Source organism: Coregonus lavaretus, assembly GCF_964263955.1.
Source record: "Coregonus lavaretus genome assembly, chromosome: 10".
NCBI classification, from domain to species: Eukaryota; Metazoa; Chordata; class Actinopteri; order Salmoniformes; family Salmonidae; genus Coregonus; species Coregonus lavaretus.
Window position 1 is genome coordinate 23,007,148 of NC_139997.1, and position 72,089 is coordinate 23,079,236.

At 43.5% G+C, this 72,089-nt stretch overlaps 1 protein-coding gene across 2 annotated transcripts; it reads left to right on the forward strand.

The window, feature by feature from the left end:
- The first annotated feature begins 16,579 nt into the window (after positions 1-16,579).
- LOC311136458 (lathosterol oxidase-like) lies at positions 16,580-40,081 on the forward strand. Of its 2 annotated transcripts, none has more exons than XM_084170592.1 (5): positions 16,580-16,664; positions 26,446-26,662; positions 38,573-38,723; positions 38,844-38,944; positions 39,449-40,081. In XM_084170592.1, the coding sequence occupies exons 2-5, from the start codon at positions 26,453-26,455 to the stop codon at positions 39,920-39,922; spliced, it is 936 nt and encodes a 311-aa protein (XP_084026718.1). In that variant the 5' UTR covers positions 16,580-16,664; positions 26,446-26,452; the 3' UTR covers positions 39,923-40,081. The 2 variants fall into 2 exon arrangements, with proteins under 2 accessions (XP_084026718.1, XP_084026719.1); XM_084170593.1 differs by having other exon boundaries at positions 38,591-38,723.
- Positions 40,082-72,089: the final 32,008 nt, after the last annotated feature.

The window sequence follows — 72,089 nt, forward strand, 5'->3', positions numbered from 1 at the left end:
CTTCCACACAGGAAGTTCCAGAAAGCTTTTCTGGTGGCTTGTGGTATCCCGGCGCCCTATTAAGACGTTTTATGTTGGTGTTTCCTTTATTTTGGCAGTTACTCTGTAGCAGCAGGCTACATGTAGAATGGAACAGCTGGATAGGGATAACATTGCAGATAAAGTTCGCCATGACAACATTTAATGTGTACAACATCTAAAGACCTGCATCACTATACTGAGAGCTTTGCCATTTCTAAAAGGATATATTTGTGTGTTTTTGGAGCCTTTGTTCATGTTTTTTATGGGCCCCCCATTACGAAAAAAGATTCCAGTCCGAGTGCAGTATAACTGCAGTATGGTGCAATTACTGCATCCAAAATACCACAGTCGACTGCAGTTACTGCACTTTTACTGCAGTTTCAAAACTGCAATCCTTTTTTGTAAGGGCCTATACTACACAATGATGATGAGGATGTGATTTGCTGTTTGGGGTAAGTTTCTCAAAAACATGTGAAATCACTAAAAAAGGTGTATGGACCCATCTATAACATGCCATTTACTGTATCAGCTAAAAGTTTGGACACCTACTCATTCAACGGTTTCTTTATTTGTACTATTTTCTACATTGTAGAATAATAGTGAAGACATCAAAACTATGAAATAACACATGCATTGCAAAAGTATTCATCTCCCTTGGTGTTTTTCCTATTTTTTTGCATTACAACCTGTAATTTAAATTGATTTTTATTTGGATTTCATGTAATGGACATACACAAAATAGTCCAAATTGGTGAAGTGGAATGAAAAAAATTCAAATAAATAAATAACTGAAAAGTGGTGCGTGCATATGTATTCACCCCCTTTGCTATGAAGCCCCTAAATAAGATCTAGTGCAACCAATTACCTTCAGAAGTCACATAATTAGTTAAATAATGTCCACCTGTGTGCAATCTAAGTGTCACATGATCTGTCACATGATCTCAGTATATATACACCTGTTCTGAAAGGCCCCAGAGTATGCAACACCACTAAGCAAGGGGCACCACCAAGCAAGCGGCACCATGAAGACCAAGGAGCTCTCCAAACAGGTCAGGGACAAAGTTGTGGAGAAGTACAGATCAAGGTTGGGTTATAAAAAAATATCCAAAACTTTGAACATCCCACGGAGCACCATTAAATCCATTATTCAAAAATTGAAAGAATATGGCACCACAACAAACCTGCCCAAGAGAGGGCCGCCCACCAAAACTCACGGACCAGGCAAGGAGGGCATTAGTCAGAGAGACAAAAATAAACCAAAGATAACCCTGAAGGAGCTGCAAAGCTCCACAGCGGAGATTGGAGTATCTGTCCATAGGACCACCTTAAGCCGTACACTCCACAGAGCTGGGCTTTACAGAAGAGTGGCCAGAAAAAAGACATTGCTTATTTTTTTCTTTAAGCAAACACGTTTGGTGTTCACCAAAAGGCATGTGGGAGACTCCCCAAACATATGGAAGAAGGTACTCTGGTCAGATGAGACTAAAATTGAGCTTTTTGGCCATCAAGGAAAACGCTATGTCTGGCGCAAACCCAACACCTCTAATCACCCCGACAACACCATCCATCATGCTGTGGGGATGTTTTTCACCAGCAGGGACTGGGAAACTGGTCAGAATTGATGGAATAATGGATGGCACTAAATACAGGGAAATTCTTGAGGGAAACCTGTTTCAGTCTTCCAGAGATTTGAGACTGGGACGGAGGTTCACCTTCCAGCAGGACAATGACCCTAAGCATACTGCTAAAGCAACACTTGAGTGGTTTAAGGGGAAACATTTAAATGTCTTGGAATGGCATAGTCAAAGCCCAGACCTCAATCCAATTGAGAATCTGTGGTATGACTTAAAGATTGCTGTACACTAGCGGAATCCATCCAACTTGAAGAGCTGGAGCAATTTTGCCTTGAAGAATGGGCAAAAATCCCAGTGGCTAGATGTGCCAAGCTTATAGAGACATACCCCAAGAGACTTGCAGCTGTAATTGCTGCAAAAGGTGGCTCTACAAAGTATTGACTTTGGGGGGTTGAATAGTTCTGCACGCTCAAGTTCTTTTTTTTGGTCTTATTTCTTGTTTGTTTCACAAAAAATATTTTGCATCTTCAAAGTGGTAGGCATGTTGTGTAAATCAAATGATACAAACCCCCCCAAAATCAATTTTAATTCCAGGTTGTAAGGCAACAAAAAAGGAAAAATGCCAAGGGGGGTGAATATCTTCGCAAGCCACTGTATGGAATCATGTAGTAACCAAAAAAGTGTTAAACAAATCAAAATACATTTTATATTCTTCAAAGTAGCCATCCTTTGCCTTGATGACAGCTTTGCACACTCTTGGCATTCTCCTAACCAGCTTCATGAGGAATGCTTTTCCAACAGTCTTGAAGGAGTTCCCACATATGCTGACTACTTGTTGGCTGCTTTTCTTTCACTCTGCGGTCCAACTTATCCCAAAATATCTCAGTTGGGTTGAGGTCGGGTGATTGTGGAGGCCAGGTCATCTGATGCAGCACTCCATCACTCTCCTTCTTGGTCAAGTAGCCCTTACATAGCCTGGAGGTGTGTTTTGGGTCATTGTCCTGTTGAAAAACAAATGATAGTCCCACTAAGCGCAAACCAGATGGGATGGTATCGCTGCAGAATGATGTGGTAGCCATGCTGGTTAAGTGTGCCTTGAATTCTAAATAAATCACAGACAGTGTCACCAGCAAAGCACCATCACACCTCCTCCTCCATGCTTCACGGTCGGAACCACACATGCGGAGATCATCCATTCACCTACTCTGCGTCTCACAAAGACACAGCGGTTGGAACCAAAAATCTCAAATTTGGACTCATCAGAACAAAGGACAGATTTCCACCGGTCTAATGTCCATTGCTTGTGTTTCTTGGCCCAAGCAAGTCTCTTCTTATTATTGGTGTCCTTTAGTAGTGGTTTCTTTGTAGCAATTCGATCATGAAGGCCTGATTCACGCAGTCTCCTCTGAAAAGTTGATGTTGAGCTATGTCTGTTACTTGAACTCTGAAGCATTTATTTGGGCTGCAATTTCTGAGGCTGGTAACTCTAATGAACGTATCCTCTGCAGCAGAGGTAACTCTGGGTCTTCCATTCCTGTGGCAGTCCTCATGAGAGCCAGTTTCATCATAGCGCTTGATGGTTTTTGCTACTGCACTTGAAGAAACTTTCAAAGTTCTTGACATTTTACGGATTGACTGACCTTCATGTCTTAAAGTAATGATGGACTGTCATCTTTCTTTGCTTATTTGAGCTGTTCTTGCCATAATATGGACTTGGTCTTTTACCAAATATGGCTATCTTCTGCATACCACCCCTACCTTGTCACAACACAACTGATTGGCTCAAATGCATTAAGATGGAAAGAAATTCCACAAATTAACTTCTAAGAAGGCACACCTGTTAATTGAAATGCATTCAAGGTGACTACCTCATGAAGCTGGTTGAGAGAATGCCCGTGTAGCTCAGTTGGTAGAGCATGGCGTTTGCAACGGCAGGGTTGTAGGTTTGATTCCCACGGGGGGCCAGTATGAAAAAGAAAATGTATGCACTCACTAACTGTAAGTCGCTCTGGATAAGAGCGTCTGCTAAAATGACTAAAATGTAAATGCCAAGTGTGTGCAAAGCTGTCACCAAGGCAAAGGGTGGCTACTTTTTAAAGAATCTCAAATATAAAATATATTTTGATTTGTTTAACACTTTTTTGGTTACTACATGATTCCATATGTGTTATTCCATAGTGTTGATGTCTTCGCTATTATTCTACAATGTAGAAAATAGTACAAATAAAGAAAAACCCTGGAATGAGTAGGTGTGTCCGAACTTTTTACTGGTACTGTACATCAAGAAAAAAAGATTTGGTTGTAAAAAAACAAAAACGTATCCTTTAACAATTGAAAATAAATTAAACATGTAAAGCAATGAAAATATATTGATGAATAAAAAAGCAATACAAAATAAAGTGGATAAACAATATAGCTGCCAGATTTCAATATTTTTCAGACTCCAGAAATAAACATGTCTAATTCTTTCACTCATTAAATCCATAATTCACCCCTCTGTTACTTGGTACTTGTCCATGGGACTGGCTGACATTCAATCACTCACCCATTCTCACTCTTTCCCTAACTCATTCCCTCCCTCACTCACAAACTCCCTCTCTCACTCACTCACCAGGGGTGGAAAGAATACTTAAATATCTTACTTAAGTAGTACTGTTACTTTAATGAATTTTTACTGAAGTACTGTTTAAGTAAAATTACTAACTTTAAAAAATACTCAAAGTAACGAGTAGTTGTGGCTCGTGCTAACTCGTATTAGCTGTGAAGTCATCAGTCACTCTTAAAGGGAAAGGCTTTCTTACAGGTGAATAAAACAGAAATGTGTATATATACTGAAAAATATATAAATGCCACATGCAACATTTTCAAAGATTTTACTGAGTTACAGTTCATATAAGGAAATCAGTCAATTGAAATAAATTCATTAGGCCCTAATCTATGGATTTCACATGACTGGGCAGGGGCGCAGCCATGGGTATAGGCCCACCCACTTGGGAGCGGGCCACCCAATCAGAATGGCTTTTTACCCACAAAAGGGCTTTATTACAGACAGAAATACTCCTCAATGTCATCAGCTGTCCGGGTGGCTGGTCTCAGACGATGTGATGTGGTCTGCGATTGTGAGGCCGGTTGGACGTCCTGACAAATTCTCTAAAACAACGTTATGGTAGAGAAATTAATATTCAATTCTCTGGCCACAGCTCTGGTGGACATTCCTGCAGTCAGCATGCCAATTTCATGCTCCCTCAAAACTTGAGACATCTGTGGCATTGTGTAGTGTGACAAAACTGCATATTTTAGAGTGGCCTTTTATTGTCCCCAGCACAATGCTCATGCTGGAAAGGTTAATCAGCTTCTTGATATACCACACCTGTCAGGTGGATGGATTATCTTGGCAAAGGAGAAATGCTCACTAACAGGGATGTAAACAAATGTGTGCACACAATTTGAAATAAATACTTTGTTTCTGTACAGTCTTGGTAAAATGTTTTGAGAATGACACAAATACTAATTTTCACAAAGTCTGCTGCCTCAGTTTTGATGTTAGCAATTTGTATATACTCCAGAATGTCATGAAGAGTGATCAGATGAATTGCAATTAATTGCAAAGTCCCTCTTTGCCATGAAAATGAACTTAATCCCCCAAAAACATTTCCACTGCATTTCAGCTCTGCCACAAAAGGACCAGCTGCCATCATGTCAGTGATTCTCTTGTTAACACAGGTGAGAGTGTTGACGAAGACAAGGCTGGAGATCACTCTGTTATGCTGATTGAGTTAGAATAACAGACTGGAAGCTTTAAAATGAGGGTGGGTGCTTGAAATCATTGTTCTTCCTCTGTTAACCATGGTTACCTGCAAGGAAACATGTGCCGTTGTCATTGCTTTGCACAAAAAGGGCTTCACAGGCAAAGATATTGCTGCTAGTAAGATTGCATCTAAATCAACCATTTATCAGATCATCAAGAACTTCAAGGAGAGAGGTTCAGTTGTTGTGAAGAAGGCGTCAGGGCGCCCAAGAAAGTCCAGCAAGTGCCAGGACCGTCTCCTAAAGTTGATTCAGCTGCAGGATCGGGGCACCACCAGTGCAGAGCTTGCTCAGGAATGGCAGCAGGCAGGTGTGAGTGCATCTGCACGCACAGTGAGGCGAAGACTTTTGGAGGATGGCCTGGTGTCAAGAAGGGCAGCAAAGAAGCCACTTCTCTCCAGGAAAAACATCAGGGACAGACTGATATTCTGCAAAAGGTACAGGGATTGGACTGCTGAGGACTGGGGTAAAGTCATTTTCTCTGATGAATCTCCTTCCCGATTGTTTGGGGCATCCGGAAAACACCTTGTCCGGAGAAGACAAGGTGAGTGCTACCATCAGTCCTGTGTCATGCCAACAGTAAAGCATCCTGAGACCATTCATGTGTGGGGTTGCTTCTCAGCCAAGGGAGTGGGCGCACTCACAATTTTGCCTAAGAACACAGCCATGAATAAAGAATGGTACCAACACATCCTCCAAGAGCAACTTCTCCCAACCATCCAAGAACAGTTTGGTGACGACCAATGCCTTTTCCAGCATGATGGAGCACCTTGCCATAAGGCAAAAGTGATAACTAAGTGGCTCTGGGAACAAAACATCGAAATTGTGGGTCCATCGCCAGGAAACTCCCCAGACATTAATCCCATTGAGAACTTGTGGTCGATCCTCAAGAGGCGGGTGGACAAACAAAACCCACAAATTCTGACAAACTCCAAGCATTGATTATGCAAGAATAGCTGCCATTAATCAGTATGTGGCCCAGAAGTTAATTGACAGCATGCCAGTGCGGATTGCAGAGGTCTGGAAAAAGAAGGGTCCACCCTGCAAATATTGACTCTTTGCATAAACTTAATGTAATTGTCAATAAAAGCCTTTGACACTTATGGAATGCTTGTAATTATACTTCAGTATACCATAGTAACATCTGACAAAAATATCTCATAACACTGAAGCAGCGAACTTTGTGAAGACCAATACTTGTGTCATTCTCAAAACTTTTGACCACGACTGTACATATGGAACATTTCCGGGATCTTTTATTTCAGCTCATGAAACATGGGACCAACACTTTACATGTTGCGTTTTATATTTTTGTTCAGTATGGTTACTTTACACCTCTGCCATCATCACATTTTTAGGTCTGCGAACTGAGTGAGGCGTTTGGTTTATATATTATAGCATCCAGAGGGACAGGGCCACGAACTCGGGTCGCTTGCGTGAAAGGCAACCATGCGTCGCATCGCGGCAATAGGGTTAAGTGCAAAGTGGCTCATTAGCAAGGATCGCTACAATATAATTATGCTGCATTGAAGGTTTGATGAAATATTAGCAGGGTTCATAGACATGATTACAGTTAATAACTTGTAAGTACAGTTATTTTAAAGTAACATTCCGTCTCAAGTTATAATAGATCATTTCAATATAAGTAACGCAGAAATTACTACTTCTTTAGTGACACTTTCACACTCACTTTGGAAGGTATATCTGAAATCGGTAGACAGTCCCTAAAAAATACATTTACATTACAGAGCAGCACACAAGTATTAAATCCAGATTTTCGATGCTACTCCACCTCCCCAAATCAAAATCAAGCATGGATGCCAATGTGTTCCTCCAGGCAGTGTTAGGTTTCCTTCATCTTGGAAGTGCCTTTGGCTATAGGATTGTTAGGTGCTGTTCATTGATTTTCTGCCACTCCTTGATGCGTGGCTGTTTGGTTTGTCACTGTGGTTTTTGCTCTACTTCTATATACACTTGCCTGTTGGGCTCCTGCTTGTCTGTCTGTGGCGTTTGTGCTGATTTGAATGATTGTCTGCAGCAAACCTGTCTGCTGCAACTTTGCATGGTTTCTTGGAATGGCTATGATCATAATGCTTAACACTTAACCCATATTGTCTACCCTAAGTAGGGGCTAGTCGTTTCTGGAAAGGGCCGGCCCTTTAATATGGCAGTTGTCTGCTCTTATCTCTCTGAAGAGATTTAGTGTGTTTTGCTATTACTTGGAATTGCCTTTGGCGTATCTGCCTGTGTGCTGCCTTGAAGCTCTGGAATGTTGTACGCTAAGATGATGTGAATGTCAGCTGCAAGAAATTAAAAACATACCTACCATTGCAATGAGTTGTCATAAATATGTTCTATGCCCATCCCCAAGATCAGCTGTACGTAGTACTTCCTGAAGCAAGGCCACCGGAGTGAAGTAAAAGTAGTCAGAAATATAAAATATTAAAGTAAAGTACAGATACCCCAAAAAACTACTTAAGCAGTACTTTAAAGTATTTTTACTGAAGTACTTTACACCACTGGAAAGCATAATAAAATCTTGTATGTAGCCTATTCCAGTTTTCCTGCACTCTTAAATCTGGTTGTCACTAGTAACAGCCACAAAAGTCAAAACTGTCTATATCTTAAAAATGTATGAAAACAAACATTAGCATATGGAATTGTTTTAAGGTCATACCAAGGATCAAGGAAGTTTGTTTTGAAGTGTCTGTCCTATATCTGAGAGACACCATATAAGAAAGATCAGGAAACTTAAGCAAAAAATGTTTTACCCCTTTTTTGTGGCACTAAACTACTTCCATATATACAGTGCCTTCTGAAAGTATTCAGATATTTCCATTTACATCATTTAGCAGACGCTCTTCTCCAGAGCGACCCCTTGACTTTTTCCACATTTTGTTAAGTTACAGCCTTATTCTAAAATGGATTAAATAAAAAAAATCCTCAGCAATCTACACACAATACCCCATAATGACAAAACATTTCTGCAGCATTGAAGGTCCCCAAGAACACATTGGCCTCCATCACTCTTAAATGGAAGAAGTTTGGAACCACCAAGACTCTTCCTAGAGCTGGCCACCCGGCCAAACTGAGCAATTGGGGGAGAAGGGCCTTGGTCAGGGAGGTGGCCAAGAACCCGATGGTCACTCTGACAGAGCTCTAGAGTTCCTCTGTGGAGATGGGAGAACCTAATAATGGGAGTCGTTGTCCACAAAGCAGCACCGCAGGCTGTCAAGCGCCCGCCTATCCTTGCTTTGGATTGGTGGATACATCTAATTATTTTAATACTTTTTTGAATATTCAATGAGGGTTGTTGACTTCAACGGCCTGTACTAGCCTCATACCATGAATATGCATAGCCATCTCGAGACAACTCCGATATAAAGTGTTTTTTCTCAAAGTTGCCGGGATATCACGTGTCCTACTTATATCAGTACACTCGTAGCAACCTAAGCATTACGAAACTTCTATTCAATCAAATAAACCTCACATAGAAAATAAGCCATTCACTGTTTTGTTGAACAAATTCGACACTCTCCTTGCTTGGTGGGCAGAAAAACAAAACAAAAATGCCACCTGCTGGAGGGAGACAGATTTTCCACCGAGTTGGGCCTCTCTTTACCTCTTCATCTCTGGTTAGGCTAATAAACACTGCTAGCTCCTGCTAGCTGTGAAGTCATCAGTCACTCTTAAAGGGAAAGGCTTTCTTACAGGTGAATAAAACAGAAATGTACACTACCGTTCAAAGTTTTGGGGTCACTTAGAAATGTCCTTGTTTTCCATGAAAACATACATGAAATGAGTTTCAATAGGAAATATAGCAAAATGCATAGGAAATGTAGTCATTGACAAGGTTAGAAATAATGATTTTTAATTGAAATAATAATTGTGTCCTTCAAACTTTGCTTTCGTCATGAAAAAAAAAGTAGGAAAATGTATGCACTCACTAACTGTAAGTCGCTCTGGATAAGAGCGTCTGCTAAATGACTAAAATGTAAAATGTAAAATGTCAAATAATCCTATTTTTGCAGCAATTACAGCCTTGCAGACCTTTGGCATTCTAGTTGTCAATTTGTTGAGGTAATCTGAAGAGATATCACCCCATGCTTCCTGAAGCACCTCCCACAAGTTGGATTGGCTTGATGGGCACTTCTTACGTACCATACGGTCAAGCAGCTCCCACAACAGCTCAATAGGGTTGAGATCCGGTGACTGTGCTGGCCACTCCATTATAGACAGAATACCAGCTGACTGCTTCTTCCTTAAATAGTTCTTACATAGTTTGGAGCTATGCATTGGGTCATTGTCCTGTTGTAGGAGGAAATTGGCTCCAATCAAGCGCCGTCCACAGGGTATGGCATGGCGTTGCAAAATGGAGTGATAGCCATCCTTCTTGAAGATCCCTTTTACCCTGTACAAATCTCCCACTTTACCACCACCAAAGCAACCCCAGACCATCACATTGCCTCCACCATGCTTGACAGAGCTCTATCATACTATCCAGGTCTGTGCCCAAACAGTTTGAGCTTCTACTTCTAAAAATGCACCTTTCCAGAAATGTCTCTCACTGTTGCCGCTTGCTACAGACCCCCCTCAGCCCCGAGCTGTGCCCTGGACACCATATGTGAACTGATTGCCCCCCATCTATCCCCAGAGTTCGTACTGCTTGGTGACCTAAACTGGGATATGCTTAACACCCCGGCCAACCTACAATCTAAACTAGATGCCCTCAATCTCACACAAATTATCAACGAACCTACCAGGTACAACCCTAAATCTGTAAACATGGGCACCCTCATAGATATCATCCTGACAAATGTACCCTCTAAATACACCTCCGCTGTCTTCAAACAGGATCTCAGCGATCACTGCCTTATTGCCTGCGTCCGTAATGGGTCCGCCGTCAAACGACCACCCCTCTCACTGTCAAACGCTCCCTAAAACACTTTAGCGAGCAGGCCTTTCTAATTGACCTGGCCCGGGTATCCTGGATGGATATTGACCTCATTATGTCAGTAGAGGATGCCTGGTTGTTCTTTAAAAGTAATTTCCTCTCAATCTTAAATAAGCATGCCCCATTCAAAAAATGCAGAACTAAGAACAGATATAGCCCCTGGTTCTCCTCAGACTTGACTGCCCTTGACCAGCACAAAAACATCCTGTGGCGTACTGCATTAGCATCGAACAGCCCCCGCGATATGCAACTTTTCAGGGAAGTCAGGAACCAATATACACAATCAGTTAGGAAAGCAAAGGCTAGCTTTTTCAAACAGAAATGTGCATCCTGTAGCACTAACTCCAAAAAGTTTTGGGACACTGTAAAGTCCATGGAGAATAAGAGCACCTCCTCCCAACTGCCCACTGCACCGAGGCTAGGAAACACTGTCACCACCGATAAATCTACAATAATCGAGAATTTCAACAAGCATTTTGCTACGGCTGGCCATGCTTTCCACCTGGCTACCACTACCCCGGCCTTCAGCTCTGCACCCTCCGCTGCAACTTGCCCATGCCCCCCTATTACTAGCCTGTTCAACCTCTCTTTCGTAACGTCTGAGATCCCCAGAGATTGGAAAGCTACCGTGGTTATCCCCCTCTTCAAAGGGGGTGACACTCTAGATCCAAACTGTTACAGACCTATATCCATCCTGCCCTGCCTTTCGAAAATATTTGAAAGCCAAGTTAACAAATAGATCACCGACCATTTCGAATCCCACCGTACCTTCTCCGCAATGCAATCCGGTTTCCGAGCTGGTCATGGGTGCACCTCAGCCACGCTCAAGGTCCTAAACTATATTATAACCGCGATCGATAAAAGACAGTACTGCGCAGCGGTCTTCATCGACCTGGCCAAGGCTTTCGACTCTGTCAACCACCGCATTCTTATTGGCAGACTAAATAGCCTTGGTTTCTCAAATGACTGCCTCGCCTGGTTCACCAACTACTTCTCAGATAGAGTTCAATGTGTCAAATCGGAGGGCCTGTTATCTGGACCTCTGGCAGCCTCTATGGGGGTGCCACAGGGTTCAATTCTCGGGCCGACTATTCTCTGTGTATATCAATGATGTCGCTCTTGCAGCTGGTGATGCTCGGATTGGACACTGTGTTAACAAACCTCCAAACGAGCTTCAACGCCATACAACACTCCTTCTGTAGCCTCCAACTGCTCTTAAACACTAGTAAAACTAAATGCATACTCTTCAACCGAACGCTGCTTGTACCCGCCCACCCGACTAGAATCACTACTCTCGGCGGGTCTGACCTAGAGTATGTGGACAACTACAAATACCTAGGTGTCTGCTTAGACTGTAAACTCTCCTTCCAGATTCACATTAAGCATCTCCAATCAAAAGTTAGATCTAGAATCCTTCACTCATGCTGCCAAACATGCCCTCGTAAAACTGACTATTCTACCGATCCTTGACTTTGGCGATGTCATTTACAAAATAGCCTCCAACACTCTACTCAGAAAATTGGATGTAGTCTATCACAGTGCCATCGGTTTTGTCACCAAAGCCCCATATACTACTCACCATTGTGACCTGTACGCTCTTGTTGGCTGGCCCTCACTACATATTCGTCGCCAAACCCACTGGCTCCAGGTCATCTATAAATCACTGCTACGCAAATCCCCGCCTTATCTTAGCTCACTGGTCACTATAGCAACACCCACCCGTAGTCTGCGCTCCAGCAGGTATATCTCACTGGTCATCCCCAAAGCCAACACCGCCTTTGGCCACCATTCCTTCCAGTTCTCTGCTGCCAATGACTGGAACAAACTGCAAAAATCTCCCTCACTAACTTTAAGCATCAGTTGTCAGAGCAGCTTAACAATCACTGCACCTGTACACAGCCATTCTGAAATTAGCCCACCCAACTACCTCATCCCCATATTGTTATTTATTTTGCTAATTTGCACCCCAGTATCTCTATTTGCACATCATCTTTTGCACATCTATCATTCCAGTGTTAATACGAAATTGTAACTATTTTGCACTATGTCCTATTTATTGCCTTACCTCCATAATTTACTACATTCGCACACACTGTATATATATTTTCTGTTGTATTTTTTACTTTATGTTTTGTTTACCCCATACAGTGAGGGAAAAAAGTATTTGATCCCCTGCTGATGTTGTACGTTTGCCCACTGACAAAGAAATGATCAGTCTATAATTTTAATGGTAGGTTTATTTGAACAGTGAGAGACAGAATAACAACAGAAAAATCCAGAAAAACGCATGTCAAAAATGTTATAAATTGATTTGCATTTTAATGAGGGAAATAAGTATTTGACCCCTCTGCAAAACATGACTTAGTACTTGGTGGCAAAACCCTTGTTGGCAATCACAGAGGTCAGACGTTTCTTGTAGTTGGCCACCAGGTTTGCACACATCTCAGGAGGGATTTTGTCCCACTCCTCTTTGCAGATCTTCTCCAAGTCATTAAGGTTTCGAGCCTGACGTTTGGCAACTCGAACCTTCAGCTCCCTCCACAGATTTTCTTTGGGATTAAGGTCTGGAGACTGGCTAGGCCACTCCAGGACCTTAATGTGCTTCTTCATGAGCCACTCCTTTGTTGCCTTGGTCGTGTGTTTTGGGTCATTGTCATGCTGGAATACCCATCCGTGTTCTTGGGGTCATAGGCAGCATTCCTCCTCCTCCAAACACGGCGAGTTGAGTTGATGCCAAAGAGTTCAATTTTGGTCTCATCTGACCACAACACTTTCACCCAGTTCTCATCTGAATCATTCAGATGTTCATTGGCAAACTTCAGACAGGTATGTATATGTGCTTTCTTGAGCAGGGGGACCTTGCGGGCGCTGCAGGATTTCAGTCCTTCACGGCGTAGTGTGTTACCTGTTTTCTTGGTGACTATGGTCCCAGCTGCCTTGAGATCATTGACAAGATCCTCCCGTGTAGTTCTGGGCTGATTCCTCACTGTTCTCATGATCATTGCAACTCCACGAGGTGAGATCTTGCATGGAGCCCCAGGCCGAGGGAGATTGACAGTTATTTTGTGTTTCTTCCATTTGTGAATAATCGCACCAAGCTGCTTGGCGATGGTCTTGTAGCCCATTCCAGCCTTGTGTAGGTCTACAATCTTGTCCCTGACATCCTTGGAGAGCTCTTTGGTCTTGGCCATGGTGGAGAGTTTGGAATCTGATTGATTGATTGCTTCTGTGGACAGGTGTCTTTTATAAAGGTAACAAACTGAGATTAGGAGCACTCTCTTTAAGAGTGTGCTCATAATCTCAGCTCGTTACCTGTATAAAAGACACCTTGGAGCCAGAAATCTTTCTGATTGAGAGGGGGTCAAATACTTATTTCCCTCATTAAAATGCAAATCCATTCATAAATATTTTGACATGCGTCTTTCTTGATTTTTTTGTTGTTATTCTGTCTCTCACTGTTCAAATAAACCTACCATTAAAATTATAGACTGATAATTTCTTTGTCAGTGGGCAAACGTACAAAATCAGCAGGGGATCAAATACTTTTTTTCCCTCACTGTATGTAACTCTGTGTTGTTGTTGTTTTTATCGCACTGCTTTGCTTTATCTTGGCCAGGTCGCAGTTGTAAATGAGAACTTTTTCTCAACTGGCTTACCTGTTTAAATAAATAAAATAAGATGGCATCAAGCACTCCTCCAGCATCTTTTCATTTGGTCTGCGTCTCACAAATGTTATTCTTTGTGATCCGAACACCTCAAACTTCGATTCGTCTGACCATAACACTTTTTTACAATCTTCCTCTATCCAGTGTCTGTGTTCCTTTGCCATCTTAATCTTTTTTTTTCATTTGCCAGTCTGAGATATGGCTTTTTCTTTGCAACTCTGCCTAGAAGGTCAGCATCCCGGAGTCGCCTCTTCACTGTTGACGTTGAGACTGGTGTTTTGCGGGTACTATTTAATGAAGCTGCCAGTTGAGGACCTGTGAGGCGTCTGGTTCTCAAACTAGACACTCTAATGTATTTGTCCTCTTGCTCAGTTGTGCACCGGGGCCTCCCACTCCTCTTTCTATTCTGGTTAGAGACAGTTTGCACTGTTCTGTGAAGGGAGTAGTACACAGCGTTGTACGAGATCTTCAGTTTCTTGGCAATTTCTCACATGGAATAGCCTTCATTTCTCAGAACAAGAATAGACTGATGAGTTTCAGAAGAAAGTTATGTGTTTCTGGCCATTTTGAGCCTGTAATCGAATCCACAATTGCTGATGCTCCAGATACTCAACTAGTCTCAGGAAGGCCAGTTGTATTGCTTCTTTAATCAGCACAACAGTTTTCAGCTGTGCTAACATAATTGGAAAGGGTTTTCAAATGATCAATTAGCCTTTCAAAATGATAAACTTGGATAGGCAAACACAACGTGCCATTGGAACACAGGACTGATGGTTGCTGATAATGGGCCTCTGTACGCCTATGTAGATATTCCATTAAAAATCAGCCGTTTCCAGCTACAATAGCCATTTACAACATTAACAATGTCTACACTGTATTTCTGATCAATTTGATGTTATTTTAATGGACAAAAAAAATGGTTTTCTATCGAAAACAAGGACATTTCTAAGTGACCCAAAACTTTTTAACAGTAGTGTAGATGTACTGAACAAAAATAAAAACACAACATGCAACAATTTCAACGATTTTACTGAGTTACGGTTCATAAAGGAAATCCGTCAATTGAAATAAATAAATTAGGTTCTAATCAATGGATTTCACATGACTGGGCAGAGGCGCAGCCATGGGTGAGCCTGTGTGAGCATAGGCCCACCCACTTGGGAGCCAGACCCACCCACTGGGGAGCCAGGCCCAGCCAATCAGAATGAGTTTTTCCTCACAAAAGGGCTTTATTACAGACATAAATACTCCTCAGTTTCATCAGCTGCCTGGGTGGCTGGTCTCAGATGATCCCGCAGGTGAAGAAGCCGGATGTGGAGGTCCAGAACTGACATGGTTACACGTGGTCTGCGGTTGTGAGGCCGGTTGGACGTACTGCCAAATTCTCTAAAAGGACATTGGAGGCGGCTTATGGAAGAGAAATTAACATTAAATTATCTGGCAACAGCTCTGGTGGACATTCCTGCAGTCAGCAAGCCAATTGCACGCTTCCTCAAAACTTGAGATATCTGTGGAATTATGACAAAACTGCACATTTTAGAGTGGCCTTTTATTGTCCCCAGCACAAGGTGCACCTGTGTAATGATCATGCTGTTTAATCAGGTGGAGGGATCATCTTGGCAAAGGAGAAATGCTCATTAACAGGGATGTAAACAAATTTGTGCACAAAATTGGAGAGAAATAAGCTTTTTGTGCGTATGAAACATTTCTGGGATCTTTTATTTCAGCTCATGAAACATGGGACAAACACGTTTCATGTTGCGTTTATCGTTTTGTTCAGTATAGAACTGTTATTGAAAATGTTGTTGTATTGTGCTTGAACTAATGACAACAAACTATAATTTAATGGGTTAAATTAAGAAAAAAGGTTTCTGATTGGGGTGACAAAATCCTACAATACTTATCAAAAACCTATAGGATCCAATCGGATTACTTTTGATTTCCAATAGGGAAAAAAGTAGTCCAATAGGATTCTGATAGAGGTGATACAAAATCCTATTGGATTGCGAGAATCATATAGGGTCCAATAGGATTACTTTTGATTCCCAATAGGAAAAAAGTAGTCCAATAGAATTCCAATAGGATTCTGATTCAGGTTACACAAAATCCTATAGGACTGCGAGAATCCTATAGGATCCAATATAAAAACGTTTTATTTCCAATTGGAAAAAGTAATCCAATAGGATTCTATTGGAAAAATCACTAATAATCATATAGGATTTTTGTACTAGGGAATGCACCCAAATGTTATATATTGTGTATTTCTTAGCTTGTGATGTCAGAGGGTGAGAGTAATAAGTGGACTATAACTTTATGCATGTGACACGCTATATGAAACAGCTGTTTTGATAGTTTGGCGCCGACGTTAATTTAGTAAATGTCGATGTTTCATAACTGTGTATATAGTCATGTCTCTTTAAATTCACCTCTAGAAATTCGTAGCGCCATGATCACATCAGGCAGTTGTCCAATCAAACGAAAGATACAGCCCTTTCGTGACAAGGAAGTATATTTCCATTGGATATGTGTGCCATTACGTAGTTTCTTAAACGGGGAGTTGCAGATTGATTACCCGAGTACCTATAGTTTTGATGACATTTTACGCCTTATCAAGTGGCTTGGTATAGTGGACAACTGCATCAGGTATGTAACTATACAGTATGAATACAATACATATTTGTAATGTATGTAGCTAACGTTTACAAATGAGCGATAAAGCTGTGCTTTTAGATGCTTTGGATGTAGATTGGGGATTGATTGCAGTCTCTTCATTATGATTTTTTAGGTAGATATATAGCTAGCAACGATGTATGAGCGCATATAACAGGAATGTCACTTATCTGAAACATGTTCATATATTATGAGGTGATATGTTTAGAATTTACTCGTTTAATTTGGGAAAGCCTACATTGCCCATCTGTCTATCTATAAAGTAATGAACACAATGCAATTATTTTTCTTTTTCTTTGAGGCCAAATATGGTAGTGTGGTAAATGGGTACATGGGGCCTTTATTGTTACACTTGTAAAAGTATGTAGACTAATTAATTAACATGGGGCGGCAGGTAGCTTAGTGGTTAAGAGCGTTGTGCCAGTAACCGAAAGGTCGCTGGTTCTAATCCCCGAGCCAACTAGGTGAAAAATCTGTCGATGTGCCCTTGAGCAAGGCACTTAACCCTAATTGCTCCTGTAAGTCGCTCTGGATAAGAGCGTCTGCTAAATGATTAAAATGTAAAATGTAAAATGTTTTCAGAGGTAGACTGGCTCTGGCAGCCGAAACAGCCAAATATTCCATCTAAACGTGAGTCGATTCTCAATTGCAATACCTTTCTAGAAACATAAATCCCTCTACTTTCATACCCCATCAAAATAATTTCACAAATGCAAAATATACACTTACTTACTGTTTTAGCCAGCTTTATCACAGTTGCAGCTGAAAGTAATTTTCAGTGACAACCAACTCCCCCGGGACTGCCGCAGAAGAAATATCAGCCCATGAAGAGAAGCATGAGATTGAACTTTACTCAATTTACTAAAGTTTTCCCTCTTAGTTAACACTATCAACGTTTCCCTTTACTGTGGTAATTGTGATCGAATCAACGCCATATTAGCCACTTTCAATGCAACATACCGAAACAAAGCGAACTATGCAAGAGATTCTGTTGTAGCATTGGAGTAGGATTCTATTGCATTGACACGCACAACTCAGCCCATACTCTACACAGACCGGTGCGGCATAACCAATCAGAGCTGCAGTAGGCCTATATGCAAATAGACCATTGCGATATATGGATATGTGCCATTCACTTTGAACTGGACTGTGTTTACAGCATGAGTGGTCTTGAGTAGGGCTGTGGCGGTCATGAAATTTTGTCAGCCGGTGATTGTCAAGCAAATAACTGCCGGTCTCACGGTAATTGACCGTTAATTAACATAAACACATTTAGCATCTCCTGGCTTCCACGCATAGCCTACAAGCAACTGATGCAGACCTTTGGAACATCTAAATTGGAAAAAGTCTAATAAATCCATGTAATATAGCCTACACCATCACAATAAATCAATAATTTATTTTAGATGGGTCTAAAGAAACATGATATGAAGAAAATGTAGTCTATTTCAGAAGAACAGAATAACATACTCTGAGTTGTCCTTATGTTAGGACCTGATTTGTTTATGCCATATAGCTGTGGGCTACACTAGTTCATTTAGCAGACAAGATTTGCTTAGAATTCTGTGGCATTATTTTATAGTATGAAGAATACAATTGAATATAGCTGAATAAAATAGAAAGGATATTTTCTCCAAACGATTTGAGGGAGTGCGCACATTTAGCTATTCTGTGTTGAGCGGTTAACAAAGAAACAGGTACTCCTATATGCTTAATTTATAGGTATTTATGTAACTTTAGTTGTGATACAAATGTTGGGCTATATGTTTTGATTTTTAATACATTCTAAGGTTGCATGATGCGACTCTAATGATGATTTGGCAAGTTTGGTAGGCTACTAATGACCATCAGCAGCATTAGAGCTTGCAGAAGCCTAATTACCGTGACTAAACGGTCACGTGGAATTTGACTGCCGTCATGACTTGTAACCGCCGGTGTGGCGGTAATACGGTCAACGTAACAGCCCTAGTCTTGAGTAGATGCACTTTTTTTGAGATCAAAGCGAGAGCTGCATGTAGCCACGTGTGCACATTTGTTAATATCCTTTGCTAGTTAGTGAGTTACTAGCCCAGTTATAGATCATTTGTAGTCAGCAATGGGGGAGTGATTGCAAGAGCACAAAACGTGCACAGTTCTAGACATCTTTGAAAAGCGAGTCGGGTAAAGAGCTTAAAGGGGCAGTGTTGTATTTTGAGATGGTCTTGAATAAGCTAAGTAGCCAATAGGCAGAGGGTAGCATAATTTGTCTGATTCTCTGTAATAATGGTATGGGAATAATAATGTATTTTATTTTGTAACAACACAACATTTTCAGTCACCTCCTTGTCTGAAGGACAAGTGGATAAACAGATTAATGTCAAGCCCTGCATGTTTTTTTCAAAATGCTCATGGAATGTAGGCCAACATTGAACACCTCACATTGGCTGCTACTGTAGGCTGAATGATAGAACAGCTATTTCCATTTTAAAATGTTATGGGATGCATTTTCTCCATTGTTTTTGATGGTAGGCCACTCTGGTAGGCCTACATTATGATCAAATAGCCACAGGATCCTACTAGACCACTGTCTGAAACTGTAAATTAAAGCGGGTACAGCCTCAGTGTTCACAGTAAACATGCGCTGGAATTTGCACAGAAGTTTCACAACGTTCAAGTTTGCGCTCAGCAGACCTGAAATTTGCTCAGTGCTGAAAGATATTAGAGGGAACATTGGTGACAACATGTTTCTGACGGCCTTCTTAGTTACACACAGTTGTTCGGAGCATGCTATTTAGCACAGGCGGTCCTTCTGTCTTCCGTCTGTCTTCCGTAAACACACGCTGTAACATGGAGATATGGCCATGTGGGAACACTAACCCTATAAAGGTGTGTGTATGTTTTTTGACAATTATTTTTATCTGATATGAAGGATAAGGTCCTAATGCTTCCGCAAGCGATGCGTGTACCGCAAGCGATGCGTGTAAATGTTCAGACCGAGCATCGGGGCTCTTAACATAACTCCCCTGTACAGAAGACGCCTTTGTCCAATGACTTTTATGTGAAATGTAATGGAACTGAGAGTCATGATCAAGGGCTAGATCCTGCACTTCTCTAAATGTTGTACTGTTTCTCCAACCTTGTAGAAATGTCTGGAAGAGACTACCAAATTAGATCGATAGTTACCGGAGTGTAACTCCAGTTCTATGAGTGGAGCGGAGCCCCATAGGGGAGCTCTGCTCCTATTGGTTTACCCCGCTGCCTAGGCAGCGAACAGCCTGAGACAAAATTATGCACACATCTGCAGCCAATAGGAGTACAGGTGTCCCTATAAGAGGGGACGCTTCCCCTCAATCAGCCTCCCGAGAAATTATCTTCAGCGAGACTGGAGGGTCGGCAGGGCCTTAAGTCCTATGGGGCTCCGCTCCACTCATAGAACTGGAGTTACACTCCGGTAACTATCGTTCTATATCGTGGAGCTTTGCCCAATAGGGGAGCTCTGCTCCTATTGTTTTAAGGCGGAGCGCAACGCTCCAAAATGTACTCCCTGCTGAGCCCAACACTTCCCACTTAAATGAAAAGGTCGTGTCTAGCAATGGCTGTGACCAAGTCCCACAGTACTGTGACACACTGTCACAATATACTGTGTCCTCAGAACAATCCACCTCACCTAGTCAAATGGCATTGCCAATGTCTAGTGGGCAGATAACCAGAATATGAGTCATACTAATCTGAACCAGCAGATAGATGACGTCACAATTCCGTCAAAACTCTATGACTGGTCTAATAATAATGTAACCAAAGTTACAAACACTATTTCCCTCATCATCCCGCCCCAACCCAGTCACACTGGTGGGCAGATCAATAACATGCTATCTACTGTACTGAACATGTCAGACAGGAGTCATGCCATATGTCTCCTCCATAAGGAGCGGACCTGAAAGAGACCTGTCTCTTCAGTCCTGCATTCCTTTCTCCTAGCTCAAGTCCTCCCATCAGCTATGCTGAGTACAGACTGAGCCAAGGAGTTAGAAGACATATCTAAGAGATAGAAACGGATAAAAGGAGGCGGTGACGACCACGACGCCACTGCACAAATATCCTCTACCCCTGTTCCTCTGAAAAGGGCAGTAGAAGCCGCTACTCCACAAGTGGAGTGGGCTCTTACACCCTGAGGCAATGGCTGCCCCGCCGCCTCATACGCCGTCTCAATGCCTTCACAAAGCCAATGAGACAAACGCTGTTTTGAAAGTGGTCTACCCAGTGCAGCCGCACCGTGGCACACAAACAGCTGAGGCGATGACCTAATCGCCGCCGTGCGTTCCACGTAACGTGCCAAAGCACGCACTGGACACATGCGATGGAGCCTCTCCTCTCTCCTCTCCCCATGAGGAGGGGGAGAAAAAGCCCACAGCTCTAAGATCTGTGATCTATATGAGCTCTTAATAACCTTCGGCATAAAAGCCGGGTTAGGACGTAACACCGCTCTGCTCAGATCGCCATTAATGGCGAGGCAGTCGGGTCTCGTCGACAGAGCACACAAATCACTGACACGCTTAGCAGTGGTCAAAGCGAGCAGCAATGCCGTCTTCAAAGACAGCATCTTGAGGGGAATTTGATTCAATGGCTCGAACGGCGGCTCGCAGAGGGCTTCTAGTACCAAAGCCAAATCCCACTGAGGAAGCGTGGCTCTAGGCATTGGCCTAAGCCGCTGCATTCCCAATATGAAACGTTTCACCAGAGGGTGGCTGAAGACAGTGTCTCTGCCAAACCCCTCGTGACAGGCCGAAATCGCAGCTGCAAACACTTTAATGGTGGCGGGCGATCGCTGCTTATCAAATAAAAACTGTAGGAACGAGAGTACACTCTCAACCCGACAGCACACGGGCTCCACATTCTCTGTGACACACCACTGTGAAAACACGTTCCATTTACTGGCATAAACCCTGTAAGTGGGACTGGCACGTGAACCCTGTATGGTTCTGATTACTGAATCAGATAACCCACGGCGCTCTAGCCTGTCCCTCTCAGGTGCCAAACCGTCAGTGGTTGGCCGATTATGGGCAATTGCCCTATCGCGCCTCCCGCCTGAGACAGCGCGTCCCGTTGATGTGGAATTGGCCAAGGTGGTGCAATCAACATCTGAATCATCTCCGCGAACCATGGAGCCCCTGGGCATTCGGGAGCCACCAATATGATTGACAGCCCGCCTGATCTCACCCTGGCTAACAGTGGGAGAATGCAGGACAGCAGTGGAAATGCGTACAGGAGAACTTTCGGCCACGGTCGGTGCGCAAATGCGTCCGTCCCCAGTGGCGGTTCGTCCTGAGCTCGAAGAGAGAACCAGAGAGGGCAATGCGCGTTCACACGTGACGCGAACAGATCCACCTCGGCTCTCCCGAACCGTTCCCAAATTTGGAGAACAAATTCTCGTCCCGAGGACCCCCTCGAGACATGATGTCTGCCCCTACGTTCAAGTAGCCTAGAATGTGTGCTGCTCTCAACGAGCGAGTGTGCTTGTGAGCCCACAGCCACAATTCCTCCGCCGACCGGTGGAGTGCAGGAGACCTGACTCCTCCCTGGCGATTGATGTAGGGTACTGTGGTTCGGTTGTTTGACCAGACCAGCACATCACGACCCCGTGGGGTAGACGCGAAGTGGGTCAGAACCAGTAGAACCGTTTCCAACTCCAAGAGGTTTATGTGGCGACTCAAAAGAAGCCACACACCTCCTATCGCTTGGGTCTGACATGTCCCTCCCCATCCAGTCAGAGAGGCATCTGTAAACACTGGAATGTAGGAGGACACTCTGCCTATCGGGACTCTGTGCGTGAGAACGCATGGGTCTCTCCAATAGTTCAGATCTGCTCTGAGCGAGAGTGGAACCACCAACAACCGACGATGTTGATGCACTGGGTCTAGTCGTAGTTGAGCGAACCATCGCTGTATCCTGCGCATGTGCAAGAGTCCCACTCTGAACCACGATATGGGCCAACGACATGAGACCCAAGAGTGACATGACCGAAAGCGCCGTTACCGTGTGATTCGGCTGAAACCTTCGTAGGGCTAGCAACAGCGCAGCCCATCGAGGATCCGAAATTCGAGCCCTCATCGTCACAGTAGACAATCTGATGACTGGGCCAGGGTGCACTCTTTTTCCAATTCACAGCGAACCCCAGACGCGTGAAATTAATCACTGTCTGTGTCGTATGTGTGATCACCAGCTCTGCTGACGGGGCGAGAACCAGTAAATCGTCTAGGTAGGCTAACAGCCTTATTCCCTGACGACGCAACGGTTCTATTGCCACCTCCACACATTTGGAAAACGTGCGAGGTGCCAGGGCGTACCCGAATGGCATCCTTGCGAATTCGTACACCACCCCTTGAAAGGCGAAACGCAGAAACTTCCTGTGATGCGGCTACACCGGCACATGAAAGTACGCGTCCTTCAGGTCTATGCTCATACAAAATTCTCCCTTCTGGACACATTCCAGTAGACGTTTTGTCGTTAGCATTCGAAAGGGCCGTTTGGGTACGCTCTCATTGAGAATGCGTAAATCCAATATTGGCCTCATTCCCCCCGTCTTTTTGGGCACCAGGAAGTAGGGCGAATAGAGCCCCCTGTTCCTTTGCTCCCAGGGAACTACTGTGACCGCCTCCTTCGCAAAAAGTTCCGTAATCTCTGTTACAAGAGCGGCTACTTTTTCCGGCGTTTTCATCACTGTCTCTACCACACCCCTGAATAGGGGGGGGGATCTGATGAAATTGGATGGCATAACCCTTCTCCAGCGTCTGGTCTAGCCAGCGGGAGAGGGTACTGCTTCGTCGCCACTCCCAATAATGCTGAGAAAGCGGAAGAGCGCGAAGCTGTGGTGCATTCAGTAGGAAGGACCTGTATTCCTCGACGGCCCTTGCCGCCGCTGTTCCCCAACACTGAAGTGGTGGAACAGCCCAAGGCGAGCCTCCCATGAAAGGGAGAGGAAACATGAGTGTGTTCTGAGAGAAACGGGGGCGCCGATACGTTGGTTATACTCGTAACCTCGTTATCCCAGCACGGGTCTGAACTGCACTGACTGAGGCGCTAGCCTGAGTCAGAGCGCCATCTCTCAATAGCGATTGCATCATCATTCCATTACCTGGCTGTGTACGCAGTCTGCTATGTGAAACCTTCACTACAACACTCCTAGGAGTCTGTGGTGTGAGGTTTTTATGAGGTATAGCAAGGCGGCGCCTTGTTACCTTACTTACACCTGCCTCGTGTGTGCTCAGCTACGCACCCTTGGTGGGCTGTGCTACACTCAGAGTGGTGTGAGAGAGAGTGAAGGAACCTGAACATTATCGGATGTATCATGGAAAAGGGACTCTCTTGTGACAAAGTCAATTGGAGCCAACTCTTTATTACATGCACCAAAAAACACAGTTTCCTCCATACCCTCAACAGAAGGGTGGGGGGGAATAGTGGGCACAGGCGAACCAGGCGCTGTGCCATCTCCCATTATCTCCCCCTCGCCATGTCATAAACGCTGTCTCTTCTGGCCGCCCTTCGGGTGATGCCATGACGACGTGCTGATGACCTCTCTCGCCGACGGAATGGTCGGAACCTCTGGCGCTGCCGGAGGGGCGGAGCCCTCTCCCCTGCTGCTGGAGGCTGCCGTCTGATGCCGGGCACGACGCCTCGCAGTAGACCTAGGTCTACTAGAGGCGGCGTAAGTTGACGGTTTCCGTGGCGCAGAGCCAGATCTCCCTTCCAGTGGCAGGTGTCTGGCCAGATGCTTCCTCTCCTCGTCAAGCTTGATGAAACGCTCCGTTGCATCCTTGACGGCGACCCCAAACAGGCCGTCGTCAGAGATGGGGGCATTCAAGAGTGACGCTCAATCGGCCTCTTTCATGGCCGTCAGAGACAGCCAGAGGTATCGCTCCTTGACCACCGAAGTGGCCATGGACCTCCCCGCACAAACGGCCGACGCCTGCGTCAGGTGGAGAATGGCGCCAGAAATCCTGGACGCCTCTTCCACCTCCTCCCCTGAGAGCTCAGACTTACCCGTGGTTAGACGGGACAGAGAGGCTGCGAGGAGGGCAATGTTGTTTGCTGCTGCTACAGCCTGGGCTCCCAACACGAAGGACTTATCCAGCAGCTGTGCTGTGAGCCGGTCCTTCTGTGAAGGCAGAGTGGCTTTTTTGGACGAGGGCCAGGAACACGAACCCGGCACGAGGTACGCAGCCATGGCGCTCTCGAGCCTGGGGATTCCCTTAGAAAAGCCCTACTGTCTCCCTTCCACTCTAGTGAATGGGAGATACGCCTTGGCCGGCGCACTCACCGCCAAGGGTGCCTCCCATGAGCCCTCAATGTATTTGTTGAGCGAGGGCATGGTCGGAGCCAAAGGTACCGCCGCCCTCCTAGGCCGAGAATAGGGGCCGCCCTCCATGTCCACTTCCGGGTTGGAGGGAACAGGGGGCAGCCTAATCTCCAGGCGCTTAGCAGCCCTCTCGATGAGCCCTGGAAAGTCAGAGCGCAGAGAGGCTGTGGCGTAAGACGGGGCTGCTGATAATTCAGAGCCTGTGTCGTCATCGCCCAGGGATGAAATTGACCTCACACTTCCCAATGGAAAAGGGGTGTTATGAGTTTCTAGGGTATCAAGTGATTATGAATGTAAGGATGTACTTAGACACTTTCGATGGGGAGTTCATATTAGATATTTAATATGGTAACATGGTTAGTTATAACAGAAGGACAGAGCTTTGCCTCTACCATCTCCGAACTCCAGAACAAAGATCCACTCTCTCTATATATATACACTCTGTTACAAGTCTCTCCACGAAAATCTGGTAATCATCATGGGCACTCTCATTCTTTGATGTTATTACTCTTTACCCCAAGTCAGTATATCCTGTCCATCAATCATGCTATCATAAACATCAGTAATCTCCTTTGACATAACGGAATGTAGACTCCGTGGCCCCAAGCCACTTATCTAGTAACTCTAACTGCAGGTGTGTGCATAATTTTGTCTCAGCCTGTTCGCTGCCTAGGCAGCGGGGTAAACCAATAGGAGCAGAGCTCCCCTATGGGTGGAGCTCCACGATATAGAACCTTGGTATTCCAAAAAATTTAACGTAATGGCATGTATCTTCTGACCGAACATATGGGATATGCATGCTATCATCTTTCTTAAATACCAAGGATCTACAATGACTAGCCTGTACCCAAATAAGAATTCCCATTCTTGGAAACCCTTTGGTAGTGCCGGGACACCGAAAAGACTGCCTAGTGAAAGACTAATGTAGTTTATCCCAAGGTATTCCCAAATGTCACTGCTTTAAAAAGTACTATCAGTAGCATTCCACAAAAAACACCTACAGTACTAGGCCTGCCTACCATTTATCATATTGTCATTTACTGTACATTATCTGAGTTCTAGTAACACACTACTGTATCTGTATGATGAAAATATGATTGTTATAGCCTATAGATCTAACATTGACTAGTTGACTACCCACCCTATCCATAAGCCATGTCCAGTTTACATGTGATGTGTCACTCTCAAGGAGTCTATTCTACCCACAAATCATTTGTGACATTGTCTGCTACATCTGCGAATTCCTCACTTCTCAAAACCTGAGCCTTCTCTCTGTCTGAGCCTTCTCTCTGGTTTTGAGAAGTGAGAAATTTGCAGATGTTGCAGAATTTTTTGTCACTTGTGATTTGTGGGTAGGATAGGCTCCTTGAGAGGAGGAGTCTAGAAGGCTCTGCTCAAAGCCATTACTTATCAACTTGACAGATTCGACATGGATCTCGTGCTGAATGTCGCCGACCACTATGTCCTCACCCCCTACGTGTACCCGTCGTCGTGGCCTGAAGACGGGGCGCTGCGCCAGATCATCAGCCTGTTGGTAGTCACCAACCTGGGAGCCGCGGTCCTCTACCTGGGCCTGGGGTGGCTGAGCTACCACTTCATCTTTGACCACAACCTCATGAAACATCCACAGTTTCTAAAGGTATTTCCTTCTTTATAATACTCAATACTTGTAGCCAGGTCCCAGATCTTGTTAAACGTCACAACACCTGAAGGACTTGGCAAGAGAACACAAAAATATCTGGGACCAGGCCACAATATAGTTGTATGCAGTTGAACTGCGACAAACTATATATTTATGAATAGCATCGAGGAAGGTTTATTGACATAATGTAAGGTTAGGCTACTACTTGAGTTGGCATTTGCTTCTTGGTTACTATTCTTTCTTCCCAAGTGTTTTCTCAATGATGGCGCCGACGGAGAAGGGCGACATCTTACAAGTTTCAACCCGACTTTGTTATTTAGTGACTTTTTTTTGTTTATCTATACTTTTTTTGTACAGAAAGTTCATACTATTATCACATATAACCACCAAGCACTTCTAGACATCAGATCAACAGTTACTAACCTCGCTTTCGACTTCAAATCTGAAATTCTATTCTGACTCAGCTGTTCCCTTGTTCATACCGGACCCCATTCCTTTGTTCCATGGGCTACCAAAACGCTGCAGGTGTAGACGCGGTAGACAAGACGACCTCCTGGTGAGACTGAGACCAAAATAAAATCACCGGCACTCCGCTCCGTTCTATTGGCAAATGTCCAGTCACTCGAGAATAAGATGGATGAGCTTCGTTCAAGAGTCTCCTATCAGAGAGACTTGAAAAGCTGCAATATTATATGCCTTGCAGAGACGTGGCTGGATGACCTATGTACGTAGAACTCAATGGTTTCTCCATGCAGCGGCACGATCGGACGAAGGTAGCCTCGGGCAAGTCCAAAGGGGGAGGGGTGTGCCTCTTCATAAACAACTGGTGCGCTACTTCCAATGTGAAGGAAATCTCAAGCTTTTGCTCACCTGCTATAAATTACACCATGGTGAGTTGGAGACCCTTTTATATACCGTAATTATCACGGCTGTCTACATCCCACCACAAACCAACGCCACTTTGGCACTTAACAAACTGTATGGGGCCATAAACAAACAAGAAACCGCTCACCTAGAAAAAGTGTTTCTGGTGGGTGGAGACTTAAACTAACTATTGCGGGGAGACTTAAAACCTCACTTCTACAAACACGTCTCCTGCGTCACTAGAGGCGCTAAAACTCTAGACCACTTTTATTCTACCCACAGAAACGCATACAAGGACCTCCCTCGTCCTCCCTTCAGCAAATCTGACCACGACTCTATTCTCCTGCTTCCCGTTTACAAACAAAAGCTTAAACAGGAAGTACTGGTGGCGTGCTCAATACAGAAGTGGTCCGATGAAGAAGACACGGGGTTACAGGACTGTTTTGCTAGTACAGACTGGGATACGTTCTGGGATTCATCCGATGGCATTGAGGAGTTTACCACATCAGTCACGGGCTTCCTCAATAAGTGCATAGAAGACATCGTCCCCACAGTGACTATACGAACGTATCCAAAAACCATGGATTCCGCGTTGGGCAAAAGGCTAGAGATACCGCTTACAAGGAACAGGACACGGACATGGACGCATACAAGAAAGCCCGCTACGACCTCCAACGAGACATCAATCATGCAAAAGGACAATATAGGAGGAAGGTGGAATCCTGTTACACCTGCTCTGACGCTCGTCGTATGTGGCAGGGCTTGCAGACGATAACAGATTTTAAAAAAGGGAAACCCAGCCGTGAGATACTCAGTGATGCAGAACTCCCAAATGAGCAAAATGCCTTTTATGCTGGCTTCAAGGAATACAACACTGAGTCTTGCGGGAAAGCCCCTGTTGTTCCGGATGACTTTGTGATCTCGCTCTCGGTGGCCAATGTGAGTAAAACTTTTAAACAGGTTAACACTCGCAAGGCTGCCGGGCCAGACTGAATACCAGGGCGAGTTCTCAAGGAATGTGCAGATCAGCTGGCAAGTGTCGTCACAATCATTTTCAATCTCTCCCTGTCCCAGTCTGTAATCCCAACATGTTTCAAGCTGACCACCATTGGCCCTCTTCCCAAGAACTCCAAGGTAACCTGCATAAATGACTATCACCCTGTAATACTCCCATCTGTAATTATGAAGAGCTTTGAAAGGCTGGTCATAACCCATATCAACACCATTTGTATTTATTAGGGATCTTCATTAGCTGCTGCTAAGGCAGCAGCTACTCTTCCTGAGGTCCAAACACATTAAGGCACTTACATTACACATAAAACAAAAGATAAAACAATACATCATATAACATTGTTACACCACTACATATCTACAACACAAAATGAATGATACCACCATACAACAATATTACAATGTACGTGTGTGTAGAGTGCGTGTGCTAGCGCCCGTGTGCCTATGCGTGTCTGTACCTGTGTGTGTCTCTTCACAGTCCCCGCTGTTCCATAAGGTGTATTTTTATCCGTTTGTTAAATCTGATCTACTGATTGCATCAGTTACCTGATGTGGAATAGAGTTCCATGTAGTCATGGCTCTATGTAGTACTGTGCGCCTCCCATAGTCTGTTCTGGACTTGGGGATTGTGAAGAGACCTCTGGTGGCATGTCTTGTGGGGTATGCATGGCTGTCTGAGCTGTGTGCTAGTAGTTTTAAACAGACAGCTCGGTGCATTCAGCTTGTCAACACTTCTTACAAAAACAAGTAGTGATGAAGTCAATCTCTCCTCCACTTTGAGCCATGAGAGATTGACATGCATATAATTAATGTTAGCTCTCCGTGTACAATTAAGGGCCAGCCGTGCTGCCCTGTTCTGAGCCAATTGCAATTTTCCTAAGTCCCTCTTTGTGGCACATGACCACATGACTGAACAGTAGTCCAGGTGCGACAAAACTAGGGTCTGTAGGACCTGCCTTGTTGATAGTGTTGTTAAGAAGGCATAGCAGCGCTTTATTATGGGCAGACTTCTCCCCATCTTAGCTACTGTTGTATCAACATGTTTTGACCATGACAGTTTACAATCCAGGGTTACTCCAAGCAGTTTAGTCACCTCAACTTTCTCATTTTCCACATTATTCATTACAAGATTTAGTTGAGGTTTAGTGAATGATTTGTCCCAAATACAGTGCTTTTATTCCCAGACACCCTGGACCCACTCCAATTTGCATACCGCCCCAACAGATCCACCAGTGATGCAATCTTAATTGCACTTCACACTGCCCTCTCCCACCTGGACAAGAGGGGAAATAACTATGTGAGAATGCTGTTCAAAGACTACAGCTGGGTCGTTCCACCTCAAACACAAGAAAGAGGATTTCGATACCCACCATCTAAGATTGATCTGAAATCATTTCTGTTGTTAAAAACAGATACGATTAGCATTCCTGCAACATTATTTTGTTGAAATATAATTTGATCTTTGAGAAATTAAGGTAATTGATTGCACCCAAATTGGCAATTATTAAATAATTATAGTACCTAACATCCGATTTGGACCAAACTTTTTTCTAACAATGAGTAAGACATGACGAATCCAAAGAAGTGGTCAAAAGCCATACACAGAGCCTCTCCCTCAACGTCAGTAAGACCAAGGAGCTGATCGTAGACTACAGGAGAAAGAGGGGATAGCAAACCCCCATCCACATCGACCGGGCTGTAGTGGACCGGGTCGAAAGCTTCAAGTTCCTTGGCGTGCACATCACTAAGGACTTAACATGGTCCACACACACCCGCACAGTTGTGAAGAGGGCACGACAGCGCCTCTTCCCCGCAGGAGGCTGAAAGGCTTTGGCATGGGCTCTCGGATCCTCAAAAAGTTATACAGCTGTACCATCGAGAACATCTTGACTGGCTGCATCACTGCTTGGTATGGCAAGTGCACCATCCTCGACCACAAAGCACTACAGAGGGTGGTGTGGACAGCCCAGTACATCACTGGGGCCGAGCTCCCTGCCACCCAGGACCTCTATAACAGGCAGGGTCAGAGGAAGGCCTGAAAAATAGCCAAAGACTCCAGCCACCCAAGCCATAGACTGTTCACTCAGCTACCGTCCGGCAAACGGTACCAGAGCATTGGCTCTCGGACCAACAGGCTCCGAGACAGCTTCTACCCCCAAGCCATAAGACTGCTAAATAGCCATAAGACTGATAAATTGTTAATTAAATGGTTACCCGGACTATCTGCACTGACCCTATCTTGCACTGTCAGTGTAGTGTGTCAGTGAAAGTGTATATAGTGTTTATAAATATTATTGTGAGTTTACATACAAGTTGACTGTGCCTTTAAACAGCTTGGAAAATTCCAGAAAATGATGTCATGGCTTTAGAAGCTTCTGATAGGCTAATTGACATCATTTGAGTCAATTGGAGGTGTACCTGTGGATGAATTTCAAGGCCTACCTTCAAACTCAGTGCCTCTTTGCTTGACATCGTGGGAAAATCAAAAGCAATCAGCCAAGACCTCAGAAAAAATATTGTAGACCTCCACAAGTCTGGTTCATCCTTGGGAGCAATTTCCAAATGCCTGAAGGTACCACGTTCATCTGTACAAACAATAGTGCCTGAGTATAAACACCATGGGACCACGCAGCCGTCATACCGGCGGCTGGTAGCTTAGTGGTTAAGAGCGTTGTGCCAGTAACCGAGAGGTCGCTGGTTCTAATCCCCGAGCCGACTAGGTGAAAAATCTGTCTGTGCCCTTGAGCAAGGCACTTAACCCTAATTGCTCCTGTAAGTCGCTCTGGATAAGAGCGTCTGCTAAATGACTAAAATGTAAATGTAATACCGCTCAGGAAGGAGACGTGTTTGTCTCCTAGAGATGAACGTACTTTGGTGCGAAAAGTGCAAATCAATCCCAGAACAACAGCAAAGGACCTTGTGAAGATGCTGGAGGAAACAGGTACAAAAGTATCTATATGCACAGTAAAACGTTTCATATATCGACATAACCTGAAAGGCCGCTCAGCAAGGAAGAAGCCATTGCTCCAAAACCGCTATAAAAAAGCCAGACTACGGTTTGCAACTGCACATGGGGACAAAGATCGTACTTTTTGGAGAAATGTCCTCTGGTCTGATGAAACAAAAATAGAACTGTTTGGCCATAATGACCATTGTTATGTTTGGAGGAAAAAGGGGGTTGCTTGCAAGCCAAAGAACACCATCCCAACCATGAAGCACGGGGGTGGCATCATCATGCTGTGCGGGTGCTTTGCTGCAGGAGGGACTGTTGCACTTTACAAAATAGATTGCATCATGAGGAAGGAAAATTATGTGGATATATTGAAGCAACATCTCAAGACATCAGTCAGGAAGTTAAAGCTTGGTCGCAAATGGGTCTTCCAAATGGACAATGACCCCAAGCATACTTCAAAAGTTGTGGCAAAATGGCTTAAGGACAACAAAGTCAAGGTATTGGAGTAGCCATCACAAAGCCCTGACCTCCATCCTATAGAAAATGTGTGGGCAGAACTGAAAAAGCGTGTGCGAGCAAGGAGGCCTACAAACCTGACTCAGTTACACCAGCTCTGTCTGGAGGAATGGGCCAAAATTCACCCAACATATTGTGGGAAGCTTGTGGAAGGCTACCCGAAACATTTGACCCAAGTTAAACAATTTAAAGGCAATGCTACCAAATACTAATTGAGTGTAACTTCTGACCCACTGGGAATGTGATGAAAGAAATAAAAGCTGAAATAAATAATTCTCTATACTATTATTCTGACATTTCACATTCTTAAAATAAAGTGATCCTAACTGACCTAAGACAGGGGATTTTTACTAGGATTAAATGTCAGGAATTGTGAAAAACTGAGTTTAAGTGTATTTGCAAAGGTGTATGTAAACTTCATACTTCAACTGTATACATACATGCATACATACATACATACATACATACATACATACATACATACAGTGCTATGAAAAAGTATTTGCCCCCTTTCTAATTTTCTCTACTTTTGCTAAATATTTGTGATACTGAATGTTATCAGATCTTCAACCAAAACCTAATATTAGATAAAGGGAACATAAGTGAACAAATAACACAACAATTACATATTTATTTCATAAACAAAGTTATGAAACACCCAATTCCCCTGTGTGAAAAAGTAATTGCCCCCTTACACTCAATAACTGGTTGTGCCACCTTTAGCTGCAATGACTCCAACCAAATGCTTCCTGTAGTTGTTGATCAGTCTCTCACGTCGCTGTGGAGGAATTTTGGCCCACTCTTCCATGCAGAACTGCTTTAAGTCAGTGACGTGTGGGTTTTCAAGCATGAACTGCTCGTTTCAAGTCCTGCCACAACATCTCAATTGGGATTAGGTCTGGACTTTGACTATGCCATTCCAAAACTTCCAATTTGTTGCTTTTTAGCAATTTTCATGTAGACTTGATTGTGTGTTTTGGATCATTGTCTTGCTGCATGACCCAGCTGTGCTTCAGCTTCAGCTCACAGACGGATGGTCTGACGTTCTCTTGTAGAATTCTCTGATACAGAATTCATGGTTCCTTCTATTAAGGCAAGTCGTCCAGGTCCTGAGGCAGCAAAGCATCCACAAACCATCACACCACCACCACCATGCTTGACCTTTGGTATGATGTTCTTACTGTGGAATGCAGTGGTTTTCGCCAGGCATAATGGGACCCATCTCGGCAAATACTTTTTTATAGCACTGTACATACATACATACATACAGTGAGGGAAAAAAGTATTTGATCCCCTGCTGATTTTGTACGTTTGCCCACTGACAAAGACATGATCAGTCTATAATTTTACTGGTAGGTTTATTTGAACAGTGAGAGACAGAATAACAACAACAAAATCCAGAAAAACGCATGTCAAAAATGTTATAAATTGATTTGCATTTTAATGAGGGAAATAAGTATTTGACCCATCTGCAAAACATGACTTAGTACTTGGTGGCAAAACCCTTGTTGGCAATCACAGAGGTCAGACGTTTCTTGTAGTTGGCCACCAGGTTTGCACACATCTCGGGAGGGATTTTGTCCCACTCCTCTTTGCAGATCTTCTCCAAGTCATTAAGGTTTCGAGGCTGAGGTTTGGCAACTCGAACCTTCAGCTCCCTCCACAGATTTTCTATGGGATTAAGGTCTGGAGACTGGCTAGGCCACTCCAGGACCTTAATGTGCTTCTTCTTGAGCCACTCCTTTGTTGCCTTGGCCGTGTGTTTTGGGTCATTGTCATGCTGGAATACCCATCCACGACCCATTTTCAATGCCCTGGCTGAGGGAAGGAGGTTCTCACCCAAGATTTGACGGTACATGGCCCTGTCCATCGTCCCTTTGATGCGGTGAAGTTGTCTTGTCCCCTTAGCAGAAAAAACACCCCCAAAGCATAATGTTTCCACCTCCATGTTTGACGGTGGGGATGGTGTTCTTGGGGTCATAGGCAGCATTCCTCCTCCTCCAAACACGGCGAGTTGAGTTGATGCCAAAGAGCTCGATTTTGGTCTCATCTGACCACAACACTTTCACACAGTTCTCCTCTGAATCATTCAGATGTTCATTGGCAAACTTCAGACGGCCCTGTATATGTGCTTTCTAGAGCAGGGGGACCTTGCGGGCGCTGCAGGATTTCAGTCCTTCACCGTGTAGTGTGTTACTAATTGTTTTCTTCGTGACTATGGTCCCAGCTGCCTTGAGATCATTGACAAGATCCTCCCGTGTAGTTCTGGGCTGATTCCTCACCGTTCGCATGATCATTGCAACTCCACGAGGTGAGATCTTGCATGGAGCCCAAGGCAGAGGGAGATTGACAGTTCTTTTGTGTTTCTTCCATTTGCGAATAATCGCACCAACTGTTGTCACCTTCTCACCAAGCTGCTTGACGATGGTCTTGTAGCCCATTCCAGCCTTGTGTAGGTCTACAATCTTGTCCCTGACATCCTTGGAGCGCTCTTTGGTCTTTGCCATGGTGGAGAGTTTGGAATCTGATTGATTGATTGCTTCTGTGGACAGGTGTCTTTTATACAGGTAACAAGCTGAGATTAGGAACACTCCCTTTAAGAGTGTGCTCCTAATCTCAGCTCGTTACCTTTATAAAAGACACCTGGGAGCCAGAAATCTTTCTGATTGAGAGGGGGTCAAATACTTATTTCCCTCATTAAAATGCAAATCAATTTATAAAATTTTTGACATGCGCTTTTCTGGATGTTTTTGTTGTTATTCTGTCTCTCACTGTTCAAATAAACCTACCATTAAAAGTATAGACTGATCATTTCTTTGTCAGTGGGCAAACGTACAAAATCAGCAGGGGATCAAATACTTTTTTCCCTCACTATACATACATACATACATACATACATACATACATACATACATACATACATACATACATACATACATACATACATACATACATACATACATACATACATACATACATACATACATACATACATACATACATACATACATACATACAGTACCAGTCAAAAGTTTGGACACACCTACTCATTCAAGGTTTTTTCTTTATTGTTACTATTTTCTACATTGTAGAATAATAGTGAAGACATCAAAACTATGAAATAACACATGGAATCATGTAGTTACCAAAAAAGTGTTATACAAATCAAAATATACTTTATATTTGAGATTCTTCAAATAGCCACCCTTTCCCTTGATGACAGCTTTGCACACTCTTGACATTCTCTCAACCAGCTTCACCTGGAATGCTTTTCCAACAGTCTTGAAGGAGTTCCCACATATGCTGAGCCATTGTTGGCTGCTTTTCCTTCACTCTGCCGTCTGACTCATCCCAAACCATCTCAATTGGGTTGAGGTCGGGGGATTGTGGATGCCAGGTCGTCTGATGCAGCACTCATCACTCTCCTTCTTGGTAAAATAGCCCTTACACAGCCTGGAGGTGTGTTGGGTCTTTGTCCTGTTGACAAACAAATGATAGTCCCACAAAGCCCAAACCAGATGAGATGGCGTATCACTGTAGTAGCCATGCTGGTTAAGTGTGCATTGAATTCTAAATAAATCACAAACAGTGTCACCAGCAAAGCACCCCCACAGCATAACACCTCCTCATCCATGCTTTACGGTGGGAACTACACATGCGGCGATCATCCGTTCACCCACATCGCGTCTCACAAAGACACAGCTGTTGGAACCAAAAATCTCCAATTTGGACTCCAGACCAAAGGACACATTTCCAACGGTCTAATGTCCATTGCTAGTGTTTCTTGGGGTCAGGGCTTTGTGATGGCCACTCCAATACCTTGACTTTGTTGTCCTTAAGCCATTTTGCCACAACTTTGGAAGTATGCTTGGGGTCATTGTCCATTTGGAAGACCCATTTGCGACCAAGCTTTAACTTCCTGACTGATGTCTTGAGATGTTGCTTCAATATATCCATATAATTTTCCTTCCTCATGATGCCATCTATTTTCTGAAGTGCACCAGTCCCTCCTGCAGCAAAGCACCCCCACAGCATGATGCTGCAACCCCCGTGCTTCACGGTTGGGATGGTGTTCTTTGGCTTGCAAGCCCCCCTTTTTCCTCCAAACATAATGATGGTCATTATGGCCAAACAGTTCTATTTTTGTTTCATCAGACCAGAGGACATTTCTCCAAAAAGTACGGTCTTTGTCCCCATGTGCAGTTGCAAACCGTAGTCTGGCTTTTTTATGGCAGTTTTGGAGCAGTGGCTTCTTCCTTGCTGAGCGGCCTTTCAGGTTATGTCGATATATGACTCGTTTTACTGTGGATATAGATACTTTTGTACCTGTTTCCTCCAGCATCTTCACAAGGTCCTTTGCTGTTGTTCTGGGATTGATTTGCACTTTTCGCACCAAAGTACGTTCATCTCTAGGAGACAGAACGCGTCTCCTTCCTGAGCGGTATGACGGCTGAGTGGTCCCATGGTGTTTATACTTGCATACTATTGTTTGTACAGATGAACGTGGTACCTTCAGGCGTTTGGAAATTGCTCCCAAGGATGAACCAGACTTGTGGAGGTCTACAATTACTTTTCTGAGGTCTTGGCTGATTTCTTTTGATTTTCCCACGATGTCAAGCAAAGAGGCACTGAGTTTGAAGGTAGGCCTTGAAATACATCCACAGGTACACCTCCAATTGACTCAAATGATGTAAATTAGCCTATCAGAAGCTTCTAAAGCCATGACATACTTTTCTGGACTTTTCCAAGCTGTTTAAAGGCACAGTCAACTTAGTGTATGTAAACTTCTGACCCACTGGAATTGTGATACAGTGAATTATAAGTGAAATAATCTGTCTGTAAACAATTGTTGGAAAAATTACTTGTGTCATGCACAAAGTAGATGTGTGTGTGTGTGTGTGTATATATATATATATATATATATATATATATACACAGTGGGGAGAACAAGTATTTGATACACTGCCGATTTTGCAGGTTTTCCTACTTACAAAGCATGTAGAGGTCTGTAATTTTTATCATAGGTACACTTCAACTGTGAGAGGCGGAAGCTAAAACAAAAATCCAGAAAATCACATTGTATGATTTTTAAGTAATTCATTTGCATTTTATTGCATGACATAAGTATTTGATACATCAGAAAAGCAGAACTTAATATTTGGTACAGAAACCTTTGTTTGCAATTACAGAGATCATAAGTTTCCTGTAGGTCTTGACCAGGTTTGCACATACTGCAGCAGGGATTTTGACCCACTGCTCCATACAGACCTTCTGGGCTGTCGCTGGGCAATACGGACTTTCAGCTCCCTCCAAAGATTTTCTATTGGGTTCAGGTCTGGAGACTGGCTAGGCCACTCCAGGACCTTGAGATGCTTCTTACGGAGCCACTCCTTAGTTGCCCTGGCTGTGTGTTTCGGGTCGTTGTCATGCTGGAAGACCCAGCCACGACCCATCTTCAATGCTCTTACTGAGGGAAGGAGGTTGTTGGCCAAGATTTCGCGATACATGGCCCCATCCATCCTCCCCTCAATACAGTGCAGTCGTCCTGTCCCCTTTGCAGAAAAGCATCCCCAAAGAATGATGTTTCCACCTCCATGCTTCACGGTTGGGATGGTGTTCTTGGGGTTGTACTCATCCTTCTTCTTCCTCCAAACACGGCGAGTGGAGTTTAGACCAAAAAGCTCTATTTTTGTCTCATCAGACCACATGACCTTCTCCCATTCCTCCTCTGGATCATCCAGATGGTCATTGGAAAACTTCAGACGGGCCTGGACATGCGCTGGCTTGTGCAGGGGGACCTTGCGTGCGCTGCAGGATTTTAATCCATGACGGCGTAGTGTGTTACTAATGGTTTTCTTTGAGACTGTGGTCCCAGCTCTCTTCAGGTCATTGACCAGGTCCTGCTGTGTAGTTCTGGGTTGATCCCTCACCTTCCTCATGATCATTGATGCCCCACGAGGTGAGATCTTGCATGGAGCCCCAGACCGAGGGTGATTGACCGTCATCTTGAACTTCTTCCATTTTCTAATAATTGCGCCAACAGTTGTTGCCTTCTCACCAAGCTGCTTGCCTATTGTCCTGTAGCCCATCCCAGCCTTTTGCAGGTCTACAATTTTATCCCTGATGTCCTTACACAGCTCTCTGGTCTTGGCCATTGTGGAGAGGTTGGAGTCTGTTTGATTGAGTGTGTGGACAGGTGTCTTTTATACAGGTAACGAGTTCAAACAGGTGCAGTTAATACAGGTAATGAGTGGAGAACAGGAGGGCTTCTTAAAGAAAAACTAACAGGTCTGTGAGAGCCGGAATTCTTACTGGTTGGTAGGTGATCAAATACTTATGTCATGCAATAAAATGCAAATTAATTACTTAAAAATCATACAATGGGATTTTCTGGATTTTTGGATTTCGTCTGTGTACCTATGATAAAAATTACAGACCTCTACATGCTTTGTAAGTAGGAAAACCTGCAAAATCGGCAGTGTATCAAATACTTGTTCTCCCCACTGTATATATATATGCAGTATGTGTTTTATTTATTTATTTGAATTGATGCCTGATCTCAGATCATTGTTGGTCCTCAGAACCAGGTGCGGCGGGAGGTCAAATACGCCATGACCTCGCTACCCATAATCAGTGTACCCACTGTGGCGTTATTTTTTCTTGAGGTCAGAGGATACAGCAAGCTCTATGACAACGTCGAAGAATCTCCCATGGGTAAGACAATGCGTTCACCGATGCTGGGACTGTAATGTAATGTTTATACTGTTCATTTTGTTAGGCAACTTTGTCTAACGGTATTCTCATTATGATACTAATGGTGGTTTGTTTTTTCAGGCTGGCCCTTTGTGCTTCTCAGCATGATTTCCTTCCTGTTATTCACTGACGGGTGCATCTATTGGATTCATCGGTTTCTTCACCATAAGAGTATTTACAAGGTGAGCATTACAAAGTCTTGTTACCAATGGGGAAGTGTGGTACTGGGTAGGTCCCTTCACTGTCAATTGAAAGTGGATTGTTGCTGTAGAAGTGATGTTGGAGATGCACAGTTACAGATCAGTCCACAATGACAGACAAATCCTGTATATTAAGTCATATCGTTCTGCTAATTTGTCTTATTGAGATTAAGGCAGTTGACGTTGTCTTAATGTTGATTAACAAATGTGCAGTTTTTCCGCTAAATTTTTTGGCATACATGTAGCTGCTAAGTACTTGTGTATGTAATGTACGGAGCTAGAACAAAGCCAGTGCTATGTCTTCGGTACCAGTGTGTGTTATCGTCTGCTGGTCCTATCCTCAATCGCTGGCACACTTGAAAGTGATCAAACGGGCCATATGTTTTATATGCTATCTATTCCTCAGCAAATATGTTCTAAATACAGTTCCTTTTGAATCTGGTTCACTTGAATTGACCATCTCTGTGGCGTGTTCCCTCCCCTCAGCACTTCCACAAGCCGCACCATGTGTGGAAGATCCCCACCCCGTTTGCCAGCCACGCCTTCCACCCGCTTGATGGCTTCCTGCAGGGTCTGCCCTACCACATCTACCCCTTCCTCTTCCCTCTGCACAAGGTGCTCTACCTGGCCCTCTACATCTTCGTCAACATCTGGACTGTGTCCATCCACGACGGCGACTACCGCGTGCCCAGACCGCTGCAGGAGGTGGTCAACGGGGCAGCCCACCACACGGACCACCACCTCTTCTTCGACGTCAACTATGGCCAGTACTTTACCCTTTGGGACCGCATTGGCGGGTCTTACCGCAACCCCTCGGTACTCGAAGGGAAGGGCCCCCTCGACTGCATTCGTCGACTGACTGCCGAGGGGAAGATGAGCACTAATGGGGCTAATGCTAATGCCAATGGGCACACGAATGGGCATGCTAACGGAAGCAGTACAAAGAGTAAGGAGGAGTAGTTGGTACATGTGGTCTAGTGTCATGATGAATGAGTTCTTAGTTGATAAAGCTAAGCTAGGTGTCATTTATAAGGAATAGCTCACATACTGCTTCACACATTGGTTGTTTTCATTCATTATCCCATTGAAAATAATCAATCTACAGTTGCTTACCTTTAATTGTCCCTTTATAATTTTTTTTTGTTTTTCAATGCTAGGGAAAGGGAGGAGGCAAGAATGTCTTGACATTTAACTGAAAAGCACTGATATACTGAATATGTGGGTGATAAAATTGATTGGAACTTAATTTTAGTTTCTGTATTTGCCACACATACTTCATGAGATTATTTGCAAAACGGGTCTGACTATTTTTCATTGGGATGACTAGCAGGGAAGACAAAATTACCAAGCTATTCTCATAGTTATCGGCTATACAAACCTAGCAGGCCTTTCACCGTTTCCTGGATTGTCATCATTGACTTGTTGAAAAATAATTGCTTATTTTAGTGATGTTCATTGAGTGCATGCTGATTGATTGTGCCTGTTCGGAGGTGTTATGGGTTGTATGGATTGTGTGACAAGACAGGACTGTCTGAGCTGGGGGGGTGACAATGAAATGAGATGTCTAGTGCTGATTTAATACAAGAAAATGAAAATGCATGATGTTCCTACAACCCCTATGTACTATAAGATATTAAGGTTGGAGTGGTAATGGCAGGAACTGGGATTCTACACACCATGACTAGTCAGATTTGGTCATGCTCATACCCAGTAGTTAACCCTGTGTGACTTCGCTCCAACACCATTTGCAGCATACAAAATGATGGAAATGGTGCAGGATAAAAGTAAAAAGTCTATGACGAATGTATCTCAATGTTTTGCATTTTAAAGCAGACATATCTGGGGATTTTAAAGAAAAGTCTCTCAAAATAAAAAAAGTGTCTGCCCATTTAGAAGTTGAACAAAATGAATCCTATTCTATGTGGACACATCGAATCACAAAATCATTTGATTCTGATGTACACTAACCTTATCCCATAGGCTACTTACTGTATGTGCTGCAGCCAACTCTTTTTATTGCATAACCATGAATGATAGAAGTTGGCGACAACACACACAGATGGGATGAGGCAATGTGTACAGTAACGCACATAGTTGCATAATCTAGTTGTAAATAATTGATATCTGTAAATGGAAGGGAAAGGTTTTCATGGATATTTTACAATTTAGCAGATGCTCTTATCCAGAGCAACTAGGGTTGAGTGCCTTGCTCAATGGCACAGATAGATTTTTCACCTAGTATGCTTAGGGATTTGAACCAGCAACCTTTTGGTTACTGGCCCAACGCTCTTAAGCACTAGGTTACCTGGCGTTGGGCCAGTAACCCCATGGATACCCTGGAAAATATATTGGTAGTCTTCAATATAACAGCAGTGTGACTGATCCTATTTTCTCAATAAACATGGACTAATATGAAAACGTCTCTGGCCTTTTATTTAGAGAATGCAGGTGGCAGAAAACGAGTAGTTCTACCTGTGTCTGACAAAGGCCACCTTTAAACTCTTCCTCTTGAATCTCCAGTGATGTAAGTGGAGTTTGAAGTTGAAACTTGAAATATTTTCTAAGTCCTGTGGAATCTCCCATTTGAAAGTGCTAGAAAGGCCACAATTAAATATCACAATATCTGAGAAGCAATATCTGTTAATCCAAATAGTTTCATTGATTTCATAAATTATTCTTTGTGTTGTCTCTTAAGCAATAATGATTGAATACAACCAAAACATGCATGTCGCAGCACTCTTGAGGTGTTATTTCAGACAAAATACAGCAGAGGGAGCTATTGCATTACCCAAAGTATGTTGATGACAAGGTTCTTTTCAGTGTCTTATCTTTTCAACTAATGAATAAAAACATATCAGGTCAACACACAGCAAAACAACACTTCATTGTCTTTTCATTAGGATCCCTTTCTGTCAAATCAATTAGTACAACAAAGACTCAAAACATGTAGCCCACAAATTCCTAAATGAATTGCCTGTATGGACAATTCCCTCAATAATAAGATCTGTACACATGGAATAGAACTGGAAACCTCTTGAGCTGAGATGCGAGGAGACAAACATAATTGGCTGTATTTACATGAACATAATTAAATGACTGTAAATATGAATGGACAAAGCCATTGATCACGTGACACCATGCATTCCTGTGTGAAGACTCAATAGCGCATTGTAGCCAAATTAAGTCGATTAAGATGGCGTCTCATGAAGTCAGTGTCATGAAGTCAGGTGTCGCTGACGCCTGCCAAATCTTACAACGCCTGGATAATTATTTTAAGTATCAGCTAAACTCATATGTTATGACGTGGCACGCAACCATTGGTTGATGAATGCAACGTCAGAGCAAGAGGAGCGCAACCATAACATGCGCATCTTGAGCTACTCCAGGAAGTGACGTTGCAGGCACCCAATTTTTTTTGAAAGATTGATCAATCTCACCTTGTAATTTCAGAATCTCTGGCATCAAATCCATTTGAAGTTGTAGTGTCCTCTTAACAGTTCATCAACAGTTTATTTGTTGAGTTATGAGCCAAACAAACCAAGTGAGCAATATAAAAGAATAGGAGATTAACATTGCTGTCTAGGCTGGAAGACTTTTGGGGAATAAAAATGTCCTCTGTGTGCACATTTTACTAATTTTTTACTGAATTTGGTTGAATTGTACATTGTAGAATAATAGTGAAGACATCAAAACTATGCCCGTGAAATGCTTACATACAAGCCCTTAACCAACAATGCAGTTCAAGAAAGAGTTAAGAAAATATTGACCAAATAAACTAAAGTTAAAAATAATAAAAAGTAACACTGTAAAATAACAATAACGAGGCTATATACAGGGGGTACCGGTACCGAGTCAATGTGTGGGGGTACAGGTTGGTCAAGGTAATTTGTACATGTAGGTAGGGGTAAAGTGACTATGCATAGATAATAGACAGCGGGGAGCAGCAGTGTAAAAACAATGTAAATAATATGGGTGGCCATTTGATTAATTGTTCAGCAGTCTTATGGCTTGGGGGTAGAAGCTGTTAAGGAGCCTTTTGGTCCTAGACTTGGCGCCCTGGTACCGCTTGCTGTGCGGGAGCAGAGAGAACAGTCTATGACTTGGGTGACTGGAGTCTTTGACCATTTTTGGGGCTTTCCTCTGACACCGCCTAGTATATAGGTCCTGGATGGCAGGAAGCTTGGCCCCAGTGATGTACTGGGCCGTACGCACTACTGTCTGTAGCGCCTTACGGTCAGATGCCAAGCAGTTGCCATACCAGGCGGCGATGCAACCGGTCAGGATGCTCTCGATGGTGCAGCTGCATAACTTTTGGAGGATCTGGCGACCCATGCCAAATCTTTTCAGTCTCCTGAGGGGGAAAAGGTGTTATTGTGCCGTCTTCACGACTGTCTTGGTGTGTTTGGACCATGATAGTTTGTTGGTGATGTGGACACCAAGGAACTTGAAGCTCTCAACCCGCTCCACTACAGCCCCATCGATGTTAATGGGGGCCTGTTCGGCCCGCCTTTTCCTGTAGTCCACGATCAGCTGCTTTGTCTTGCTCACATTGAGGGAGAGGTTGTTGTCCTGGCACCACACTGCTATGTCTCTCACCTCCTCCCTATAGGCTGTCTCATTGTTGTCTGTTGTGTCGTCAGCAAACTTAATGATGGTGTTGGAGTCGTGTTTGGCCACGCAGTCGTGGGTGAACAGGGAGTACAGGAGGGGACTAAGCACACACACCTGAGGGGCCCCAGTGTTGAGGATCAGCGTGGCAGATGTGTTGTTGCCTACCTTTACCACCTGGGGGCGGCCCGTCAGGAAGTCCAGGATCCAGATGCAGAGGGAGGTGTTAAGTCCCAGGGTCCTTAGCTTAGTGATGAGCTTAGAGGGCACTATGGTGTTGAACGCTGAGCTGTAGTCAATGACCAGCATTCTCACATGGGTGTTCCTTTTGTCCAGGTGGGAAAGGGCAGTGTGGAGTGCGATTGAGATTGCACCGTTTATGGATCTGTTGGGGCGATATGCGAATTGGAGTGGGTCTAGGGTATCCGGGATAATGCTGTTGATGTGAGCCATGACCAGCCTTTCAAAGCACTTCATGGCTACCGACGTGAGTGCTAGGGGTGGTAAGCATTTAGGCAGGTTACCTTCGCTTCCTTGGGCAAAGGGACTATGGTGTTCTGCTTGAAACAGGTAGGTATTACAGACTCTGTCAGGAAGAGGTTGAAAATGTCAGCTCGTCTGGTAGGCTCGCGTCACTGGGCAGCTCGCGGCTGGGTTTCCCTTTGTAGTCCTTAATAGTTTTCAAGCCCTGCCACATCCAACGAGGGTCAGAGCCGGTGTAGTAGGATTCAATCTTAATCCTGTATTGACGTTTTGCCTGTTTGATGGTTCATCTGAGGGCGTAGCAGGATTTCTTATAAGCGTCCGGATTAGTGTCCCGCTCCTTGAAAGCGGCAGCTCTAGCCTTTAGCTCGATGCGGATGTTGCCTTTAATCCATGGCTTCTGGTTGGGATATGTACGTACCATCACTGTGGGGACGAAGTCGTCAATGCACTTATAGATGAAGCCGATGACTGAGGTGGTATACTCCTCAATGCCATTGGATGAATCCCGGAACATATTCCAGTCTGTGCTATCAAAACAGTCCTGTAGCGTAGCATCCGCGTCATCTGACCACTTCCGTATTGAGCGAGTCACTGGTACTTCCTGCTTTAGTTTTTGCTTGTATGCAGGAATCAGGAGGATATAATTATGGTCAGATTTACCAAATGGAGGGCGAAGGAGAGCTTTGTGTGCGTCTCTGTGTGTGGAGTAAAGGTGGTCTAGAGTTTTTTACTACGGATAATATAGATGAGAACTCTCTTGGTGATCTAAAGCTTATCATAAGGTACTCTACCTCAGGCGAGCAATACCTTGAGACTTCTTTAATATTAGACATCACACACCAGCTGTTATTGACAAATAGACACAGACCCCCTCCCCTCATCTTACCAGATGTAGCTTCTCTGTCCTGCAGATGCATGGAAAATCCTGCCAGCTCTATATTAACCGTTTCGTCGTTCATCCACGACTCAGTGAAACATAAGATATTACAGTTTTTAATGTCTCGTTGGTAGGATATTCTTGATCGTAGATCATCCATTTTGTTTTCCAATGATTGCATGTTGGCCAATAGAATGGATGGTAGTGGAAGTTTACTCACTCGCCTACGAATTCTCAGAAGGCAGCCCGAACTCCGCCCCCTTTTTCTCTGTATTTTCTTCACGCAAATGACGGGTGAGTAAACTCTGTTCTAATGTCCAGAAGTTATTTTCGGTCATAAGAGACGGTAGCAGCAACATTATGTACACAATAAGTAAATAAAATAAGTTACAAACAATGCGAAAAAACTAATAAAATAGCGCAGTTGGTTAGGAGCCTGTAAAACGGCAGCCATCCCCTCAGGCGCCATTATATAAAAATGGACACACCTACTCATTCCAGGGTTTTTCTTTATTTTTACTATTTTCTACATTGTAGAATAATAGTGAAGACATCAAAACTATGAAATAACACATATGGAATCATGTAGTAAGCAAAAAAGTGTTAAACAAATCAAAATATATTTTATATTTGAGATTCTTGAAATAGCCACCCTTTGCTTGATGACAGCTTTGCACACTCTTGGCATTCTCTCAACCAGCTTCATGAGGTAGTCACCTGGAATGCGTTTCAATTAACAGGTGTGCCTTCTTAAAAGTTAATTTGTGGAATTTCTTTCCTTCGTAATGCATTTGAGCCAATCAGTTGTGTTTGTGACAAGGTAGGAGGATAGCCCTATTTGGTAAAAGACCAAGTCCATATTATGGCAAGAACAGCTCAAATAAGCAAAGAGAAATGACAGTCCATCAGTACTTTAAGATATGAAGGTCAGTCAATCCGGAACATTTCAAGAACTTTGAAAGTTTCTTCAAGTGCAGTCACAAAAACCATCAAGCGCTATGATGAAACTGGCTCTCATGAGGACCACCACAGGAATGGAAGACCCAGAGTTAACTCTGCTGCAGAGGATAAGTTCATTAGAGTTACCAGCCTCAGAAATTGCAGCCCAAATAAATGCTTCACAGAGTTCAAGTAACCGACACATCTCAACATCAACTGTTCAGAGGGGACTGCGTGAATCAGGCCTTCGTGGTCGAATTGCTGCAAAGAAACCACTACTAAAGGACACCAATAAGAAGAAGAGACCTGCTTGGGCCAAGAAACATGAGCAATGGACATTAGACCAGTGGAAATGTGTCGTTTGGTCTGGAGTCCAAATTTGAAAATGTTGGTTCCAACCGCTGTGTCTTTGTGAGATGCGGTGTGGGTGAATGGATGATCTCCGCGTGTATATTTCCCACCATAAAGCATGGAGCATGAGGTTTTATGGTGTGGGAGTGCTTTGCTGGTGACACTGTGATTTATTTAGAATTCAAGGCACACTTAACCAGCATGGCTACCACAGCATTCTACAGCGATACGCCATCCAATCTGGTTTGGGCTTAGTGGGACTATCATTTGTTTTTCAACAGGACAAATGACCCAACACACCTCCAGGCTGTGTAAGGGCTATTTTACCAAGAAGGAGAGTGATGGAGTGCTGCTGACCTGGCCTCCACAATCCCCCGACTTCAAACAAATTGAGATGGTTTGGGATGAGTCGGACCGCAGAGTGAAGGAAAAGCAGCCAACAAGTGCTCAGCATATGTGGGAACTCCTTCAAGACTGTTGGAAAAGCATTCCAGGTGAAGCTGCTTGAGAGAATGCCAAGAGTGTGCAAAGGTGTCATCAAGGCAAAGGGTGGCTATTTGAAGAATCTCAAATATAAAATATATTATGATTTGTTTAACACTTTTTTGCTTACTAAATGATTCCATATGTGTTAATTCATAGTTTTGATGTCTTCGCTATTATTCTACAATGTAAAAAATAGTAAAAATAAAGAAAAACCCTTGAATGAGTAGGTGTGTCCAAACTTTTGTCTGGTAGTGTATTTAAATGTAGCGTACAATATAGCTCAGTATGTGGATTATGTATTTTATACATTATTTTTTGCTGATCTTTATCAAGGGTGCCAATAATTATGGACCTAACTATATCTTGCTCCTTCTTTATCTTTCTGTTAAAAAAATACCTTTGAAAGGAGTAAAAAGAGGATGTCTCCGTACAGTATTTGCTTTTGACACATGGCCATAGAGGTCTCCTCCTTCACTCTTTCCTTTCATCCTGCGCTCTTCCTTTTCATGCCGAGCGCTGGAGATAAGACATCTTTGTCAATCTAGTGCCTTTCTTGTTAAGATGGCAGTCAGTGCTTCAACGTTATTGTCCTCAGTCCTTGATCAGTCTTGCCTTTTGAGTTTAGACAAAATGACAGACTGGGAAAACTTATTGAAGATCACACTGGTCTTACATCATTCTGGATGGGAGCGATTCGGGTTCAAGAGGAATTTATCTCTCAAGTCCCTAGTTTTGCCAGTGCTGAGCCTTTTAGTTCCCAACCTTTTAGATCTGTAGCCTGGTCAGTTCCAAAGCCACCTTGTGTAGTGCATTGTAACAAATACTTAAACGTTACAGCCTTTTTCCCAGACCCCGATGAAACCTAGTCCTGGACTAAAATGCATGTTCAATGGAGATTCTCCATTCAAAGCTCTTTTTAGTCCAGGACTAGGCTTTATCTGTGTCCGGAAACCGGCTTTACATGTTAAGTGCAGTACAGTGCATTCGGAAAGTATTCGGACCCCTTGACTTTTTCCACATTTTGTTACATTACAGCCTTATTCTAAAATGGATTAAATCGTTTTTTTCCTCTCAGCAATCTACACACAATACGCCATAATGACAAAGCAAAAACAGGTTGTTGTTTTTTAGTGCAAATGTAAAAATAAAATGGAAATATCACATTTACATAAGTATTCAGACCCTTTACTCAGTACTTTGTTAAAGCACCATTGGCAGTGATTACAGCCTTGAGTCTTCTTGGGTATGACGCTAAAAGCTTGGCACACCTATATTTGGGGAGTTTCTCCCATTCTTCTCTGCAGATCCTCTCAAGCTCTGTCAGGTTGGATGGGGAGCATTGCTGCACAGCTATTTTCAGGTCTCTCCAGAGATGTTGGATCGGATTCAAGTTCGGGCTCTGGCTGGGCCACTCAAGGACATTCAGAGACTTGTCCCGAAGCCACTCCTGCGTTATAGACAGGTGTGTGCCTTTTCAAATCATGTCCGATCACTTGAATTTACCACAAGTGGACTCCAATCAAGTTGTAGAAACATCTCATGGATGATCAATGGAAACAGGAGCCACCTGAGCTCAATTTCGAGTCTCATAGCAAAGGATCTGTATAGTTATGTAAATAAGGTATTTCAGTTTTTTGTGATAAGGTTAGTGTGTTGGGAATTCAGTATGTTTTTTTCACTTGTCCAAATAGCAACAGCCTACTTTGTCGAATGACCATGAAAAATATTTGTACAGAGGAAGAAGTCTATTAATGGCCACTATCATCCAGAGTGCTACACAAAATAGATTAATAGATAATACAATTTTATAGAAATTCAACTGATGAAAATGTTTATGTACTGTTTTTCAGCATGTGTGTGCTTGCCTGTGTGTGTGCGCACATGTGTGTGTGTTTGTTTGAAACCCAGAGAGAGAGAGAGTGTTCATGAACCCAATCACTGAACTTGAAAATTATATTTTATTTCCTGCTGGGTGAAATGGGTTTATTATACCGTTTATTATACCGCATGAGCGTGTGGGATGCTGTGTGACTCATTTGTATCCTGGCAACTCGTGAAGGTGAAGGAACACATCATTTAAAAGTTCACTTACTGGGTTAGAAATACTCTGGGAGATGCCGTGCAGAGGTGATGGCCACATTGTGGACAGCCATACTACAGCACTTCCCTCCCCCATTATGATCATCGCCATGAGGACACCTTCAAGAGAACTGATAATGGTCCACAGGAGTGGACTAATCTGTCAGAATTTATCTGCCTGCTGTAGTGCTATCATAATCCTTGCATAAAAGGGAACTCTACAGGTCAGACTTTGTGTAGCCTCATTTGTATGTATTTTCTATCACACTAAAGAGAGTATAGACTGCTTCTTGGTTATACATCTTCATGGCAGACTGCGGTTTACCCTCCATACCAAATATTTTCTCTAGAATCTAGATCTCACTTGGTCCAGTGTTTTGATCTGCGTTGATGAATGAAATGGGACGATAGGATGCCAAGTTTGGCACAAGGGGAGATTGCCTGTCTGTTTGGGACTATATTTCCTCTTGGAAGACATCCATGCCCTGACCCAGTGTTAGTGATTGAGACAAAATGTCACAGTGTGCCGTCTAAATGATCTCATTATGCATCTAACAGCTGTTTTCCCCTTGCACTGTGGCAGTGATGGCAACGAGGAAACGCTTCCCAACAGTGTCTCAAGGTTGCAGACCTGGGTTTAAATACTATGTCAACTCAATTCAAATACTTAAAGTTGGGTTTGATTGAGCTTGCCTGGCACAATGGAACCAATTCAATAATCGCAAAAGTGCGATCCCTGCCTATCTGGCACTCCAGGCAGGCTAAAGTAAACTACAAGTATTTGAAAGATTTCAAATAGTATTTGAACCAGGGGTTGGAACCAAAATTATTTTCTAATCGTTCCGAACAGAATCATAATTATTTTCATTCCGTTCCACTGTTCCGACCAGCAAAATAATGTTCTGAACCGGTTTGAACCCCAAAAGAAGCACTGGTTTATATCGTTCCTTTCTGTTCCTTTTTAAACCTCTGAAATATAGGCCTACTTTTATTTAAACATTTAGCTCAACATTAAATTACTTCACCAATCAGTGTGGATAGAGCAGCTTACTGTGGCTCGGGTAAGCGATTGAATCTGTATAGGAAAGTCATTAAGATCAAATTGTATTTTGCGGTAACAGCATAGTTTAATCATAATGAAAGACAAACACACACACACTGTGCTTCCAGTCACAGTGTAGGGTGTGAGACTCAATGACATTTTGAGGGTGAGGAGAGAGTGAGAGAGTGAGAGAGTGAGAGAGGATGGAGGAAGCTTGCCTTGAAGCACTGGGCTGGTTTAACGTTGGACCAGAGCAAATGTTAGCTAGCTAACAAGCTTGTGTGTGCAGAGCAGCACTAGAATAACAAAAATAATGTTACCTTTTTGTAGTTAATTAATCTAATGTGAAACGTGATAAATTTAGTATCCTTAACTAGCATTGAAAAAGTCAATCCATTCTTCTCTAATTAAACATCTGTCCATAATTTCTGAATTACGCTTGTAACGTAGTCAGTAGGCTACAGTAACCTATGCTTCAGAAGGGAGGGGCAGGTAGCCTACACACACACTCACACCTACTGGCAAAGATTTTCAGCTGGCAGGCTGGAATAAGTTTCTGAGTGACAGAGTGAGGGCTTTGCATGGGCGCTTTGTTTACATTTTTGTGGGACCCAGAAAAAAATGCCCAGAATGTAAAAGAACATTATTAAACGGTTCCCATGCTTTTCAAATAACGGTTCTGTTCCAGAACAGTATAGATCACCTACGTTTTCGGTTCGGGTTCTGTTCCTCAAATAATTTCCTTATTTTCTGGTTTTCTGTTCTGTTCCCTGAACCGGTTCCAACCCTTGATTTGAACCCAAGACGGGAAGGTTGGCGTCGATAAGTAAATAAAGGGAACACAAAATCCACTCAGGCAAGAAATGCCAGTCTCCGGACTAAGTGCATTCGCTGACTGAAAAAGCATTTTGAAGACTGATTTCGCTAACACCAAAATGGCATGAATGTGTGTTAGTCCTGTTAGGTTGAGTGTTAGTTTTAGTCATGTGGGTTGCCAGCTGTAATTTCTCCTCCAATCTCTCCTCTCCTGCTTGAGAAGTGTTACTTATGGCTGTTTTGCCTAAAGATGCTTTTGATGGATTCCGAGTCCCTTTATTTCATCCATTTACGGCTGGCTTAGCAGGCGAGCAAAAACAATTACCTTGCCTGGCGACGTTGGATGAATGTATCCTGTCAATTTATTATGGCTCCCCCAGGAGCGGCAATCTACTGTTTGATCCTATCTATGAGAGCATTCTGGATGGGTCGGCATTTATGTAGTGTGTTATGACATCCTCAAAGCTTTTAGATAGGCCCACGTAATCCCCAGGGATACTTTATTCTGAATTTTGGTTCATTTTACCCTCAGAGCAGCTTTTGGGTGCAGAGAATAAACCACCTTAACCCGAGGTCAGAATTTGGGAATTATTTCTGAATCTACCGCAGGGATGGTTTTAGAAGTCAGTCAACCTCCCTGCATCCCTGTGCTGGCTTTCTGCTGGCTTTCTGCTGAGGCTCAGCTTCTGCATGGTCAGTACTCAGACTGTTTGTGTGTGTGTGTGTGTGTGTGTGTGTGTGTGTGTGTGTGTGTGTGTGTGTGTGTGTGTGTGTGTGTGTGTGTGTCACAGGAGAGATGGGATGCTACAATATAATTGAAATTCATTATTTTACAAATGAGTGGGGAAGGGGAGGTAAGTGTATAGGAGCAAGGGAGGGATGGGCTATGCTTTTGTTGAGCATAAAATGCTTGTCCCCAGCCATTCATTGTCGATAATTGATGGATTGCATTCAGACTGCATAATTGGATTCATATGAACCCAGCCTGTGCCATGTGTGGGAGTGAATAATTGTCATAGCAGAACCTCTCCTTGCTATGGGTTACAGGGCTGGATATGCACAATTCAGTAAGGACTATTACAAATGTGATATTAGAAACCCCAATGGATTGGCCTTGGTGCATTGAGCCAGTGGTCTATTAAATTCTAAACATTCTGACCTTACCTTTGTCTAAATGACAGTGAATGTCCACAGGGATATATGGGAGAAATAGGTTACTGATTATGTACAGCTTACGGTATAGATCTCTCGTTATTTAAATCGGCAAATTGATAACAAGCTGAGTTTTACAGAGAATGCAGACTGTATTTTTTTTAAAGGCCAGCCAGCGCCTGTTTTTAATCAGGAAATTGAAGGGGTTTGGGGTCCGCCAGGATGTTCTGGAGAGGGTGTACAGCAGCTTGGTGGAGAGCATCCTCACGTTCAATATGACAGTCAGGTATGGTAATCTGAGCGTGAGGAGCAAAAGCAAACTGAGCAGAATAGTAAACACAGCCAGTAATGTAATTGGTCGACCACAGGCACATTTGAGCAGTCTGTTCCACAAGGCAACCATAAAGAAGGCACTGGCTGTCATTGGCGAACCCTCCCATCCTCTACACCCTCAGTTTGAGAGGCTTCCCTCTGGCCGGTGCTTCAGAATGCCCATGGCCAAGAAGAACGTGTTCAAACATTAATTCGTTCCTTGTGCTGTTGGACTACTAAATGCAAAGTAAATTGTATCAGTATATGTATTTATCTATCCAGTGCAGTTGGGACAGCGGTCGGTTGTGAGTGAATGTATTAATGTCCTCTATGTTTTTAGTGTATGCAACATGATGGACTGACTGGTTTAAATGTGTATTATGTGAGAATGTATGTGTATGTGATCCTTTTAATGGAACGTGATGCCAAAGAAAAATTTCCATCCTGGATAGACAATAAAGTTTTAATCTATTCTATTCTAAATCCTTAAAATGGAGAGCCAACTGTCTTTGCATTTGTTTTGTCTTATGAGAAGCGATAAAATACCTTTAATGATGGTTACTTTGATGAGATTGAATCATGTTTTATAGTGATTATTAGTTCCTCTCAAAAACACTTTGTGTCCTCTTTTCTCTATTAACCATTTGAAACTTATAACAGGCAAATACATAAAGTAGTGTGCATGGTGTGCATTTCCAACGTGTCCCATTTACAGTCTGCCTCGCCACCACAGCTTAGGACGCATGAGAACTGTTTCATTTGAAAGTATCTGAATCTTAAATTCTACCCAGTCAGAAACATGTGATCTGAGACAGAGAGAGATGCCATCTAGCTTTGATTATCTATGGAGTAATTAAAAATGCTATTTAATTTAGCAATTCTTTCAGAACAGCTTGTGTAAAGTATAGATGTGAAGCTAATTTATTTATTTTTTGTTGCAGCAAAAGAGAATATGTTATTATTTCGACGATTTGTACTTTGACATAAAAGAGTCAAATTAGTTTTCCGAAGGGAATCTTAAATTCTACCCAGTCAGAAACATGTGATCTGAGACGAGAAGAAAACAAGAGACACTCTGGTAATTACTGCACATTGGAGAAGATGACTTGGAGTGAGGTCACATATTATTATTTTTTACCAATAACTCAATGTTGAGCATCTTCTCTGGCTCATTACCAGACTCAAATTAAGATGCCTGACACTCCAAGATGCTTATATAATGGAGAATGTAATGAAATGTTCATGTTAGGTGAATTGGGAATGTGTGTGTGCATTCATAACTCTTAGTGATGTTGAAAGCTGGCACTGTGTATGAAAAATTGACACCCTTTTGTAATGTGTTTCAACTAGTGTTATGAAATATAATGTAATGTAATATGTTAAATTGTATATAACTGCCTTAATGTTGCAGCTGCCTTGGCAGCAGCTAATGGGGATCCTTGATAAATACAAAATACAAAATACAAAAACTTTACCCTTGATTAGATCTCATGCTTCTTCCAGTACCCCAAACTCCAATGTCAGCAGTTCTAACAACTAAACTTTATTGGCTACCTAGCCACCCAAGTGGGTGACAGCTCACTTTGTGGGTCTGTCACATATGTGACTGATTGCCTCGTTAACGCTCCAGACATTTCATTGGTTCATTTAGTAATTGTATGATCACATGACTCTGTTTGAAGTGTGGCAGCCAACAGGAAGTGATGCAGTCCAGAGGCATGGTGGAACCCTGTTGCAGTGAGCATGTGGCAAGTGTTTGTTGAGAGAACATGGCTACTAAAGGTTCTGTTTAAAAAAAGTGATGTCTGCCTCCTGAGCCCTATACTATGTATGTGGTTTGAGGAGTTAGTGAGGTAACTTTGGTCGACTCTGAGTTTAACTCGGGATAACCGGTACCACGAAAGTGGCTCACCTTTCAGCCAGGTACATTTCTATGGCAAAAAATCCTTCAGAACTAACCTGCTCCCGGGCAGGCTAAATCAGTGCTAACTCCTTGTCCTAAATGAAGTGTCTTAGCTGTGAGTTGAGGACCAATTAAATCAGATTCCCTCCCTCTCTGAAAGATTGAATTAAAGGCCCAGTGCAGACAAAGTGATTTTCCTGTGTTTTATATATACAGTGGGGAAAAAAAGTATTTAGTCAGCCACCAATTGTGCAAGTTCTCCCACTTAAAAAGATGAGAGAGGCCTTTAATTTTCATCATAGGTACACGTCAACTATGACAGACAAAATGAGAATTTTTTTCTCCAGAAAATCACATTGTAGGATTTTTAATAAATGTATTTGCAAATTATGGTGGAAAATAAGTATTTGGTCAATAACAAAAGTTTCTCAATACTTTGTTATATACCCTTTGTTGGCAATGACACAGGTCAAACGTTTTCTGTAAGGCTTCACAAGGTTTTCACACACTGTTGCTGGTATTTTGGCCCATTCCTCCATGCAGATCTCCTCTAGAGCAGTGATGTTTTGGGGCTGTCGCTGGGCAACACGGACTTTCAACTCCCTCCAAAGATTTTCTATGGGGTTGAGATCTCGAGACTGGCTAGGCCACTCCAGGACCTTGAAATGCTTCTTACGAAGCCACTCCTTCGTTGCCTGGGCGGTGTGTTTGGGATCATTGTCATGCTGAAAGACCCAGCCACGTTTCATCTTCAATGCCCTTGCTGATAGAAGGAGGTTTTCACTCAAAATCTCACGATACATGGCCCCATTAATTCTTTCCTTTACACGGATCAGTCGTCCTGGTCCCTTTGCAGGAAAAACAGCCCCAAAGCATGATGTTTCCACCCCCATGCTTCACAGTAGGTATGGTGTTCTTTGGATGGAACTCAGCATTCTTTGTCCTCCAAACACGACGAGTTGAGTTTTTACCAAAAAGTTCTATTGGACCATATGACATTCTCCCAATCCTCTTCTGGATCATCCAAATGCACTCTAGCAAACTTCAGACGGGCCTGGACATGTACTGGCTTAAGCAGGGGGACACGTCTGGCACTGCAGGATTTGAGTCCCTGGCGGCGTAGTGTGTTACTGATGGTAGGCTTTGTTACTTTGGTCCTAGCTCTCTGCAGGTCATTCACTAGGTCCCCCCGTGTGGTTCTGGGATTTTTGCTCACCGTTCTTGTATGTCTTCCATTTCCTAATAATTGCTCCCACAGTTGATTTCTTCAAAACAAGCTGCTTACCTATTGCAGATTCAGTCTTCCCAGCCTGGTGCAGGTCTACAATTTTGTTTCTGGTGTCCTTTGACAGCTCTTTGGTCTTGGCCATAGTGGAGTTTGGAGTGTGACTGTTTGAGGTTGTGGACAGGTGTCTTTTATACTGATAACAAGTTCAAACAGGTGCCATTAATACAGGTAACGAGTGGAGGACAGAGGAGCCTCTTAAAGAAGAAGTTACAGGTCTGTGAGAGCCAGAAATCTTGCTTGTTTGTAGGTGACCAAATACTTATTTTGCACCATAATTTGCAAATAAATTCATTAAAAATCCTACAATGTGATATTCTGGATTTTTTTTCCTCAATTTGTCTGTCATAGTTGACGTGTACCTATGATGAAAATTACAGGCCTCTCTCATCTTTTTAAGTGGGAGAACTTGCACAATTGGTGGCTGACTAAATGCTTTTTTTCCCCACTGTATTTCCACACTGAGGTTGGAATAATACTGTGAAAATGATAATGTCCTTTTAGTGTAAAATCTGTTTGAATAGACCGCCTGAAATTTCATCTTGTTCTGGTGGGATGGAGTTAGTGGCCTGCCTGGTGGTAAATTAGTTAATAGACCAATAATAAAGATAGTTCCAAACCTCTCTGCCAATAACAGCTCATTTTTAGTTCTCCCCTCCCCACTCATACCACTCCCAGACAGTCCTAGCTAAATTCTTGTTTACCCAGAAATTATTTGATATTGAGATAAAAAAAACAGCTGCATTGGACCTTTAAATATTTTATTAATAAAATGTTGTGTTAAATTGTAATGTTAAAATACCTATCACATTACACATTTAGTAATAACAGAATGCATTTTAAACTTCACGCACAGTAAAATGTGTGTATAACTTAATACAATTATTTAATGATAGGAGTGGGAAAAAGGTGATTGTGCTTTGATGAGCACATCAAAGCACACCAAAGACAGCACTAACAATAATTAATCAAATTAAGACGGCACTTTAGCAAGCCTGAAGAGTTCGGCGTTCAACTAACCACGTGCAACATGCACGCGCAGTTACAAGCCTGCTAGAGTTAGCGGCAGGTGGACGAACAATATCCACCATCTTAGTACGGATGAATCCTAGCTGGAATGTGGCGCTAGCTGAAGCTGGCTAACTTTAGAAAACCCTGAGTAGAGCTAGCTTCAATAGTAGTATACCCCTCAGGACTGCACCGCTTCCTGTGCCCCTTTGTTTATTTTCTTCATTATGGTATGTTTTAGTGTGTTTCTATCTTGCATGGTTTTTATGCAACTTATTTGGTACAATGTAAAATAACTAAATCAATAAAATGTGAATGGAGAATGGTCTTGAGTCTTGAGTTCAGTTGTGGAAAAACCATGCCTTAAATAAATGTTTGAAACTGGTAATTTGTCTACCTGTACCTCACTCTGCCTGCTCAACCCAGATCCTAAGAACCTGTCACAATTCCACCTCGTGTCAGGTCAAGGAAAGTAACGTCACTACACAAGATTACGAATCACTGCTACACCAGCACTACATTGTTTTGGAAACTGTGGCACTATGGCTTGGAATGCCCAGTAATAAGAAAAATTATTGTCTGTACTCTTTGAATAATGTTTGTCCCAGAGAGGCTATTTAACAAAATAAATATCATGCTGCTTGATACAGTAAGTTACATTGCAGCTTGTTCAGTGTTGCTCTTTTTAGTTTCCTACTATCCCTGTCTGTCTGCATTCCACGGCAGGCAGGGATGCTTGGTCTCAGACACTTTTTCCTTTAGGTCTTTCCCAGTCATGGAGTCTTTTTTGTTTGAATGGGAGCCATAGCTACACTGTCCCCCCCTATAGTCTTAGCCTTTGGAGGGGAGGTGAGGTACTAAGCTAACATATGGAATTGTTTTAAGATGATCATACTGTATCATGGATCATTTAGCTGTTTGATATACATTTTTAGGACCTCTGTAGGTATATACAAAAAATGATTTGATGAACCATTGAATTTGGCCTTACTGCTATTAACCCATAGCAACACATTGAATAACACATTCATGGCAAAACAGATAGTCAAAAAGTGTATCAAAAGGAAGTATGTTTTGAAGTATCTGTCCTATATCTGAGAGATATAAGAAAGTAATTTTTTGTTTTTTAATGGTTTACTGTGGAATGACCAAAAATGTTTTACAGCGGAATGACCTGTATACCTTTGACATGGAAATGCCCTATTCACTTCCATACATTTTTCGGCCCGGTAATGATTTTTTTAGATGTGTCCTGGTCTGACAAACACAGCTGTAGCTCTAAGTATGGGTAGCTGCAGCCCAATATGGTCGACTGGAGTATGGGCGAGTGGGTGTGTCGAAAGGAGTGGGTGTATGGAAAGCGAATCAGCTAATTGGGCAGATTTGTTGCCACTCAAGACCGTTTTGCGTGGCTGATTGGGCTGTTGATAACCGGCGACCAGTGCACCGGTGTTGTATCGAAGTGCCTGCTGACCTGAGGTGCTTCTTACTGGGCTGCAGTATAACGGTTGTGTCGCCGGCGGTAGCTAATGTGGCTAAGTTGGATAAAAGCCTACACAAGAAATAACTAATATTGATAACCATCTAGATGTCACCTTTATACATACACTATATAAACAAAAGTATGTGGACACCCCTTCAGATTAGTGGATTCGGCTATTTCAGCCACACCTGTTGCTGACAGGTGTATAAAATCGAGCACACAGCCATGCAATCTCCATAGACAAACATTGGCAGTAGAATGGCCTTACTGAAGAGTTCAGTGACTTTCAACGTGGCACAGTCATAGGTTGCCACCTTTCCAACAAGTTAGTTCATCAAATTTCTGCCCTGCTAGAGCTTCCCCGGTCAACTATAAGTGCTGTTATTGTGTTAAGTGGAAACCTCTAGGAGCAACAACGGCCCAGTCACGAAGTGGTAGGCCACACAAGCTCACAGAACAGGGCCGCCTAGTGCTGAAGCGTGTAGCGCGTAAAAATCGTCTGTCCTCGGTTGCAACACTCACTATCGAGTTCCAAACTGCCTCTGGAAGCAACGTCAGCACAATTACTGTTTGTTTGGAGCTTCATGACATAGGTTTCCTTGGCCGAGCAGCCGCACACAAGCCTAAGAACACCATGCGCAATGCCAAGTGTCAGCTGGAGTGGTGTAAAGCTTGCCGCCATTGGACTTTGGAGCAGTGGAAACGCCTTCTCTGGAGTGATGAATCACGCTTCACCATTTGGCCCCTTAGTTCCAGTGAAGGGAAATCTTATCGCTGTGCTTCCAACTTTCTGGCAACAGTTTGGGGAAGGCCCTTTCCTGTTTCAATATGAAAATGCCCCTGTGCACAAAGCGAGGTCCATACAGAAATGGTTCGTAGAGATCAGTGTGGAAGAACTTGACTGGCCTGCACAGAGCCCTGACCTCAACCCCATCAAACACCTTTGGGATAAATTGGAACGCCGACTTAGAGCCAGGCCTAATCGCCCAACATTAGTGCCCGACCTCACTAATGCTCGTGGCTGAATGGAAGCAAGTCCCCACAGCAATGTTTTAACATCTAGTGGAAAGCCTTCCCAGAAGAGTGTAGGCTATTATATCAGCAAAGGGGGGACCAACTCCATATTAATGCCCAGGATGAGATTTTCGACGAGCAGGTGTCCACATACTTTTGGTCATGTAGTGTATATACTTTAGAGGGCTATCTCTGGGTGCTAGCATTTTATAAATAATGGATAGCCATACAAAACAGTGTATACGTATGGTTTGTGAATAGGAACACATGTTGAATATGTGATGATAGCTAATTGTTTGTTCTCATTGGTGTCTTTCTTACAGGCTGGTAAAATGTAATGGTATTTACAATGAGAAGGAAATGTCAGCAGTGTTTGCATAACGAGAGACGAGTGACTTCATTATGACCCAATCGCAAAACAGATTTGCAAAGACTGGTATTGTTCTTGTGTAGTACATGTATGTTCTATGTTCCACAAGTTCACCCAAGATGATTGGGCATACATTTGTCCTCAGTTGGGTGATGGTTATGTCTCTATAGCCAAGGATAATGTGCTAATCTTTGTGCATGTGGACCTTGCAGTAAAACCATTATAAACCATTTAAAGCGATTCTTCAAAGAATCATAAAGGGACCGTTCTTTGCCTTGCCCTCGTACCCATTTTTGGTTCCCAGTAGAACCTTTCACCCAACAAAGAACCCTCTTAGAACCATGTAGAACCCTTGTTCCTGTAGAATAACGTTTAGAACCCTTGTTATAAGCTTCAATAGTGGTGGTTTGGAACAAGGTTAAACTATCTGCCCAATCTCCACCCTGTAGCCTTAAAAGCCTGAAGCGGGAGATGTAGCTCACTTGGGGGCCCAGATAAGTTGCTGTTAGGAAACAGACTTGGTTGCGGCGCAGTTGGAAAATGATAAAGGGACATCTGTGTACTGTGGCCACATCAGTAGCCCTTTCGCCTGGAGCCATGTATGTTTTTCGAAAGACTTTGAGAGAAAATGATTGCCTTAGCAAAAAATATATTTCCAGCTGGGCTTAATAAATGATTTTAACCAATGTAGCACAGCGGTATGTTAATAGCAAGTGGGGCTAGGTCAATCACCGTGATAGGCGGCGATGACTCTAAGCAGATCGACTTTAGGGTGAAGGGGAAGTCTTTAAACACACGCCAGTGAGAAAAATAGAAATACATTTACCCCACTGTACAAATCTGCTGATAGATGATTGCTTGATCAGCTACTTACCGCAGGAGCAGTTTGGTTCAAAGGACTGTTGCCTTAGTGACCTGTGTTCTCGTTTTGAACAATTGTTTAATTTAATTGGTGCTTTGCTTGATTGCTCTGCCTAACTCCATTCCAGTCCTTACACTTCAAACATCAAAAGCCGTCTCCACAGAGGATGTCATTTAATGTCCTAGCAGAAGAAAAGCTGAATGTCAATGGACTTTATAACACAATTTCAATATAACGCTGACCTCTTTCTGAACAAAAACATAAACGCAACAATTTCAATTTTTTTTACTGAGTTACAGTTCATATAAGGAAATCAGTTAATTGAAATACATTCATTAGGCCCTAATCTATGGATTTCACATCACCGGGCAGGGGCGCAGCCATAGGTGGGCCTGGGAGGGCATAGGCTCACCTACTGGGGAGCCAGGCCCAGCCAATCAGAATGAGTTTTTCCCCACAAAAGGGCTTTATTACAGACAGAAATACTCTTCAGTTTCATCAGCTGTCCAGGTGGCTGGTCTCAGATGATCCCGCAGGTTCAGAAGCCGGATGTGGAGGTCCTGGGCTGGCGTGGTTACATGTGGTCTGCGGTTGTGAGTGGTTGTGAGGCTGGTTGTACGTACTGCCAAATTCTCTGAAACAACGTTGGAGGTGGCTTATGGTAGAGAAATGAAAGTTAAATTCTCTGGAAACAGCTCTGGTGGACATTCCTGCAGTCAGCATGCCAATTGCACGCTCCCTCAAATGGAGACATCTGTGGCATTGTGTTGTGTGACAAAACAGCACATTTTAGAGTGGCATTTTGTTGTCCCCAGCACAAGGTGCACCTGTGTAATGATCATGCAGTTTAATCAGCTTCTTGATATATCATAACTGTCAGGTGGATGGATTATCTTGGCAAAGGAGAAATGCTAACTAACAAGGATGTAAACAAATGTACATCCCTGTTAGTGAGTGTCACTGCATGGATGGCACATCTGATCAGGCCCATTTTGATTAACAAAGATTTTCCTCTTTCAAATATCAGTTACAGCCATTTACCTAATGTTCGTATTCTTATAATTTATAATGTATTATTGTTGTAGCATTGTCGAGAACGAACCTGCAAGTAAGCATTTCGTTAGATGGTGTATACCATGTGTATCCCGTACATACGACTTATCCACTTGAAACTGAAACATTTGCATAGAGAAAGATTTGACTAAGAATATGAAAATGGCAATATGTGTTAGGTGCTTAGGTTAAAAAAATAAGTGTCTTAAGGACTGAATAGTGGTATTAACATCCAAGGTCAACCTGGTGTCTATAGAGTGCAGTGAAACAGCTGAACATGATCTGAACCCTGTCGTTCTCCGCTAACATCAAGGCGGTGACCCGATCCTGTAGGTTCATGCTCTACAACATTCGGAGAGTACGACCCTGCCTTACACAGGAAGCGGCACAGGTCCTAATCCACTTGTCATCTCCCGTCTGGATTACTGCAACTCGCTGTTGGCTGGGCTCCCTGCCTGTGCCATTAAACCCCTACAACTCATCCAGAATGCCGCAGCCCGTCTGGTGTTCAACCTTCCCAAGTTCTCTCACGTCACCCCGCTCCTCCGCACACTCCACTGGCTTCCAGTTGAAGCTCGCATCTGCTACAAGACCATGGTGCTTGCCTACGGAGCTGTGAGGGGAACGGCACCTCCGTACCTTCAGGCTCTGATCAGTCCCTACACCCAAACGAGGGCATTGCGTTCATCCACCTCTGGCCTGCTAGCCCCCCTACCTCTGCGGAAGCACAGTTCCCGCTCAGCCCAGTCAAAACTGTTCGCTGCTCTGGCATCCCAATGGTGGAACAAGCTCCCTCACAACACCAGGACAGCGGAGTCACTCACCACCTTCCGGAGACACTTGAAACCCCACCTCTTTAAGGAATACCTGGGATAGGATAAAGTAATCCTTCTACCCCCCCTTACCCCCCCCACCCCCCCCCCCAAAAAAAAATAAAATAATAATAATAATAATATTGTAAAGTGGTTATCCCACTGGCTATAAGGTGAATGCACCAATTTGTAAGTCGCTCTGGATAAGAGCGTCTGCTAAATGACGTAAATGTAAATGTAAATGATTCCCCTCCCCCTCTAACTCATGTAAATGTCTGTCATTCATCATCAGTCAGGTACTGTAGCTATTGTTTTTCTCTCCTTTTAAAGCTATAGGTCACCGCTATATCTGTGCTGCTTACCGGTTAACTTGAAAATAATGAGTAATTGGATGAGTAGACAAGGTATCTGTTTATTTCAGTGGTCTTTCAAACCGCTGACATTAGCATTGGGAGCCTTTGTCCGTCTCCTAACGTTGTGCTGACATGGTCCTGACATGGTCCTGACATGGTCCTGACGTTGTCCTGACATTGTCCCGTTATCTTGACGTTGTCCTGTTATCCTGATGTTGTCCTGACAATGTCCTGACGTTATCCTGATGTTGTCCTGATGATGTCCTGATGTTGTCCTGACATGCTTCTCAAAACATGACAATCACCTTACAAATGCCTCAATGATATCCTTCTTTAAAGTATTGTATACTACAGTATTGTATTGTATAACACAGGTACTGTACTGTAGATATAGCGGTCAGAGTGAACTACACTGTATTACACTATAATGGGCAAGGAGAACGATAAAGTTAAACATGAGATAAAGTCAGTGGAGGCATCTGGAGGGTATGCTAGAACAGGGGTTTCCAAACGTTTTCACTCGGGGCACCCCTTCCAGCATTGGGGAACATCCCACCCCCCCCCCCATGCGCGAGCCTATTTCTATGGGCACAAGCACTTTTCATGACACAAACTGTTCACACCCCTCTTGTTGGTGCAATTCTACACATTTTGTAATGTGGTGCAAAGAGAATGTTGCAGTTTTAAAGCTCATTTTCTTTCAATTCAATACATTTTGCCATGTCTAATGTGTATTCATGTGATATTTGAGTGACTAAAAAATTACAACAATATCTATGGGCTAAAAAAACGAAATAAAAAAACGTTAGCTGACATGGGCTAGTTGATCTGGACATTTCTGACAAGTTATAAATAGCTCTCTAAGGTATGCAATGACTAACATGACAAGAGGAACTGACGATGCACTACCCAATTTCGAAATTTAACCTTGTGCATTCTACTATTACAACTTTCAAGAGTAAATTTAAAGACAGACTGAGTTCCCCTTGCCTACCCCTCGACCACTGTGCTAGAACATTATGCTGTTGCCAATACGTTATACTACATCATGGTAATTGTACAATAAAACCTGTGCAAAGCACAAAACCTTGACCAACATCACAGATTCCAAAAGCATGTTCATAGGCTGCTTATCGTTTCTATTGTTCATGATCATCCCTGCTAACCACTGTAGATAATAATAAGTGGAGGTGCACAAATTGAAGGCAACGCCCGAAAGTAGGGTGACCAAATGTCCCGGATTGTGTGGGACAGTCCCACATTTTGGCCATTTGTCCTGCAACTAAACAATCATGTACCGCATTTTATCAACAAATTCCCCCCCACATTCGGAAATTGCATTTTTGTCCCCCGCAGTTTTATCATTGGAATGTGATACAAAACCAGGCAACGGTGTGCTTTAGGACCATGCGGACGCCTCCGAGCGGTCGGGTAGACTGTTTGGAGTGTTTATCCGACTGGAATTAGAACCACGCGGACACCACAGAGCGGGCTGACAGGCTGTGTGAAGGCAATGCTTCGGGAAGGCTGGCTGGACCAGCACAGGAGAGTTGAGCATAGTTCAGTGTACGTGTTGCGCTCTTTCACCGAGTTGTAAAAGGAACAGAAACTGGCTACTCTTTAGTTGCCTGATGTAGCTGGCAAGGTAACTGCTGTTTAACTTAACAGAAAAAAAACTAAACTAGTGTTTATTCGCAGTGCTGAGCTAGTATTGTAACTGACATGTAACGTTAGCTAATGTTTCATCCCCTCTCGACTGAGGTGAATGAATAATCTACGCTAGTGAGTAGCTACCACAGCCAGGTCAGCTCTAGCCTCTAGTTATCTGTCAGATAGCGATATGAGGTGGCTATTATTACTATCTAACAGCAGTTGTTTGCATGGACATGTTTTGTAGGCTTTGTTTTGTTACGTTTCAGAAGTAAATGAACTTGACAAGCTTTTGCCAGTTGATGTACCATTTAGGGCTGTTGCGTTGACCGTATTACCGCCACACCGGCGGTCACGAGTCATGAAGGCAGTCAAATTCCACGTGACCATTTAGTCACGGTAATTAGGCTTTTCCAAACTCTGATGGTGCTCATGGTCATTAGTAGCCTACCAAACTTGCTAACTACCTGGTACTCAGCACTCTATTATCCCTCTAATCACTCTGACATCAATGCAAAGGTAATCAAAAATCAAATCAAACACTACATGAGAGCCCATGAGCTCATGTTGCGCAACATTTCTATAGGCTATGCAATTGTGTGAGAAAACAGAGTGATGGCCTCTACTAAATAGAGGAGGATCCCATCAGCTTTCTATAGGCTAGGCCTACTATACAGTATTTATAGTTGAAGTCGGAAGTTTACATACACTTAGTTTACATACACTCGTTTTTCAACCACACCACACATTTCTTGTTAACAAACTATAGTTTTGGCAAGTCGGTTAGGACATCTACTTTGTGCATGACACAAGTAATTTTTCCAACAATTGTTTACAGACAGATTATTTCACTTATAATTCACTGTATCACAATTCAAGTGGGTCAGAAGTTTACATTCACTAAGTTGACTGTGCCTTTAAACAGCTTGGAAAATTCCAGAAAATGATGTCATGGCTTTAGAAGCTTCTGATAGGCTAATTGACATCATTTGAGTCAATTGGAGGTGTACCTGTGGATGTATTTCAAGGCCTACCTTCAAACTCAGTGCCTCTTTGCTTGACATCATGGGAAAATCAAAAGAAATCAGCCAAGACCTCAGAAAAAAGATTGTAGACCCCCACAAGTCTGGTTCATCCTTGGGAGTAATTTCCAAATGCCTGAAGGTACCACGTTCATCTGTACAAACAATAGTACGCAAATATAAACACCATGGGACCACGCAGCCATCATACCGCTCAGGAAGGAGACACGTTCTGTCTCCTAGAGATGAACGTACCTTGGTGCGAAAAGTGCAAATCAATCCCAGAACAACAGCAAAGGACATTGTGAAGATCCTGGAGGAAACAGGTACAAAAGTATCTATATCCACAGTAAAACGAGTCCTGTATCGACATAACCTGAAAGGCCGCTCAGCAAGGAAGAAGCCACTGCTCCAAAACCACCATAAAAAAGCCAGACTACGGTTTGCAACTGCACATGGGGACAAAGATCGTACTTATTGGAGAAATGTCCCCTGGTCTGATGAAACAAAAATATAACTGTTTGGCCATAATGACCATCGTTATGTTTGGAGGAAAAAGGGGGAACTTGCAAGCCGAAGAACACCATTCCAACCGTGAAGCACAGAGGTGGCAGCATTGCTTTGCTGCAGGAGGGACTGGTGCACTTCACAAAATAGATGGCATTATGAGGAAGGAAAATTATGTGGATATATTGAAGCAACATCGCAAGACATCAGTCAGGAAGTTAAAGCTTGGGTCTTCCAAATGGACAATGACCCCAAGCGTACTTCCAAAGTTGTGGCAAAATGGCTTAAGGACAACAAAGTCAAGGTATTGGAGTGGCCACCACAAAGCCCTGACCTCAATCCTATAGAACATTTGTGGGCAGAACTGAAAAAGCGTGTGCGAGCAAGGAGGCCTACAAACCTGACTCAGTTACACTAGCTCTGTCAGGAGGAATGGGTCAAAATTCACCCAACTTATTGTGCGAAGCTTGTGGAAGGCTACCCGAAACGTTTGACCCAAGTTAAACAATTTAAAGGCAATGCTACCAAATACTAATTGAGTGTATGTAAACTTCTGACCCACTGGGAATGTGATGAAAGAAATAAAAGCTTAAATAAATAATGATATCTACTATTATTCTGACATTTCACATTCTTAAAATAAAGTGGTGATCCTAACTGACCTAAGAAAGGGACTTTTTACTAGGATTAAATGTCAGGAATTGTGAAAAACTGAGTTTAAATGTATTTGGCTAAGGTGTATGTAAACTTCCGACTTCAACTGTATATTATTTAGTATATGTAAAGACAAAATTAAATCAAGGATAGTCTGATGGGTGACAGTATTAGACTATCACTTGTGAATTATATATTATCACTTGTGAATGATGCCCAGCATAAGAAACAGCCTTTTATTTTTTGCGACTTTTTCTAATCATAGTCACACACCTCATGTAGCCTATAGGCCTACATGTTTTGATAAGGTTTGTATCACAACTAAAGTGGCCAAATAACTTCTTAAAATTAAGCACATTAATCCGCTTTACAAGGGGTTTAGAGCCTAACTGGCAAACATAAGCAGCGGGTGAGTTTCAAGTTTCGGGAAGATATTCTTCACCATAAAAATTCACATTTATAATAAAAGCGTTACATGCATAATCGCATTTGCAGTCACTTTTGATAATGGTGTTTTCCTGCTAATGGAACATTCGCGCTTATTGCCTACTGCCATGTGCGCATTGCTGAGCTTGTAATGTGAAGTAGCCTAATAGTTTATCAACATTTTAAGCTAAACGTTCTGATCTGTTATGTCAGCCACATTGCGTAATTATACTTTTTTTATGCTAGGGGTTGTATTAATTTGGGATCTATTGCATCCTACAACTGTCCCAGACTATGTTTGGAATATTTATTTATCACACAGAATAGGTTGACTTTTGTACTATGGGGTATAGTAGATTGACATAGGCTTGTGCTTTTGCTGTTCGTTAGGCCTACTCATCTTGTTGGCTGATGAAAAGTAAATGTGGACAGTTCTTCCAATAATTTCAATATGCACCTTGGAGTTGGATAAGGAGGCACGCAGTTGCGTCCCCGATGTGTCTGTCTTCACTTGTAGCCTGTGAGAAAGACCCGATCACATGATGGAGAGCGCGCAGCACTCAGGGAGAAGGGCATAACAAAGGCATGGATTTTGTTAGGGTGCATTACGGTCACAAAGGGGATGCCGCCGTGAAATTCGAGGCATTAAGTGCTTGTCAAATTGTGAATGAGAGACTAATGAAGTGTGTACAGCCTGCGCAAAATAAAAAGCATAGCTCATGTCTTTCAAGGACTTTAAAAAAATCATCATTAGAGTCGCATCATGCAGCCTTAAAATGTATTAAAAATCAAAATATATAGCCCAACGTTTGTAGAACAACTAAAGTTACATTAATAACTCTAAATTAAGCATATAGGAGTACATCTTTCTTTGTTAACCGCTCAACACAGAATAAACGCATGTGTGCACTCCCTCAAAGCGTTTGGAGAAAATATGTATATTTTATTGAGCTTTGTTCAATTGTATTCTTCATACTATAAAATAATATAAAATAATGCCACGGAATTCTAAGCAAATCTTGTCTGCTAAATGAACTAGTGTAGCCCACAGCTATTTGGCATAGCCACATCAGGACCTAACATAAGGACAACTCAGAGTATGCTATTCTGTTCTTCTGAAATAGACTACATTTTCTTCATATCATGCTTCTTTAGACCTGTCTAAAATAAATAATTGATTTATTGTGAAGGTGTAGGCTATATTACATGGATTTATTAGACATGGATTTATGTAGATGTTCCAAAGGTTTGCATCAGTGGCTTGTAGGCTATGTGTGGAAGCCAGGAGATGCTAAATGTGTTTATGTTAATTAACCGTCAATTACCGTGAGACCGCCAGTTATTTGCTTGACAATCACTGGCTGACAACATTTTGTGACCGCCACAGCCCTAGTACCATTAGAGAGAGAGCTGGCCAAAAGTTGGCTTACATTAGCTATTATTTTTGCCTCAATCAAACTAGACCTGAATCAAACGATGAAGCCATCGGCCAAACGATTGAAGATTGATATTCTGACGTTTTTTCAGTGCAATATGAGTTGTATTAGTCAGTATGTCAATGTAACGTTATTGATCTGTCAGTTTCCCTAGCTAATTCCCTACTTTTCACACTGACACAGTAATAAACAGCTTTAACGTTACAGGCTTCACTGTCATGGTGCACAGTAGAAGTCTGCGCAGGAGCGATTTCTTCATCCCGCTCCCGCCTGCACCCGCTAGCTTTCTGTCTGACTCCCACCTGATACCGCAAGAACTGGTCCCAAACACAACAGCAGTCCCGCAATGTTATTTTAGGTGTATGTGACGCAGCTCACTTGCCAGCCATGGTCCCAGCAATTTTGCGCCCTATAGGCAATATCAAATGCACAAAAATAACTTAAGAAATTAGTTAAATTACCAGAGATTCTCACATGACCCTTACATTGTATTACTGGGCTATATCAACCAATATGCTAGATGTAGTTTGAAGAGAGCATAGTTGGAGAGACTTGCACTTTCTCTTGAGCTATTTTTATAGCATACCTTTTAGGAGTGTGAAGATTTTCAGATGGAAAAATATCGGGGATCAATATTTAGGCCTATTTCTAGGCAATGTAGTTAACTATAGCCTAATCATAGGCCTATTTAGGAAGTACATTTTCCAGAATACCTCGATTTGCGGGGCATTGCGCGATAAACCTCCGGTTAGACGCTGTGCCGCCCAGGAGTCATGTATATCCCCCGTCGCAGGCGGAAACGGAGGCTATGGAAATATACGTCTCCGAGTCCCTGCGTCAGGGGTTCATACGTACCTCCACTTAACCAGCCTCCTCAAGTTTATTTTTCGTGAAGAAGAAAGATGGGGGTCTGCGCCCTTGCATTGATTACCGTGCACTTAATAAAACTACCATTCGCTATAGTTATCCTCTACCCCTCATTTCCTCTGTGATCGAATCATTGCATGTGGCGCGCTTCTTCACAAAATTAGATCTCAGGAGTGCATACAACCTGGTGCGTGTCCGGGAAGGGGACGAGTAGAAGACAGCATTTAGCACAACCACGGGGCATTATGAAAACCTGGTGATGCCGTACGGGTTGATGAATGCTCCATTAGTCTTCCAGTCCTTTGTGAACGAGGTGTTTTGGGACATGCTGGACTGACCACCGTAACCTGGAGTACATCCGGGCAGCGAGGAGGCTGAACCCTCGCCAGACCAGAAGGGCCTTGTTCTTCACCCAGTTTGATTTCACGCTGTCCTATATACCAGGCACGAAAAACGTGAAGGCAGACGCACTGTCACGGCTGTACGACCCAGAGGAGAGGCCCATTGACAACACCCCAATACTCTCAGCCTCCTGCATTGTGGTGCCGGTGGTGTGGGCGGTGGACGCGGACATAGAGCGGGCGTTACGCACACAGCCATCTCCACCTCAGTGCCCCTCTGGGCTTCGGTACGTGCCGTCTAGTGTCCGTGATCGTCTTATCTATTGGGCACACACGTCCCCCTCCTCTGGTCACCCAGGCATTGGCGGTACAGTGCGCTGCCTGACCGGCAAGTACTGGTGGCCTAACTTGGCTAAGGACGTGAGGGTGTAGGTCTCCTCCTTCTCAGTGTGCGCCCAGAGTAAGGCACCTAGGCACCTTCCAGCAGGTAAGTTACATTCCTTACCAGTTCCATAACGGCCATGGTCCCACCTATCCATTGATATCCTAACTGATCTTCCCCTCTCTCAGGGTAACACCACCATCCGGGTTGTTGTGGACCGCTTCTCTAAAGCCTGCCGCCTCCTTCCTCTGCCCGGTCTCCCCACGGCCCTGCAAACTGCGGAAGCCCTGTTCACTCACGTTTTCCATCACTACAGGGTGCCAGAGGATATAGTGTCTGACCGGGGTCCCCAGTTTACATCCAGGGTCTGGAAGGTGTTCATGGAATGTCTAGGGGTCTCGGTCAGCCTGACCTCTGGGTTTCACCCCGAATCTAATGTGCAGGTGGAACGGGTGAATCAGGATGTGGGTAGGTTCCTGCGGTCCTAATGCCAGGACCGGCCGGGGGAGTGGTCGATGTTCTTGCCATGGGCCAAATATGCACAGAACTCTCTCCGCCACTCCTCCACTAACCTATCTCCATTTCAATGTGTTTTAGGGTATCAGCCGGTCCTGGCACCGTGGCATCAGAGCCAGACCGAAGCTCCTGCGGTGGACGACTGGTTTCGGCGCTCGGAGGAGACGTGGAACACTGCCCACATCCACCTTCAGCGCGCCGTGCGACGCCAGAAGGCCAACGCTGACCGCCACCACAGTGAGGCCCCGGTCTTTGTACGAGGTGAACGGGTCTGGCTCTCGACCCTGAACCTGCCCCTACGCCAGCCCTGCCGGAAGCTGAGCCCGCGGTTTGTGGGGCCGTTCAAAGTCCTGAGGAGAGTAAATGAGGTTACGTATAGCTTGCGACTCCCTCCTGATTACTGTATTAACCCCTCGTTTCACGTGTCTCTCCTCAGGCCGGTGGTGGCTGGTCCGCTCCAGGAGTCTGAGGTGTGGGAGGTCCCTCCGCCCCCTCTGGACATCGAGGGGGCCCTGGCATACTCCGTCCGTCCATCCTGGATTAGAGGCGTCAGGTGGGGGGCCTTCAGTACCTCATGGAGAGGGAGGGGTACGGTCCGGAGGAGCAGTGCTGGGTCCCGGTGAAGGATGTCTTCGATCCCTCCCAGTTGCGGGATTTCCACCGTCGCCATCCGGATCGCCCTGCTCCGTGTTCTCCTGGCCGTCCCTGAGGCCGGTGTCGGCGTGCTGCTGGAGCTGCGTGTCAAGGGGTGGGTACTGTCACGACTTCCTCCGAAGCTGCCTCCTCTCCTTGTTCGGGCAGGCTTCAGCGTTTCTCGTCACCGGCCTTCTAGCTACTGCCGCTCCTCTTCTCATCATTCCATTTGTTTTGTCTTGTTTTTACACACACCTGGTTCATATCCCCTCATCAGTCCCTGTATAAGTATTACCTCTGCCCCCCATGTCTTTGTGTGTGATTGTTTCCATGTGGAGGTGTCGATAGCCTTATGTACTTTATCGGCGGGTCATTCACCCGTGTGTTTTGTTCTTCCCAGTGCGCCATTAAGTCGCACTGTAGTTGTTTTATGCATTGCTGCAAACCGCTGTATTGACCGAATAAACCACTGTTCTGTGATTTACACCTCCTGCGCCTGACTCCATCCAAATCACCCGCTACAGCCCATGTAGGCAGCCTACTCTATTTCAATGAGACCACACATACTAGGCGCACTTGTACTCTCACGCCCAACTAGGAGAGGTAGGCTACTGAAGTTGAAGCAGCGAATTCTGAGTGTGTGAATAATGCGAAAAATATGTGCTTTTAATACAATAGGTAGGCTAACGCATACAAACCAGAAAGAGGACCGTTTCCAAATAATACGTGGGACAACAAAAATATTTTTATCCCAAAGCCATCTGTAGCATGAAACATGCAGACCGCACCGCACACAATACTATGCTCATCATGTCTTAGCAGGAACAGATGGTGACAGGGGTCCCAGCTGGGTCAGACAACCAGGGAAGACCAGTCTACGGAGCTCAGGTGAATTTTGCAGTATATTCAGTGAATGATACAAAGTTCCATCTTGAATTGATGGGTAGACCTACAGTAGCAACAGGACAGCAGTTTTAAGCTTAAAGCTACAGTCTGGGATGGGGAATAATGGTCATTTCAATTATTGAACCATTGATTCTATTCTTGGATAATGTAATGTATAAATGTACACCAAGGTAATTCTTTGTCATGCCTCATTTTAGGAGGATCAGATGGTGACAGGGGTCTAAGCAGAGTCAGGCAGCCAGGGAAGACCAGTCTGTGACAGAGGTAAGGTGAATCTTTGCAGATACAACACTTTATTCTCTCTGTCCATCAAACACTGGACAAGCCAGATTATATTTTAAGGCAGTGTGACAAACCTCCAAAGTTGATTTCCAAACTGTATCAAGGGTTGATAGAGGCTTTTCCCGATGACACAAAACATGTAAAACAAAAATGTGAGGAAGACCTGGGAGACGCTATTGATGATGATGAATGGATACATATGCATGAATGTTAG

What these genes read in the sequence shown, in the direction of transcription:
- LOC311136458 (XM_084170592.1), top strand. Translation starts at nt 26,453, where the DNA reads ATGGATCTCGTGCTGAATGTCGCCGACCACTATGTCCTCACCCCCTAC. An exon ending in AACATCCACAGTTTCTAAAG is followed by an intron (nt 26,663 to 38,572) that starts GTATTTCCTTCT and finishes GCCTGATCTCAG; the next exon opens with ATCATTGTTGGTCCTCAGAA. An exon ending in ACCATAAGAGTATTTACAAG is followed by an intron (nt 38,945 to 39,448) that starts GTGAGCATTACA and finishes CCCTCCCCTCAG; the next exon opens with CACTTCCACAAGCCGCACCA.